The following is a 72,089-nucleotide window of genomic DNA, read 5'->3' on the forward strand; positions in this document are numbered from 1 at the left end:
AGATGCACACTTGATATAGTTTTCTGCATTAAAGCATATTTTAAACACGTGGGGACACAGTGGTGCAGTGGTAGCGATTGTTCCTGCCTCCCGCAAGATGCCTTCTGAGACACAGGTAAACCTGGATGGAATAATTTATTGCAGCAGTTCTGCCTGTCAAATGTACCAACCCCTAATTCTTCTCCTTCCGTTTTCTTTCTCTACATAACCAAACAACACACAATAAGCATGTGTAAGAAATGTAAAATCAACTTTAAGCTTAGAATGCTGATTCTTAAAAACTTTTAAGGAACATTGAAAAATATACATTATACATGTTTAATTATTCCATCCATCCAGTCAGGGTCGCGCCAGTCCCAGCAAGTTTAGAGCACAAGGCAACTATTCCTCTGAAGCGTTTCCTGGATGGGAGAAGTTCAAATAGACTGTAGCATGGCTGAGTGGAATCCTGGAATACTGATGCTGGTGGCTTTCCTGAGGCAGCGTGTGCTATAAATGTTCTCCAGGGCTAGAAGCTGTATCTCAGTAATCCTCTGTGTTCTCTAGAGCTATGATACCACACATAGATACAATATATTAAAATACATATAATGGTGCACTGACAGTAACAACGCTAAAGCAGCCATGGTATTTGGAATAGTTTGGCTATTCCGTGCACCACTGTATTGATACAGAATGACTACAATGAAGTGCCTTAAATTTGTAAATGATATGCAGTTAATTTCGGTGTATTTTATAAAGCCTGCGTCAATGATGTAAATCTAAAAGAGAAAGAAAAACGACACAGAAACAGTAGCACTGCATTGATGCTGGGTGACATCCGTTTGCAAAACCAAGCAGAAAAGTTAGTACACAAAGTGAGAAAATGTGCATGGCTTTACATGAAGTTTAGTTTTTATACATCTCAAAGTGAGCGTGGAAACGGAGGTAAGCAACATTTCTGTGAGTACGCCCCATTTATACATGAGGTCCCTGGTCTTTTGGAGACATTTTTCTGCAGTCACATGAAACAAAAAAATGATCTGTTTGGCCATAATGATAACCACTATGTTAGGAGGAAGGTTAAGGCTTTTAAGTCAAAGAATACAATCCCAACTTTGAAGCATGGACAATGTCAGTCAATGCCCATATGGAGCCCTAGGGAGAGTTTCCTAAATCTCCTGAGTGTGCACCCCTTGAGTACCAAAATCAGGAGTGGAATCACTTCTGGCATTTACAGGATTCAAAATGGCAACCTTCTGATTGCCAGCATGTAAATGGGCAAAAATATCCTGACTTGAGCTTATGGGAGGCTACCCTAAGCATTTGATTCAAATTAAGCAATTAAAAGGCAATGCCATCAATTACTAATAAAGTGTCTGTAAATACAAATTGGGTATTGTAAATGAAACCTGAAAAAATGTGTCTCTTAGCTATCATTTTGGCATTACCTCTTATGAAAATAAAGTGGATACACTAATTGACTTCACACAGGGAATGTATGCTAGCATGACATGTAGAAGACATGCCAGCTCCACATAGACCTTAACCAGGCAGGGACTCAAACCCTGGATCTGTAAGGCCACGAGTCACAGTGCCTCTCTGTGTCTAGATAATGAAACAAATAAGGGGCATTCAACTGTCCAGAATACCATCAAGGAAGTCAAAATAATAACAAAAGGAGATTTATTAGTCTTAAATATTATAAAATCATTTTCATTTACAAATGCAAATGATTTACACATGAAAAACTACACGGAAACTGGTTTAAACCCAAATGGCTGGATTAGACAGGACCAGCCGTAGTACCTTAATTCTCGGACTGACTGAATTAAATGTTTCTTTCATTTGAAATAGAAAGCTGCAGACAGCTACACTTAGAAAGTCACTGAAGTCTGCCTGAAAGCATCTCTCCTTTTCTAATACACAGGACTGACTATTTATACATTCTGAGCCAGCCTTCTGCATGACAACACATTAAACCCACCTCCTTTATGTCATAACATCTTTAAACTAAAACTCACAGAGCTTGAGAGAGCGTGAGCCAAGCAGACAATAGTACAGGGCACAGCTAAATGCTCCCTCTGTCTCTTTCTTTGTAGTGGGTCTTCATTTTTGTGACAATGCCAGATGAAACTGAAACATGTGAGGGATATTACACTGCTGATGGTGAGCTGAAAGAAGAATTTGTCTGTCCAAAGGAGGAGGAGAGCCCAGAACTTTCATACTGTTGTGGGTTTGCTGACTTCAAATACTGCTGCAGTGAACCGGGCAATTATTTTCCTTATGAACATGGGTACATGTGGACTCTGAGGTAAGCAATGTAAAGTTTTATGTTATTAAAGTCTGCACCCATATCAAAGACAGCAACAGCAATATAAAATTAAGATGCTCTACATGTGCGTGTGAAAGTCTTAACTGAGAGAAGTAGGAGTCAATCGGGGAGTATTAATAAAACCCTTTGTGTTTTATTCTGCAAGAAGCCATTACATTCAGAAAACCAATTTAAACTCTCATTCTGTCTGAAAACAAGAAAGTGAGTCCAAAGTTCTGTTTTTCTCAGAAAATGAACACTAATGCAAAATTATTCACATAAACACGCCCGACAAATTTTTTCTAGTATTTTTTTATTGTAGACTTACCCGTCGTTAGTTCTCTATGTGGGTTCAGCATTCGTGTGGCTTTTCTTCGTTTATTGGTGACACGGCACATATCAGTAATCACATTTATTTGTTGCTATTGGTTACCTTGTTGGATGGGATTTATCAAATACATGGGTCACTCTCTAGCATATTTCTGTAAGATTGCTGGAAAAAATGATTTTATAACATGCTAGTTAGTTGTTAATAATGACATGCTGCTACAGGCTTTTTTCTGAACCTTTATGATGAACCTTAGTGATTAGAAGGTTTCAATTAGTAGCTCCATTTAAAATTTTGTGACTGTTCATGTGGTGTAATAATGGTAAATGACATCTTTCCATGGTGATTAGAAATGGTACTACTACCAACAATTACACAGAAAAAAATGAATATGTGCATGAAAAATACAGCAGCAGACTTGCATGGTTCTATGGTGGGGTATCACTGTGTTAGCAGTGGCTGCCATCCAGTGTTTTAACAACAACTTTCTGAATGAGAAATTTCATGGCAAATTACAAAGAGCAGAAAAGATAAATATGCCTCAGAACACAATTATTTTTTATTTGTTAATCTCCCTAAACTGATTTGAATTTTTGCATTTATAGAAATGCATTTCTTAAGTAGATTCTCTATTGTGGATATTGTAGATTGTGATATACAGTCTAAAGAGTGTTTGTCAGTATTCTTGAGTTTTGATTCTGAGAACATTTGCCCAGGCAGTGAATGATTGTGAGGGGTTGTGAGAGCAGAAATGGGAAAAAACTGGAAGACATGATCGGTAATATGGTGTCACTTGAGAAAAGCTGGGTTAAAAGGTTTCCACTAAAGAAATGCTAGCATAATTTATTCTGATACTTAATAACTGTGGCGCTTTGACCTTGGGAAGGTGGTGATAGTATAAGACTGAGCTGGGCAGATCAGGCTCTCCCCAGCCACAGTACCTTCAGGAGAATTCCAAAATGCTTCCAGGCTAAAGGAGAAATATAATTGCGGCAGGATGTCCTGAGTCACCGTCCACTGGGCCCAGGAGAGATGCACATCCTAACTAGAACCCCACAAGATCTCAATTCACTTTTCTCCATTCCAAACAGCAGTAAATGTGTGTTTTAGTCTTTCTAGATGGTCAATCAGCTCACTCTTTCCAAAGCAGTAAGTTGTGTGTCCCTGCACAGGAGACTCATTTCAACCATTTGTACCTGTAATCTCATTCATTTGGCCTCTGCTCAGCTGAAGATAGAGAGGCACATTGACCAGTTAATGTACAGCTGCCACCCCCACTTTTGAGTATGATGCTCACAATGTTTCCACCACTACATCATCCCATTTGTTATTCTGAGAATATCCTTCAACATCCCAAATTAACAAGACACAAGGTACCAGACTTTGAGCAGAAGCTCATTCATCAACTACACTGGGCCCTTTCAAACAAGCCATGACTGTGATATTGGAGGTTCTGATATTGTTCAACTCATACAGCTTTGTATGGTTCTGAGTTTGAATAAGACAGATGAATTAATGGATGTATGTCTGAATGATTACTCCATTTTAGAAAGACTTGACTTTATTTTTATGGATTTTAATATGAAATTTTTATTTCTGGGTCTGGCCTCAACCTCCCTTCTCTTCCTAGGATGCATCTAGTCAGAATCAAAATTAATGTGAGACTAAATACATAATCAACACATGTCACATACTGTATAACAAAAAACATTATTGACATGCACAACATAGCTCATCAATTTCTATTCATTTTTGCAAAATTTTCCAGATTTGAAGCTCCATACCACACAACTTGGTTACTAATTCCATGCATCCATTGTTCTGTATGAAAAGAAAACTTTCAGATGTTTGTATGAAATCCGCCTCAATCTGTGTTCCTGTGTTCTTGTTGAAGAACTCATCTTAAAGAACAGCTGGCATCCATCAATCTAATTCCCTTTATAATTTTGGACACTGTAAAAACACAAAGGTCAAGAGAAGAAGAGTCTGGGCTTTTCCTGGACACACCATTTAATGTCCTACATCAAAAAGAACAAAAAGAAACAGTTAACCTTGACAAAATGTCATCAACAAAGTTTTAAACAATGATGCTGTCAGTCATGGTACTTTAGATGTAGAGCTCTGTCCTCATCTAAAATAGTCCCAACAAAAGAATGATGACTTTCTGTTGTGCAATAGTTAAGTAATCGGGAGATTGAAAGGGGTGGAGCTTGCGACTATCGTACCGGAAGTGATGTCAGTCATCTTCTGGCTGATTCTCTTCGACTTTAAAGGAAATAGAAACCATGCTAATTTTGGTGCGTCACTTTTTTTTCCTCTCAAACAACCCAAACCGTTACCCGTGAGACACCAAGCCTCAGGGATGACAACATTTCTATTACGACAAAACTTCTATTATGTATGTCACTCTACATCTCTGAAAGCTTAAATTGAAAAGATTTAAAAACTTTAGTGTTTCCTCCTAGCTTATAGCCCACTGTCACGGAACTGCTTTTCTCTGGACTTCCTCTATTAAGATTATAGTTTTTTTTTGTAATAAACACACCAAAACTGCACACAATATGTACACATAAACAAATGTTGTGATAAATTAACTTGGCTTCTGACCCAACATCCCATTAGTCTTTCTGTCGTGTCCACGTTATTCATCCTTGACCACACCCCTCCACACCGCTCTCAGTGCTGCTGACTCTTCCTTCAACAAAGTTGCTTATAATGGCAAGGCAGAAAAGCTATTCAAGTACATTGAATTTTAGATTGTGATAGAAAAACAGCAGCAAGAGCTGATAATGAACGTCGAAAAAATGAACAAAAGCTGCATATAATAAAAATCAAGAACAAAGAGTATCATCCAATAAACGATTAAGAGAAGAATATCAAGAGCAATATGCAAACAGAAATGCAAAAAAGCAACGTTTATTGAATGTATGTTAGAGGATAAAGTAATTTGTAAGTAATTTGTTTTTGACAAGACATTAATTTAATTGTTTACTTACTTTTTATTACATTTTACTTTTTTACTTCTACTTTTTTACTTTTTACTACATTTTATTCATCGGTATTTAAAATACAGTTATAGTGAAATACTAATAACTAGTAACTAATTTTCTGTCTATAATAACTAAGGACCAAACTGTCTTCCTCCCATGCATCACATACTCTTCTATATACCACCTCATTAAATACAATCACTTGCTCTAACGGAGGGCTGCCCCAATGTACTTCGAGCAGCTCATCTGCAAGATGGGCGCCCACCCCCGGGGTGAACAGGAGACAGAGCCCCGTAGTATTATATTATATTATATTATATTATATTATATTATATTATATTATATTATATTATATTATATTATTAGCAGCTTCAGAACACTATCTGGATGTGGAAAGTGATGACTGGTAATATTTATAAAAAGCTTTAAAGTGCTAACCTTCCCTTAATAAATATAACAAAATTAATTATAAATTGTCTTGATTACTATTGATGGGGAAGTAGCAGAAATATAATTTGAATGGTCACACCTTGGTATGATCACTTATGTAGGGATTAAAACAACTACATATAAAATAATAACCTCACCCTTACCACTGCACTTGCCCTGATTCACTGTTTCACTCATTCTTTGATACCACATCCTCATCTCCTCTGCTGCCCTGACTGATTGTCCAACACCCAATATACTTTCTAGTTGAGGGGTCTTTTCATACCTCAGCCCCTGTTCCTCGTTATAAACGGATAGTTTTCAGAGTACATGCTCGATCCAGTGAAATGCCTTTTTCTGCACTTTCCTAACTCTTCAGCACTGATAAAGTATAGAAGCTGCTCAGGGATAGTTTTATAGTAGAACCTCACTTAAACTAAGCAACAAAGATGTAATACCCCAACTCTTAAGATTAGAAGCAAATGAAACATCAGATCTTTCTGTGCCTGAGCAAACACTGGACTTCTTTTATCACCTGAGATCTGTTTCTTTTTCTTTTGTATCTTCTCCCTTTCTTTCTTTTTCCCTTTTTTCCAGCACTGACTACAGTGAGGGTTGGCCTTGACAATATAACAAAAACTCAGTGTGCCCTCAGTGTGGCTTATCGAAATGAAATTGTGAACAAAATTTAAGTTAACTTACTCGGACTAATCCAAAAGGCATCACAAGCCAAAACATTATTAGATCAAAAGACATTTTAAATTCTGTACTTGCTGTTATAAAAACAGAAATCATAGAAGCTTATTGCAATGGATGAAATGCCACAACATGAAAGAAATATGACAGAAATGAAGAAATCTAATTTTCAAGTTTTGACCTGAAAAAGAGGCACATAATGGCTTTTAAAAGGGGGATTTTGTGTGCCTGTTCAATACCACCCATGTGAACAGGACGTGAGGCCTTACTTGACCTAATGTTCTGTAATAGTAAGGACAGAATATAAATTTTATCGACCTGCTGTGAAACAACCGTCTAAACATACCACAATTAGATTTAACATTTTTGGCAGTCTGTGCAGTGGAAGCAAAAACTTTCATGTTAAAATTGGAACAAATTCATCAGGGGCTTCTCAGAATAGACATGACTGTATTCTATATGGGATGTCGATCAGGGGCAAATGAAACACCTAAATATTGAATTTTTGTACATAAAAACACAGACATTTTATAGCAGACGGTTGGCAGAAAAATACTAAATATCTGCATAAGTAATATAAAAGTAACAGAGCAAGAAATACCTTACTTGGAACAAAGGCACCACAGTCAGAATCACATTCTTTGATTTCTCTAGTCTTTAAAACCATCCTGCCTCAGAGACTGGGGAACAAGATAAGGGCTATGAATTTTGATTCCTCCACAATCTTCTGGATCATGGACAACCTGACCAACAAATGACAGTTTGTGAGGCTTAAGGACTGTGTGTCAGAGATGGTGGAGTGCAACACTGGGGGACCTCAGGGAACCATCTTGTCTCCCTTCCTGTTTACCATCCACAAGACTCACTTCCAGTACAATACCAGCTCTTGTCATTTACGGAATTTCTCAGCTGACTCCTCCGTCATAGGTTGCAGTGATAATGGAGACAAATCAGAGTATAAAAGGCTGGTGGAGAACTTTGTCCTGTGGTGCAGGGAGAACCACCCACAGATCAACAACAAGACAAAAGAATTGGTGGTGGAGTTTCTGTGTGTTAATGAGCCCCTAAGACCAGTCATCATCCATGAGAAGGAAGTGGAGGGGGCGCAGAGCTATAAGTACCTGGGGGTACATATGAACATGAAAATGGACTGGTTTGACAAAACAAGAGCTCTGTATAAGAAAGGCCAGAGCAGACTGCATTTCATGGGGAAACTTGGGGCTTTTGATGTGTGCAGCAAGCTGCTGGAAATATCATAAACAGCATTGAGGTCCATCTGTCTTATGTCTCATATCCTACATAACATGACAGAACAGAAAAAAGGAAAAGGTTGTGTTTGAAATTGCTGTACTGGAAAGGATTTGTAAAGCTCTAACTCAAGTCAAGTAGCACACTATTAGCTGTCAGTAAAAGTGTCAATTTTTGTGAGTTTTTGGAAACATGAAATTGTGCTGGAAAGTCATCACCTGTGATATAAAGTTGTGTAATCTGACATTCTCAGGCGACGAGATCAGAAACTACAGTTGTCAAGTTTGACATCCTCTCCGACTAGAAGTTTTATAATGTGATACCAGCTTAAGTGATTATAAGGCCTGCACACATCACCACATATTATATTATATTAATCACAATGTTTTACTTTTAACACACAAATGATAGTAACATGAGGAGGAATACCATTATATTTTTGTTCATATTTATTCCCCTGTTACCGCTACTATTTCCTATTCAGCTCTTCCTCCTCCCCCAAATAATTCTTGATGCTGTCTCCCTTTCCAGTTTTAATAACCTAGAAGGAATTCTCTGTTTAATATGCCATAAATATAAATGCACAAGTTGTAAGAAGGGTACGGTCACCAGCATGGACATCGTGTTAAATTCCAGGTTGTAAACTGCAGTAAAACTGCAGTACTGGAAAGCCATAGGATTTTAAATAGTTGTGTTCTTTGTGAAGTGTTACCTGTTTAGGCTGAAGATTACTGGTTGAAAAGGTGATGTTTTCTGGTGCAGGGCACTCTGCTACTCATCGTGACTAGAAGGGAAGGAGTTGGAAGTAGAAGGGAAGTGATGCCAGTGTTCTTCTAGGCAGTGGGGGAAACAGAAACAATGTTAGTAAATGTTCCACACTCATACCATTTCCCTGGTGTACTCTTGAAAAACTCCCTTTAAGAGACTAACTATGCTTGCATGTTTGACATTACACTGCTCTTTGGTGACTTCAAAAGAACTGTGACCATATGGAAGCCCCAACCAATATAAACTCAATAAATACCAAAATGTTTCAAAATGCCAGGTAGTAAGAAGTAGCTCCACTTGTTCATTTGGACCCCAGTTTTAGAGGAAGGATACAAATAGTGCCAGAAAATGTTTTGGTAGCCCCTGCTATCGGTGTACCAGTCTTCATGTAACCATACAGGGGATAATAATAGTTTTTAGCACACAACAGCAAGAAGAGCTACACTACATAAAGATAGTTCTGTATTTCTCATCCCATTTACTAGTAATCATTAGTTTCTGCTTTAAATTGGAAACCTATCAATTGTCCAGTTTAAGAAAAGTCACCAGGCATTTTAAATTTATCTAATTTTTTTTTTAAAAATACCCTTAAAAAATTCCTGGCATTGCCTTAGCATAATGATAGACAATTAGTTCTTAAATGACACACTGTAGAAGAGAACAGAGAGACCTTGACTATGGATGCAAATTTAAAAGTCAGAATTCCATATGGCTAATATGAGACAAATTGTACTGGATGGACTAAAAATGAATCATTCAGAAATAAGCACACTTTCTAGGAATAAAAAGCATTTTTATATTGAGTGGAGATATTATTAAATTGGACACAAATAAAGACAACACGCAATTGTACAATTACTGTATACACATTTTATCTATGCATTCGTTTTCCCACCTAGTTTTTCCCATTACAGAAATAACAGGGAACAAGAGTCTAATGTGAATGGTGCACACAACAAGGCAAGAACCAAACCTGGATGGAACTCCAGTCTTTTTCAGGATTTTACAAATAATACATGTTATGTTGTAACAATCTGGCAAATTACCATGAGGCAGTATGTCCTAAAAGCCATGCAAAGTGGGGTTGTTCAGAGTCCTGTGGAGTTGACTGGGCACAGAGAAGTTCTATTTGCCACTCAAAAACAAAGCAGCAACTGGGATGCTGGGGGCAGGAATTGTCAAGGCAGTTCTTAATGCCAAAAAAAAGAGACTGTACTAGCTTGGTGGGCTGACACGTGATTGTTTCTGTTCAGGCTTGGTTTGTTTTTGAGTCTGCATGATCTGTTAACACACAAGAGCAACAAATCAATTTATTTGATTGCTGCAACCACTTGTTCATGCAGTTTATTTCTCCCACCTGGAAAGGGACATTACAATATTTTTAATGTTATAATGGTGATGTCGCAATCAGTTCCCGCATTTTTAAAATTTTTTTTTGCAGATGTCAATATTTTTTTATACTTGATGTTATGAATTGTTAGGAACAGCTAGCAAGGGAAACAAAAAGGGATCAAACAAAAGGAGGATGCATTTGGGAGAAGGCAGAATGATGGTAAAAAAATTAGAGTAGAGTCCACACCTAAAGAAATCAGGTGAACCAAATCAAAAACCACAAATCTTAATTGAATGAAGCAAAACTAGACGCGATAAATAACATCTCATTTAATCTTCCAATAACACTAATGAATGGAGTCAAAGGAAAAATTGGACTCAATATATGGTTGCCGATAGCTGTGTGCAACCATCTTATACATGTGGGACATAATAATATAACAAGTCACATAACTTCTGTAGTCGTATGACCAGAAACGGGTATAGTGACTATAATAAAAATGGCTGCAGTAATTATAAGACTGTGACAAAATGATGACAATAATCTGAAAAAGAGAACAAAAATGTAATGTAAGGCACTTCAAGTGACACGGCTTTATCAAATATACTGAAATTAACCGTATATTGTTTATTAGTTTAAGGCATCTGATTGTAATTAACCTGTAAAAATATAATGGTCCATGTAATGGCCAAACTATTCCAAATAGTTCTTATATATTATATATTATATTATATATATAATAGTTCTTCCATCACTCACCTGCAGTTGGATACTGGACTTCCTGTCTGGTTGCTCCTAGAGGGTCAGGCTGGTTCTCCACACATCCACTGCTCTCAGCCTCAACACCGGGACGCCGCAGGGTTGTGTGCTCAGCCCGCTCCTCTACACCCTCTACACATATGACTGTGTCCCCACTCACCATGGTAACAAGATCATAAAGTTCGCGGATGACACAACGGTGGTCGGACTCATCTCGGGCAAGGAGGGTGAGCTGGCATACAGGGACGAGGTGGAGCGGCTGTCAGAGTGGTGCACAGTCAATAACCTGCTCCTCAACACCACAAAAAACGAAGGAGCTTGTTATTGACTTTAGAAAAAACAAAACTGACATCCAGCCACTCACCATTGGCAGGGCCTGTGTGGAGAAGGTCCGGGTGTTCAGGTTTCTGGGTATTGAGCTGGAGGATGACCTGACCTGGAGCGCCAACACCAAGGAGCTGCTGAAGAAGGCACAGCAGAGACTGTATTTTCTAAGAATTCTCAGAAAGAACCATCTCCCCAAAAATCTGCTCCTTGCTTTTTATCACTGTTCCATCGAGAGTGTGCTCACATACGGACTGTGTGTGTGGTACGGCAGCTGTACTTCCTCAGAAAAGAAAGCGCTCCACAGGGTTGTCAGGACAGCGGAGAGAACAATTGGTTGTACCCTCCCCACTCTGGAACAAATCTACACCTCCTGATGCTGCAAAAAAGCAATAGACATTTCACAGGATTCATCACATCCCGGTCATTGCCTCTTCCATCTTTTGCCATTGGGCAAGAGATAAAGAGCAATGAAAACCAGGACAAATAGCCTTAAAAACAGCTTTTATCCAAAAGCAATCATGGCCCTGAACTCAGAATAAAACTGCTCCGTATCATTCTCCCAATGTGCAATATAGACCTTAAGTCAACAAGTGCAATTTGTATATTTTGTAAAGTACTTTTATTACTATTCAGTTTGTTGTTATTTTCTCTCTTCTTGTCTTTTTAACTCTTATTCCTCACACTGAGTCGACTGCACCTTCAATTTTGTTGTTCTTTTATAAAAGTGACAATGACAATAAAGATCTATCTATCTAAATACCATAGCTGCTTTAGCGTTGTTACTCTCAAGTATTTATCTCACTGTATCTGAGTGTGAATCACAGCTCAACAGGAGCAGATCGGAAAGAAAATTATCAGTATGCAGCATCTAGCACACGCTGCCTCAGCCATGCTGCCTATTTGAACTGCTCTCATATGACAAATGCTTCAGAGCCTTTCCTGTACTGACCTCGCAGTTCAGAAACAGTTTCATCCCAAGAACTATAAACACACTCAATCAGTCCATCAACTGCTCTTTGTAGAACACTTTGTACTTATAAGTACAATCACCTCACTGTAAACTTGTGATACAGTTATAATATTGCACAACCTGAGCCACTTTATAAAGTGCGTATTTACATATGATGACGATATCATTTTTAAGATGAAATGCAGCAAAATATGTTTATTACTTTATACAGATAAAATGTTAACATCATTTAAATAATCCATATTGCTAATAATTAAATATTTAATGACATGGTGTCGCAGCGCTAGCAAAGAGCTGGTGCCCTTCAGGGATTGTTCCTGCCACGCGCTGTATTCTTGCTGGGGCTGGCGTGACACTGTAAAGATAGATGGATAGAATAATTAAACATGTCCTAGGAAGATATTTCAATGTTCCTTAAAAGTTTTGAAGAATCGGCGTTCTCAGCTTACAGGTGGCTTAACATCAATTACAGAGCTGATTGTGTGGCGATTGGTTACTTGGAGAAAGAAAAGTAAGGACAGGAATTGGAGGTTAGTACGTTTGAGAGAGACAGTACTGGTGCAATAAATTATTTCATTGAAGGTCGCCCACAGAGCAGCAAGCATCTTGCGTGAGGCTGGAACAATCTGTGGACAGGGCTCCAGCTTGTCACTATCACTGCGCCACCGTGTTCCAGTGATTAATAACATGCTTTAATTCTTATCATCATGAAAATGATATCAAGTATACATCTCAGTATTTAAATTATTCAGAGAGCTGTAACATTACGAATGTAATAGATTCTGTGTCCTGTCGGAGGAAGAGAAAGCCCGTTGCCCGTTTAATAAGCACATAATGATTCACACACATAGAACACATAGAAGAACACATACAAAACAAAGCATTTAATGTGCTACTTTAGGCACGATGGTATTTGAGAAAATTAAATGATTTTAAGATGAAGTTTATGATGTTCTACTTTCGTGACAAAATAAACTATTTGATTAAAGTGGAAATTTCGAGATTAAAACTGACATTTCAAGCTTTTTTTCATTGTGTCCTATTTTTTTTCTTTTCTCTGTACCCTAATAAGCTTTCATATGACACTCAGACGGTGGGCTAAGACTCACCTTTTCATGGCGACGTTGATATCTGACAACTTCTTATTTATTTCGGGCACGGTGCGCCTTTCTGAACTTGAACTTTCAAGTTCCTCCACCACTCTGTCACTCTATCAACTTCCTTTTGTTGTTTATACCACTGTTTAAACCAACAAATACTGTAGTACATTTTTCCTTGCCTCCACTTGGTATTTGCTGAAATTCTTCTTTTTTCCTTGTGCTTCTGCCATTGTCTTTTCATAGAACGCTGGACTTAAGGGCTATTTAAATTGATTTGGGAGGAATTTGGAGTGGCAGCAGGCGCGTGCATGTGCGTTACTTTTCATGCTGACCGGGATTTATGGAACGGAAGAACATAGAAGTTGGCGTACGTGTCACAGGTGTCTGGTCACATTTATAGGTAATCTAACTTAGACACCATTAAAATATCCAACTACGCCACCCAGTTTTATTAAGAGACTGGGAACTCGTGAAATTTACCAATAATAGCACACAGGTTTCTTTAAATTGGGCGGTGAGTAAACACACAATGAAAGACACAACAGTAATTTCAGAAAAAGGCAACAGTAAGTTCTATTGTACAAGACAATATAAGGTACATTAAAAAGATAAACGAACATAACAGAACCTAAACATATCAGGAATTAATTTCCTTTTTTGTAAAAGGAAAATACACAGTCCACACTCTAAAAGTCCGTAAAAACAAGAATTGGAGGATACAACCTTTAGTGGTGCAGAGTCCAGTTTGGGCACTGTGTTACCCCAACACTTAATTGTTCATGGATGCACTCTGTTCCCCGGCAGAAGTTGTGTCAAATTGTTGACTCCCTGTCAGCGTCTCTTCGTTGTTCCTTTTTCTTCCACTCTGGGCTCCTTGTGTTGCTGGGACCTAGGCACGCCTCATTTCTCGTCTGTCAGCTTTACTGGGTCCTTTCATGCAGATTCCCTCTCTCGCTGAACCCACATCCGACGTCTCTTTGTGGAGCTGTCTCTTCCTCCCTGGAAGTGTTGCTGTCCTTGTGCCTCACGTTGTGCCAGCCAGGTACCCTTGTCTGCCTGCGAGCCCCTGTGCCCTGTCCGAGTGTCTTGGCAGCGTTTCCTGTGGACTCTCCCCCCTGCCTTCTGCTGGCCAGCAGTTTATATTTACTTCACCCCTCTGTTGTCAGTCCTGGACAAACAGTTTAATCAATGGCACATCTAAATTGCCTGGGTTTAACAATTAATAAAAACACAAGTTAACAAAATGTATGGTTACCAAACATTAATAAGTACAGATATGCTGATTAGGAACCAATATTTCCAAGCCAGGTAAATACAGACATTCTACCAAGGCCAGACTTCAAAGCAGTGACTCCCTGGCAAGACAGCAAATACCATTAATAAGTACAGACATGCTGATTAGAAACCAATATTTCCAAGCCAGGTAAATACAGACATTCTTCTAAGGCCAAACTTCAAAGCAGTGATTCCCTTGCAGGACAGCAAATATCATTAACAAGTACAGATAGCCTTTTAACTTCTCACCCCCCAGTCCCAATAGTGGGTGCCTAATGGAACCACCCAGTGCACAAAAAAAATGTAAAAGTGTCCCCCTCTGACATACGCACAGATTTATGCTTCTGGATTTTTTTGTGCGTACGCACATTTCCACTTTTGTCTGTACGCCATGTTTTAGTGTGAATTCTATGCACTGCGTTATGCGTGAGGCCCCGGGACAGGACAAGAAATGTTAAACAAGCTAAAAAGTCATTAAACCATCCAATATAGAAACATAGGCAAATAAAATGCAGCAAGAAAATCGAAACCAAAAATCAAAAACTGAGAAATCTAAATAGCACTACTGCACACACAAAAACTCAATTGATGACTTCTATTGCATATCCTCTGGAAATGTGCTCTGTAGCAACCAAACTCATGTCATGACAATGGTAACTAAAAATGGTGATGCTCCAAAAATACATAATGGTGATGGAACAATTAAAAATTATTATTGAAAATGTGAATCTGTGCCACAAAAAATGTATAATGGGAGTTAAAAATTAAGAAGGAAACTTGAAACAACCATTAAAAAAATCCCAAAAGCACAGAAGTCATGACAACAAAAGGGCATCACCAGAATAATGATATAATCATTCAAGAAGTGCATAAAAAATGACATACACACTAAAGTTACAAAAATGAGTGGAAAAGGTTGAAAAACTCTAAATGAAAAAATTGGTTGTTATCATGGTTCATGTCGCTAAGCATATGGTGCATGCACTGGGTAACAGTGGCCATCTTACTGTATATAACATCACCTTCTTAAAGGTGTCCAAACATTGTTTAAAAGTACAAAAGCAACTTCACAAGAGATTCAGTAGTTATAAAATGTATTTACAGTAGTTTTTGACTTTGTTTTGTTTTCAATGTTGAGTTTAGGCAGGTTACTGATCTCTTTTCCTAGTGTAATAACTTCTGCCTTATCTGACTATCCCCTGGATAGGCCAGTAAAAGAAAATAAAAAAAACAAGATCTCTGCTGTTTTGCTTACAAGCTGTCTGTCAGGACATCCATGGAAATGACTCAGTGGCCACGAGATAAGTTTGTAACATTAAAAATGAATGATCCTTATATCCAAACACTTAAACTTAAACGGAGTAATGTAGCAGAATATAATAGTCATTCCATAGGTTGTGACTATATTTTACCATTATTTTTTATACCATTTGCACTCCATCATTTTAGGTTTTGCTCTTGTGCATTATCGTTGATGGCATCAACCACCTGTTGCTAACATATGGCATCTAGAAGTCAAGTTGCATGATGTTGGCAGGCCAATACTAATAAAGGTGGCAATCTTGTGCATCCAAAAAATCTGGATTGTGTTCAAAAGTGCATGTGGTAGCTAGTCATTAAGTTTTATAGCTAGACAGATAGAACTTCAATTGTTCCCAGTGGGAAGTTTAACTTTTTACAGAATTTATTAGAACATTTGTAACTTTTTGACTTTTGACTTTTGGTTTACATATTGGATTTGGATGTTTTGTTATTTTGAGACCCATCATTTGCCCTGGTTATGATGTTTTGTGCACCTTGCTGCCACTATGGCTTGACATTTTTAGTTTTTTTCAAAAAAGCAGAATAGTGTTCTTTCTGGAAGCATTTATTGTAAATTGTGCTCAGTCTTTGATGCCTCAGAGAGAATGGCTGTTTCAGCTAGGAGACTGTTCAATTTGAAACAGGGTAGTAAATCGGTAAGTTCATGCATAAGACATTTCGAAATCCTTTCAGTAGACTCCGGCTGCAATGACCATGCTTTTATGTCAGTTTTTAGAATTGGTCTTTTTAGAAGAAATAAAAAAATGACATGGGCAGTCACGATGTGGGTGAAGTTATATGTTTTGCCATTAAATCTAAGCAAGATCTATGCCACTCTCCCTAAAACCTGTCTACAAAGACTTCCATGAAAAGTTTTTGATACTCAGGGCAGTTTACAGTATGACAAATAATCATGTTGACACACACTCTGTCATTCAAGGCTTATTTAGAAATAGCAATCAACAAAATGCAAATATGATTGGGATATTGGAAAAATCCAACCCAGGAACAGCATCAGACTGCACATAAACAGTGAACAGATTAAGAACTGGATTCTAGAGACATAAACTGTAGTACTAATTCCTCCCAAAAATAATCTTAAAATTCTATAAAGTGGAGTACTCCATTCAGTTTCAACATTAAATTGTCAATGGGGCTAAAATTTAGTGGTGACAATATCTGGTGGCAGTCTATGGCAGAAGACCACACAGGATGGTGACTTGTGATTTTCTTTTAGTATTGGCATTAGAATCTCTTCAATGTTGTTTTTATTTCATAGTTGAAAGCTAAGAATTATAAAAACAAATTTTCATATTAATTTTTGTCAAAGGAGAAATTAAGCTTTTCATTCACCTGACAAAAGTGTGAAATATTGAATGAGGTTGAAAATAATAAGTTTAACAAACACAAATACTGTTTTCTATAGAAAAATGACCAGAACACACAGTCAGGAAAGGCTAGATTCAAAAACCTGTAGTGTATATAAATGTTATGTTGTCAACATCACAAAATAACAAAAATGGTGCACAGGCCTCAATATAACCAAAAACCTGACCAGGACTTCACTGGCCAGCATCAGAAATGGGCCTCACCTAAAGTAGCCTGACTCCAAAAGCAAGTGGTAGATTGTCTGGCCTGCATGGGCCCTAAAAATTGGGCACAGTCTTTAATAGTTTTAAAATACTGTAAATACTCAAAGGGTAGGATGACAATACAAATCTGAGAGACAAAAATAATTCTCCTTAAATTTAAAGTGGAGGTGTCCAGCTGCTATCCTGGAGGGCCACAGTGGCTGCTGGTTTTCCTTCCTGCCACTTTCTCCATGGGGTCCATTTTCTGTTGTTAAATTTAATTCTGCTCCAGATGATCAGCTAACTCCAGCCTATTTTTCTCCAACCAGTTTCTTAATTAGAAGACGATTCTTACTGTTAATTAAACCCATTATTTACCTCCATCACTTCCTGGGGCTCTCATTCTGGCACAGCAGACATTTTCAAAGCAGTTTATTTTCTTTTTTCTAAGAGAATCATCATAATGTTTTATGAACCTGAGCAGATCAGCATTTCTGAGACCTTCACCTTTCTTGATGGAAACAGATTAGCTGGTCATGTGTTGGCTCACATTGTGTTTCATTATTGCTTGATTGCTAACTATGGAAAAAAAGAAACAATGAAGGTGTCTGCATCCTATATAGCAAGTCAATTACAAATAAGGCCAAAGAAGTTAATTAGCATTAGAAACTAGTCACTAATTAAGAAAATGGTTAGAATAAAAGCCTGCATTCACTGTGGTCCTCTAGGATCAGAGTTGGACACCCCTGAAGTAAAGCATTTATTAAATAACAAAAGTATAAAACAAGAAAAAGTAGCAAAAGGAAAGACAAAAAGGATATGTCTGAAAAGGCAACCTATGGCAAAAAAGTGCAATATTCAAGTTCAGAAACAAAATTAAAAATCCATAATATCCAGAAAATCAGAAGAGTACAGTACTCACAAAGCTGATGCAACCTTCACAATTCTCAGTGATGCTCTGAAGGACCCATCTCCTCAACCCAAATATACAAAATCTGAAGGCAGTCCCCCAGCAGTGATGCCACGGTGTTCCTGCCACTTGATGTCTCCACCTCTATGTTTTACTATAAGGAATGTATTAAAACACAGATACACTGTACATATGGAACTACAGCGCCTTGTAATAAGGAGACCAGGGTTCACATCCTGGGTCATCTGTGCATGTAGTTTGTATATTCCCTCCGTGTCTGCTTGGGTTTTGTCCGGGTGCTTCAGTTTCTGTCCCATTGGATCATTGTCTTAAAATAATCTGGCATAGCTGCAGGCTAGTATTAATTGAGACAGCTTAATTAATAAGAAATGGTAAATCACCACTTTCAGGAATTAATCTAAACAATCATAGCCACTTCTTGGTAAAAGAAAACTGACTTATAGGGTTAAAACAGCTTCTTAAAAGAAAGTTATGGACAGCCGTAAATAAATTAAACAATGCACAAATTAAATAACTTGGATTTATTTTTCCTGGAGTTCTAATTCAGTCCAGAGATCTGGGTTCCTAACTCTAGAAATCAAAACTTTATGTAATTGTAATTTCAATTTCAAGCAAATGAAGAAAAAGCAAATATTTTTTGCCCAAATTAAATCAAAAGTATTTTTTCATCTTTTCTTTTTGTTTTGTCTTTGTTTTATGACATAACCAAACCAATTGTGCTCTGCAAACATTGTATTCAGAAGAACACTTTTCTTGCCACGTGGATTTGTAACAATGGTACCAGTCCAGATGGTGCTTACTGTGAGTAAAGACAATTTAATTTTGGCAGTGTTTAACAACATAAATACCATGATGTCACTAAAGTGTGACCACCCCCCACCTTTGTATTGAATATAGAGAAGATGTGGTTACATACAATGCATAACAATTAAATAATATGCCCTAGTTGTAACATACTGTATGTGAAAGAAATCAACATATTAATTAAAGAAAGATTCTTATCCTGTACTAAGATAAGTTTGATAAAACCTCTTTGAGTCAGAAACCAGGCAGGAGAAAGCCTGTTCATTGTGTCTTTTAATTATCCCTTCAGCAAATGCTCAAGAGGGAGCATTCATCACAGCAGTCTGTTACAGAGTGATCAAAAAAGTAAGGGCAGAGGTCCATTTTATAAACAACAGTGCTGAATTAATGCTTACATATCATACTCTGGTTGGCTAAAAGACATGAGGTGCTTTAGCATAGGGCACAAACAGCCTAAAATAAAAGTCTTTCTCCATTATATCATTGTTCTTCAATATTTCTTATTCTGTTATTAAAACTGTTAATGTGCTAACTAGCAAGTCTTACTGGATGTGTGAAAGAACATTACATCATTCAGTTTCTTGAACCATCCCCCTTGAACATTCTGCTTGTTTACTTGACCATTTCAGTAGTTCTCTTCAGGACATTTGTAAAAGAAAGTTTTGTACATTTCAATGTGCATTGCAAACCAAAATATTTAACTATGGTTATCTCCAAATTATTCTCTCACACTTAACATACTGCCATTTTATACTTGTTTACAATATGTGGAGTAACAATGCCAGCAACAAAGAAAGGAAAGATGCAATATAAAGCCCAACATAAACGAAACATGCAGAATAAATAATACAAAAATATGCCTATCACTCCCAGAGTTCCACACAGGTTACCATACAATAGGAAAACTCAATTTTATATAAATTGTTAAACTAGAATACAATTAAAATGGTACAACAAAATAAAAGTTCATGCATTTCATATACACGTAATGTAAAATTAATTTACTAAATAATGTCTTAGGCATACCTGGTTGTTATGTGTACCAGCTTAACCAAAACCAGAACTTATTCGGAAACTCAACTTCCTTTCATATGAAATGGGCTACAGGGTCGTCACCTTTAGCAGACTTAATTTGAATTCGCTGAAGAAGGCTTTGAGTCATCTTACATGGATGGTTGGCATAATCTTATTAAATTATTTTTCTCCTTCCTATCTTTAATTTAACAGGATCTGCAAGTTATTGACATTTCAAAATCAGGTAAGAATATACCTTGGGAGAAAGGCATGATTTATATAAAAAAGGAATCAAAACAGATGATCCCCATCTAGTTTTTTTTATTTATGTATGTTCTAATGTAATTACTGCCTATTAAGGATTTACTGCACCAGGCATCAAGTACTAGAGACCTTGTTGGACTAATCAAATCAGCTGTACGTTTTATATTTCCTGTGAATTTTAAATTATTTTCTGGGATCAATAACATAATTATGGGATGTGTCACATCATTAAGATTTTTTTTTCAACTGCAATTAATTTTTCTTCCTTCATTTTTTAATTCTGTTTAGTGCAGTCACAGAATAAAATTCTAAAACAATGATATCGAAAACCAGGAAATCACACAGAATCCAAAAGCCTTTTGGTTCAAGTTTTAGACTTTTATTAAAAGAGACTACTGCTTATGCTAATGGACAACATCTAATACCTTTGTCCATAACTTGCAGACAAGCCCACTGCCCACTTTTACATTACATTATGTTTATCCATTTCCATGGGGGATGAATAAAGTATCTATCTATCTATCTATCTATCTATCTATCTATCTATCTATCTATCTATCTATCTATCTATCTATCTATCTATCTATCTATCTATCTATCTATCATTATGCTAATAGCCAACAACGTTTGGCATTTTGCAAGCTTTGTCTCCTATGCTTTTCAACCATGCCCCCTTACTGCTATTTTTCCACCCAGTCTTTGGCATCAGCTTTCAGGGTGTCATTTTACATTGGTGGATTAGTTACATGTAAGTACTCAGTGCATTCCAGTGCTTAAACCATATTGGTTGTGAGATTGCAATATACTTTAAAAATAATAATATCTTATAAGGGGCAGTAATTGAATTATCTAGTGTGGGATTGTATATAAAAATATCCAGTAAGTATTTGTGTAGATAAATTTCCATACTCCAGGCAGTATAGTGCACAAGGTACTGACCCATCATAGAATACTTCTACTTACCAGCTCAGTGCTATACACGATGATTAATACAATAAAGATTCATGGAAGAAAAAAAGGTATATTGACACTTTTACCAAGTATTTTGATTTTCCTCTAACATCCAAAAGATGTATTGTTAGGTTAATTAGACTCCCTGAGCTGGACCATATACTGAAAGTGTGTGCTGTGACCTTTATTCTGTCCAGGATTGGTTCATGCTTCATGCCTAATGCTTTCAGGATAGATGCACAACTTCATCTGGACAGGTATATTGAATGGACAAAATATACCTTTTTATTAATTCAAATTACATTCTACAAAAAAACCCAGAAAAGAGTAAAACAAAATTCTACATGCACCTTAAAATCAGCTGGCAAGATTTTAAAATTCATGGCATAGGTAAATGTTAATGATTATGGCAGAGGACAAGGTTTAATACTGGGTTCTATCTATCCGTTCATCCATCCATCCATTTTTTAAACCTGCTTCAACCTGAGCAGGTTTGCAGAGAAGCTGGAGCTTCTCCCTACAAGCATAGGGTGCAAGGCAGGAACAATCTCTGGCACCTCCACTTCCAGGTTTTGTTCAAGATGGGAAGAAATAAGTTGATCACAATGGCAATTGACACTAAAACTGGTAATTAAAAGAAGCTATAAGAAAAGCATCCACATTGGCTATAGCAATAAATAATACATTGACAATCCTGAATTTAAATGCTAAATTCCTCCTATATTGTTTTTATTTATCCTTGTAATTTTAAGAAGCTCTTCATCTTTGATCATAATGTTCATCCAAGAGCATAGGCATTAATAATTACTGAAAGTTATGTTTACAACTTCACATATCAGAAAGAGGTTTTCAAAATTAGCTCTAACCCTACCTGGAAACCAGTGTAGTGATTTAAGAACTGGAAAGATACAGATTTGGAATTAAGTGTAGAGCAGTAATGAATTGATTTGAGCAAGCTTACAATTAATTCCTCAAAAGTAAATTCTGAATTATACAAATGAATGACCTATAAGCACTTTGAATTTTCAGTTTATGTAATGTTATACATATATTCAATTAATTCTTTATTGAACTAAAAAGTATTTCTATGCAGAGTGTTTCACCAGACCAAACCCACATCATTTTCTGTTCATGTATTTTACAAACCTGCTTGTATATTAAAGGGATACATGAAGCTGGACCATCAGGGACAAAGCAAGAGCCAGCCATGATTGGGATGCCGGGCTGTTACAGGACACAGCTACATATGGTGACACGGGCCATATGCTTGTGCTGCAGGAGGAAGTTGAAAAGTCCCGAGAATGTTACATGAACAATGGGAAGATATGTAAACACTACTCAGAGAGCATAGCAGTTGAGAATCAAACTAGGATCCTGTTAATCTGAGGTTGAATTAGTAATATTTTGACACTCCTTCCATTTGGCATTACTTGCGTTTGTGGGGAGGTTTAGATTACCAAAATATACTGAAGCTCCTAGAGATAAAAAATATTTTTAGAGCGTATTCTAGACGCACACTTGTTTTATATAAATTGAGTGTTTTGAGATACTTAATTGAACAGGAATGGAATCTCAAAATGACATTTTTGCTGTAGAGAGCAGTGAAAAAAACTAATCAAATGCCTGAGAAGAGAAAATATTTTGTGGTGCTCATATGGAAAAATAATAATGGGACAGCAACACAATGTGGCATGCTAATAAAAAAATTCTTTTATGAAATACCTTAAAATGTTTATTTGAAAATAGCCATTTTGAAAATGCACACCCAAAGCTTTATAAGGAAAAATGTACCAGCATCTCTGGTACAAATTAAATAGTTATCCGATTTTTAAAAAATGCTCTGGATAGGATTTTTTTACATTTTTTTAAATCATTGTTCTGCATGACAGAAACAAGTATTCATTAGCATATGATGTTGCAGCGTGCATTGCTTAATATACCATCAACTGCTTAGAAAGGTCTTGCGAAGAGATGGCCCAACTATGTGCCAGAAGGCAAGAAACCTACAGGCAAACCTGAGCAGAGAAAGTTAAACAACAGAAATGGCAGCTGACTTTTTCAGTCAGTTTGGAAGGTGCATCTAAGAGCCGTTTCCTCTTGAAGTTCTGTACTGTTTCATCACACAGGTTTCTCACTGGTAAACACTGTTGCTGTGCTGAAGTGTATGAACTTGTGAACTGTCACTGTTCTTGCAGTAATGGCCAGTGCATTATTAAAAGACAGATTTTTTATTCATTGGCTCAGGAAACCAGCAGAGTGAGATGGTAAATGGATGAAGCCGAAAGCCTAAACAAGGAGATTGTCAAGGTTTTCACATCTCCTGTATGTGTCTCACCTTCTTTTAATTGGGCTATGTTGACATTTCATTTACAAATGGTTGCAGAAATTTTTTTGGAGAGAGTTCTATGACTAGCTGGTGAAGTGCTTGTATAGGCTGCAAAATAAGAAACTTTTTATTTATTGTTTGGTCCACCATTTCAAGCATCTTTATTTGGTTTGATTATCATATGTTATTCAAATGTAAAGGAATGTACTGTGGAATAAAATAATAAGTATTATTATAATTTGACCCATTTTTTATTTTTCTTTTTGATCAAGGCAAAACAAATGTCTCTATTATAATAAAAAAATCCTGGGACAAGACGTGACTTTTTCAGAGAGATACTTTCACGTCCTACGAGACGAGACTTTGTGCCAAGAGATTTAACCACGCCTGGGGCCAGAAATAAAAAGCAAAGAGTAGATGACAAAGTAGAATGTCGTAAAGAATTCAAAAACGACGTGCGATACACATGCAGAGCAGGTTAGAGATAATGAAAGTACTAAAATTCTAAAGTCTCAAAAAAATTATTGTAAAGATCGCACTAGCGTAAACAAATGGAAATTAATCGGTGAAATAACAGAACAGTGAAAAGAGATTAAATATATTGTTCGGATTTAAACTTTAAGTCGGAGACTTGTAGATCGTCTAATTCGTGTTGCCATCAGGGAAAAGTAGTGTTTCTTCCCACTGAAGAGGCATATCAGTGAGAATTAAAAGATTTGTTGTTTGGTGAAAATGAAATCCACATACGCGAGCAGCAGAGACGCGAAGTGGCTGGCATATAGCGCAGGCTGGGGGGGGTAGGCGAGCGAAGCCCCCTAGTTTCCTGTATTTTAGTAAAAGTAGTGTTACAAGAGATTTATGCTTTTGTTTTTTCTATTAAAAAGAGAGGTTTCAGCTGTGAAAAGCAGTAGTGTGCTGTACAAAATAAGAAAGTATTTCAGAATTAATAAGAGGCAGTAAAGTTGAATCTTTTTGTTTTTAGAAAGAAAAGCTATGCAAAGCAGTGATGAGTTATATTAAGAAAACAAAGAGTCTACCATGGTTGTGAAGTACATGTGTGAGTTTCACTCTGAAAAGACAGTGAGAGCACCCTCAAACTGGATTCTGCCATGTATTTCCTTCACTCCAGGTAAAAGGTTACCTTCCATTCCGTTAATTTATCTATGGTAGACATTACATCTACTAGTGATATATAAGGACCAGCCCAGTCACTTTTTTAATAAAATTCAACAATGCTTGCTAGCTTCAGGTCTTTAGAAATTACTCAATATTCAATGAAAATTAATGATTTTTGAAGATAACTGCTGGCCTTCTACTGCAAATCACTGGTAAACTGTGAATCATGGGGCATATGAGATCAACCATTAAGAAGGTTATTAGAGAAGCTAAAAGAAGGTCAGAGAGGAATATAGCAGATAAGACAAAAGATGACCCAAACAGATTATTTTAGTGTTTTAGTAGTAAAAGAACAGTCAAGGAGAAGGTGAAGTGCATCAGTTAAAGTAAAGGGGAATTAAAAAATACAGACAGTGAAACAACAAAAGCTCTAAACTCACATATTTCTGAGGTCTTCACATGTGAGAAAGTAGATAACCTCCCAGCAGTAAAAGGGACTACTAAAGAAGTACTGAGTGATTTGGAAAATGTTAGAGAGAGAAGTGCTGCTTAGATTAAATACGCTTAAATCAAACAAATCACCAGGACCAAATAATATTTATCCTCAAGTACTTAAGGAAATTAGTGAATATATACATAAAACTTTCACACATATTTGTAGGAAGTCGCTACACACTGGGAACATTTTGAAGGACTGGAAAAAGGCAAACATTATCACATTATATAAAAAGGGTGACCAGGCTGTTCCAAGCAACTATAGGACAGTAAACTTAATGTGCAACACAGGTAAATTAATGGAAGGAATTATTTGGGAAAGATTAAGCAACACATGGCAAGAACAGGAGGTTTACTGAATGGTCAGCATGGGTTCAGAAGAGGGAGATAGTGTTTAGCAAACATGCTGGAATTCTATGAAAAAAATCACAAAGGGATAAGATCAAAGTAGTACATGAGATATTATTTATCATGGCTTTCAGAAAGCATTTGATAAGGTGCCACATGAGAGGCTGAGCATTAAGCTAAAAGACGTGGGAGTTCAGGGTGTTGTTTGTAGAGGGGTGCAAAATTGGCTCAGACAAAGGAAGTAGACAGTTATGACGTGAGGAACCATATCAGAATTGACTGACGTTAAGTCTGAATATCAAAATACACCTTATGAGAAGGATTTAAGAGTCATAGTGGACTAGACAAATTAACTCACCACATGGTGTCAAGAAGCCATTAAGAAGGCAAAATCACGTGATGCTCAAGCTTTATGAAACAGTAATTCGACTTGATTTTGGAGTACTATGTACAGTTTTGGTCTCAAATGTTACAAAAAGACAGCAGTTCTAGAAAAACTTCAGAGAAGTCTGACTGAGCTGATTCCAGCACTGTGGTGGAGGAGTTATGAGGGAAGATTTAAAGAGCTGAGCCTTTTCAGTTTTAGCAAAAAGGAGATTAAGAGGTGGCATAACTGAAGTGTTTAAAATTATGTGAGAAGTAGTACATAGTACATTGGATCAAGACTGTTACTGTAAAACAAGTTCATCAAGAACATAGGGACACAGTTGGAAACTTTTTAAGAGTAAACTCCACACAAACATTAGGAAGTTTTTCTCCACACAGAGAACCATAGGCACATGGAATAAATTACCAAGTATTGCGGTAGATTGTAGGGTTTTAGGGACCTTAAAAATTACACTTGATGTTATTTTGGGAGATTTAAGTGGATAGGACAGTCAAGCTTTGTTGGGCTAAATGGCTTGTTCTCGTCTACATTTTTCTAATGTTCTAATGTTCTAAATTTTCTTGCTTAATTCTTATTTTTTAGATTGGCATAAATGTAAGGAATGGTATCTTATGATTCAGTATATCATAATTTATCCAGAACTCTACTCCTGCTCCTTTCCATTATACATTTTTATTTGTGAGAGAAATTTCCCACTTAACTGCTACCTGCATATTTGCTGTTTTCAAAAAGGTAAATGAGTTCCTGTCTCACAGACAACGCCAACTGTCAAGGCTATGTGCCTTACCCTTCGAGGAAAGCTTAATTTCAATAGGACTTCTAACTGCTTTGTGAAAAAGGCTGGAGACAACTGTTTTGCAAGATTAAAATAAATGACTGCTTCTCATATAAAGTTGTGGTTTAATAACTAAAAATGTCATTAATCTCCAGCTTTTAATTATTATGATGCTGCTTTGATGATTTCTCTTCAGATTTTTTTGGCTTAGTTTTAGTTAACTCGCATGTTACAACTCGGAATCTTTAATTGCCTAATTCTGTTTTAAACAGGTATACTGTATTTATGTTTTAATTGTTGCCTGTTTTCTTTACCAGACATCTTTGTCCAAATGACAAAGGAACCACCAGCTCACCGGCTAACATTATTCCATTTAAACCTGTGTACAGTATATGGATCATGAAATATCTGTGTTAATAAAAGGTTTTGGAATACATGAGACACAAGGCCTGAACCAAGAGGTACAAATTTGTTCCTAAACATAAAACATATGGAAAGCGTTTTCGGGAAATGAAAAATCTGGAATATTCTAAAGACTAGCTACGTGGGACTAAAAACTACCTGAAGACTCCCTAGAGGTTTTATTGTATTGGTGAACTTGCAGAGGTGTCATCTACGTGGGCCGGGACAGGTTGTATCTTGTCCTAGATGGATGTGTAGTCGAGTGCAGCTGTGCCACAAACTGAGTGGGGCATGCTGGAACCTGACTCAGGTAAACGTATGGCAGTTCGTTGTGTGAATGTACAATGTGCATGTACCACAAAGCTGAGTTTGACTGCTTGGGTTGCAAACGCCGAACAAATGCATGTGCCATCTCACCAAGTGCAAGTCACTCTTGTATAAGCTTCTACATCTTTCATAGAATTCTCACCAACTCCCACGGTTGTGGCTGAGCGTGAACAGAGCAAACTGCTCCATACACTCACACATCTTTCATAGAGAGAAGTAAGGTGCATGCAAGCACCGAAAAAATGTAAAAGTGCATGCATGCTCCATTTAGTGGCTGTGATTGAACGTGAGCAGAGTGGACTGCTCCATATACACACTAACAGGTCTTTCGTTTATATATGTCTAGTGTGTAACAAGCCATATCATTAAGTAACAATTTCATTATCTGCTAGGCCTGGCTTCTAATTAAGAAACTTTGGAAGAAGAACCTTCAGCCACTCCAGGACTGTAAATGAGGACCCCTGGTTTACATGTGCTATGCCTGTTGCATGTCATGTGACACAGATGTAACATAACATATTGTGTCATCAAGGCCCTCTACAGAGATAGCAACATGGTAAGGTCTGTATACTAGCTTTGGGACAGTTTCAAAACAAACCTGGCTTGTGGTAGCTTTACATTTGCCAGATTCTGCTTAGGTCACATTCTTTTTTGTGTAGTTTTAACCTTTTTGATAATCATTCATGATTGGGATGCCGGGCTGTTACAGGACACAGCTACGTATGGTGACACGGGGCCATATGTTTGTGCTGCAGGAGGAAGCTGAAAAGTTCAGAGAATGTTATATGAACAATGGGAAGATATGCAAACTCTACTCAGAAAGCATAGCAGTTGAGAATAACACTAGGGTCCCGTTAATCTGAGGTTGAATTAGTAAAATTTTGACACTCCTTCCATTTAGCATTACTTGCTCTTTGTGGGGAGGTTTAGATTACCGAAATATACCAAAGCTCCTAGAGATAAAAATATTTTTAGAGCCTATTCTAGACGCACACTTGTTTTATACAAATTGAGTGTTTTGAGATACTTAATTGAACAGGAATGGAATCTCAAAATGACATTTTTGCTGTAGAGAGCAGTGAAAACAACTAATCAAATGCCTGAGATGATAAAATATTTTGTGGTGCTCATATGGAATAATAATAATGGGACCACAACAAAATGTGGCATGCTAATAAAAAAATTCTTTTATGAAATACCTTAAAATGTTTATTTGAAAATAGCCATTGAGATTCCTGAGGGATTGCATGAGTTTTGATCTTGCAAATATTATTTATCTTATTCTTTCGTTTACTCTTACTTTTTCAGATTAATCTCTTAATGGTTATTGTTTGATATCTGCATTTTTGAATTTTGAACTCTTTGAGCTCATAATTTAGATTTTTAAAATTTTGCTTTTCTTTTTCATATGTGTCTGTATCTCTGATTTTTCTTACATTTTTTTCTGTTTCAGTCTATTTTGTTAATTGGCATCAAATTACTTTTTTATTTATTATCGTTTTCTGTATCTTTTTTTTCTCTGTATTGTTAATAAAAATCACCAATCATTAAAAGGGGAAGGTTTAGACATTGGTTTGTTTTTGTGAGGTTTGGTGTTTCTTAATCCAAGTAGGTTGTTACAAGAGGCAACCCTTATATTGTAATACTTGATTTAGAAGCTAAATGTCTAGTTTTTTATTTTATTCTGTCTTCTGTATATTACTACAAGCATACATTCATTGCTGCTAATATTCAGGGCAATGGTTCCTGCCACTGAAAAGAAGCCCACAAATTTAAAGTGTATGTGTGGATATGACCTTTGTGATACCCCTGTGTGTTGTGATAATCACTGCGTGGACTTATCAGAACTTCTGTCAATGTGATCTACACCCCATACACAACAGGGTTGCTTGGTTTTGGTGCATTACTCACAGGCGTATTAGTATACTGCTTCCTCACTAATTGCTAAGTATTTCACAGGAAAACACAAAATAGGATGTTGTTCTATTAAAACTTTCGTGTGTCACCTTGAAAGAAGCCTGTATGAACATAAAGCTCTACAATCGAAATACACTTTTCTAATGAATATGACATGTCTACTCTCCATCAAGCACAAGATAACAGAACTAACAAAACAAAGTGTGCCAAGAACTAAGAAACAAAAGTGTGCCATGGGACTTCCCACTGGCTTCACCTGACTTCATATGCTCTGGATGAAAACAGTGCAGGGCCACTTAGTTCTGTGCAAATGTGTGTATGCTACCCATTAAAGAACAAACTGCATTTAAACAAAGGAATACTTACAGTTGTGAACAGAATTTATATACTGTTAAAAACAAATACGTAGTACTCTGAGACATGCTTCTGAAACACCAAGTTTTATCAAAGACAAGGGGACAAAAATCCTGAAAATTGATGTATAAAGCACTATCAGACCCCATCTCTGACTGGAACAATTCAAAGCTAGAGTGCTGGCACTACACAGAGCTCATAAGAGCTTACTTAATACCTCCTGCTTCTACACAGGCTGCGTGGGCACATACCTATTTATTATTAGAAATAAATCTTGCAGTGAAAAAAAAGTAAAAATGCAGACAGCCTAATGCAAGCAAACAGCTGCACAATTACTAAAGAAACATTAATGGTCAACATGCACTGGCATAGATGAAAAAGGTGCTTTCCGATTTGTAGATATCAAATTCGAAACATTATGAATTTGGCATTTCTGTACAGGCCTGCACTATACAGAGGATGACAGTGGTTCTTGGCACCAAGTGAACATGAGCGACAATCTTGGATTGTTCTAAGTTTATTATTTTTGTTTATCAATTTATGAAGAAGCAACAATCTGAAGTGCAGTCAGTGAAAATTAAAAAGCCTAATAGCAGATGACAGACAATCACAGATATCAATAACATCAAATATAAAGGAACAAATAAAATCACTAGGTCTGATTACAAAATTAGGGAATTTTAAATTGAAACATTATCAAAGAGAAATAGTTTCCATTTCAGATGGAGTTTGTCTGTCAATCTAAGCAGTAATCTCTGCTTGTAAACAGTAAATGAATTTTACATGGCATATACATCATAACTGACAATTTTATCATTTGTACATAGTAATTTATCCTTTTTATTGTTCCAGGGTTTGTCTGAAACTGCTGGTTATACGTTACATGCTGCTGTATTATACAGCCAACACTGAGCATTGAGAAGTAAAATTTAGAGGCTATGTATACACACATTATCCTTAAAGAAAATTACTTTTTCCCCCCACAGTAAGCCTGGACCTCCCTATTTTCTCTCTGTTGACATTTGTGATGGCATTGTGACACAAGATGGTATCCCCCTCTGTTATCTTGCATGACAAATTAGAATCAGTTGGTGCTGAAGGCCTGTAAAAGTATTTTAAACTTCATAACCAATTCTTCTGTAGCCAAGATAAATTCCTTTAAATTGTAAAAACAGTTCTTTGGTAAACAACTCTTAGCATTGGCCTCTCAGTATATAATCTGCATGCTGGCTACTAAACGTATTTGATAATAGCAGTGTTAAATAAAATAAGTATCCTGTAGCTGGTGTAGCAGTAGAGGCGTGTGTCCACCTCTTGAACCCTCAGGTACCACTCCAAACACCAGGTAAAAGTACAATTCTTCTTTATTGTACAATAATCACGTGCACAAAGCACCCTCCACTCCACACTACTCATATACTCAATATTCACTATAATACTCGCAATTCCCTCTCCTCCTACTCCCAGACACTTAGCCACCCTACCTCCCAGCTCAGCTCAATGTACTGGGCTTTCCCAGAGTCCTTTATATCCCCTGACCCGGAGGTGTTCCTGTTCCATTACCCACAAGTCCTTATTCTTTCCGGGTCAGGGTAGAAGTCCTTTTCTTCAACCTGGAAGTACGTCATCTCTCCTGTTCATGTGACCAGGACGTACTTCCAGGTTATAGGGCACGTAAGAGTCCACGAGCCTCCCTACAGTGACTCCCGGTGGACTAAGGGTATCCAGCAGGGCTGTGTGTAGAAACTACAAAGTCCATGAGGCCCTGCTGGAATTCGGGGCATGTCCACGCTGTCGGGAGAGCTCCTCCTGGCGGCCTGGGGGTGAGGGCCGGAATATGAAGCCAGCTATCCATCACACTGGCTTGTTAGTTGCTATAGTTTGATCTTCTAGACAATGTAGGGAAGTTATTAAAACGCAAATAAATTGTTAGTGTATATCATAAAAGTTGCTGAATATAAATCAAGGGACATTATGCTTGGACTATATAATGCACTAGTGAGACCACATCTGGAGTATTGTGTGCAGTGTTGCCTACCATACTACAAGAAAGAGATAGCAGCATTGGAAGCCACCATGTGCATCCCATGAATTTAGAACATGTCATACTCTGAAAGAACTCAAACAATTAGAGCAGATGAGACTGCATGGAGACTTAATCTAGGTCTTCAAAATTCTTAAAGGCACTGATAAAGGAGGTCCAGAAGAATTCTTTCAGCTTAACAGAGAATTGTGTACTAGAGAACACCAGTGGCAATCAAGGGGAAGTTGTGTGAATCTGGAACAAACTACCAAAATAAAGTATGTAGTTGAAGCAGATACCATAGCCATCTTTACGAAGTGTCTGGATGAGATATTGGGACATCTTAGCTGTTAGCTAAACAAACAAGTTTGATGGACTGAATGGTCTCCTCTCATTTGTGATATTTCTTAGGTTCTTCTGTTCTTCTTATATTCCTTATGTTCTGAAGACTGCGAGAGTAAACTAGTGCACCAATGTTAAACTTATGCACACTCAATACCCCAAAGCAAACATCATCAGCTTCCATTATAACCCCATACAACCACCAGATTTATGAATTCTGCCTTAGTTTTCGGCTTTTCTCTCAATGGTAGGATTTCCTTTTGCCTTGGATGCAGTCCTCAGTAAAGCAATGATCACTCTTTACACCAGAGGTTTTCTAATTGGCTGTTGGTGGTGCAGTCCTGCGGTGGGTTGGCACCCTGCCCAGGATTGTTTCCTGCCTTGTGCCCTGTGTTGGCTGGGATTGGCTCCAGCAGACCCCCGTGACCCTGTGTTCGGATTCAGCGGGTTGGAAAATGGATGGATGGATGGATGGTGCAAAGATAATGTTCTAATTTGTTTTAAACATTCAATTTAAATTTTGCCATTCAGTATAGAAGACAAGGGCTATCAAATTAGGGAAAAATTAAGATATGAATGCTAATATTAAAATGGGATCTGTTCATAGCTTAACGTAGCTTAAATATTCTGGGTGCTGCATATACATTTGCGCTGTATGTGGTTTTAAAATATTTCTTATTATTAATGTTATTACTTGTTTTGCATGTGGCATTTCTACAAACACATAAAATAAACACATTACACTTTACAATGAATGTGACAGTTAGAAATTAAGCCCTTTACAAAAACAGGATTCTCTTCTTGCACAAAGCTGCATGATCAAAGAGAATGGTGCGCAGTTTGCACACAAAATAACCCAGACAAAACTCATTTGTGAATGCTCAAACAAAAAATTGCTACAAAAAAGAAAACAGCAACCGATTAGGACCTGAGCTGACTTGATATCTGAGCAGGCAATGAATGAATAACATATCAAACTAAACTCATGTTTACCCTTTACGGTTATACATCTTCTTATATAATACGCTACCGTGGCTGTCCGTTTGTCTGTCCAGGATTTTAAATCACCTGTAGCTCTCAAACCGTTTAACCTATTGACCTGAAATTTGGTAAACAAATACTACATGATGTCTACTATCTGCTTTCAGGGTGATGATTGACCTCCAAGGTTACTCCTCTTTTCATTTTTATTTTATTGTAGAATCAACTCTTGGCAGCGGCCAGCAGGGCGGCCGTGTGGCACATGCGTATGGGTGCCGTTCTCATTCTGTACCACCTTCGCCGTTACTTCCCCTACCTCTTCATTTCTTAAATCATTCTCGAGGCAGATTGAAGATTTAAGTGCCAGCTTAAGTGAAAAATTAAGGAAAACGTACTAAGTAATTGTAATACAAACACTGACTTAATCAGTTTTAACGCAAAATGATGCAGACGAAAGAAGAGAAGAAGCGGGCCACTAAGGTGGAGAAAAGAAGAGCTGCTCAGGAAGCAATAAGCGCATCAACTTCTGAGCAAACGAATGCTAAACGTACAGAGAAAAAGTATGAAAACTATGAATGCTCAAGTCAAGTGTATTGCAGTGCACCATTATTGGTAAAATATAATACAGGTGACCTGAATACTTATTTTTTAATACGTTTTTGTTTTAGGCATTATGCATTTGAAAGCGCTATATAAATAAAATGAATCATCAGCTGTATCATTATTATGCATCAGGCCAGCAATCATCTAAGACAGAGACTGTGACTTGGCTGAGGTAGCTAAATGAGCATTTGAGACACTGACTTTAAAGTCATTATAATAACAAAAGGAAAATCAGAAATATGATTCCATATAATTTAAAACACAGAAAGTGAACAGTTCAGTTGCTTGATTAAATTATGCAAGTTAACGTCACATTTGCCATAAATTAAAGAAAGCTGTAAAACTCACTAGGCATGTGTGAGTCCCTAACTGTACAAAATCTTACATTAAAAATTTTCCTTTTAAATATAAACGAGGTTTTTTTTCTTTATCCCCTTTAAAAACCTTGCTATGTTTATACAAACACAGGCCTATGATGGTGGGATTTTGAGCAGAGATTTCTATACCTGTTGTGTTTCAATGGGAAAGGTTTGGAAAACGCTACCATAAGATCGAAATTGATTCCTGGACTTCGAATTGAAAGTCAGCCTGTAACCGAAATTGGATTATTGTGACATTTTGTAGTCTAGCCTCAGGGACACAAAGCATATGAACTGAGCAATGTGTTTGTCTGTTGAAACAAAGAGTTAGTTGATTACTGCCCTTGGGGGTGCTATATAGACTGACACCTTGGACTGAGATGAGGTGCTCAGATGATCAGACAAGGAGCTCATGGCGCAACCACAGCATTTTAAAGAAAGCTTTTTATTTATTGAAGTAAGAGAGAATACACAAGGCCTTGCTCAAATCAAATGTCAGATTTTTGAAATAGCCAAATAATAATATTTTTATTCCACAGCCCACTTTAGCTCCTTCAGTCCATACACTTCCTTTCATTATTCAGTCTCTGTCTTTCTGTCCCTTTACCATGAGGGGATATAGTCACCTGAAAACGATTGAGATTCTTTGAAAATGGATGAAAAGTTGAATGAATAAAAGGATAAGTCGATGTTTTCATCTTGGAAATAGATTTTTTTTCCCAGATGCCTTAAATGTAATAATCATAGTTGACCTTTTTAGAAAGATATCTTTTAAAAGGTTTGGTCTTCTCTTCAAATTCAGGTCATGTATTTGCTGTAGTTATTGTAGAAAAAATGACTTACTGTGTGAGAGGAGCCATGAGTGCTTGTCACCAAAAATCCCTTTTTTTAAAAAAAAATAAATAAAAATAACTTTTTTTTTCATTCTTGATCTGATTGGTCCTCAGCTAAACCAACATCAATACTTTTCATACAAAATACCATAGTAAGAGTAATTAAATGTCTTTTTTTAAATATGTTGTTTTTGTCAGATGCCTTTCTTTGTAAAATATCCTGTGTAATTCTGTATTGTTCCTGAAACTAACTCAGATTGGATGAATTGTGCTTTTATAAAGAGATTAATTAGAAGAATGAATGTATTTTGTAATTTGTAAGCACTATGAAAGCAACCTGAAGGGTAAACCAATTATGTGTTTTAAAGAGGGAGACAATAGCAGTAAAATGAGGCTATCAATGAAGAGGCTGTAGCCACTTGATTAAGAAAAAAGACAGAGACAGAGATAATAAACTTTCATAATGAATGATGTTATTTTAAAAATAGTAACAGATCTTGAATGACTGAAACATAATTATTCATATTTCAGAGATCAATGAGTTAGATTTTCAGAATACTTAAAAAAATAGACATAGCAAAAATATGGAGACTGGAAAGTGATGGGGGAGAAAAAACAAATTCTCTCATCTGCATAAAATACAAATCTTATTGTCATAATTGCTGTTAAACAAAATAATAAGTCATGGAAAAGGGATGTTTTTTTCCTTTGAAGTTTCTCAAGCTTCCAACAAAAAGTTAGAAAAGTTTTTTTGAATTGATGATCAATTATATTAGAGTTCAAGCAAGGCTGATTTTTCATGGGTGTTGCAATCTGCATGTGAGTACTTTTACTATCCCGTTTATATATTTTCTACCTACATATTAATTGTTTTTGCACTTCATGAATGATCACATTGTTCTGTTGGTTGATACTATCTTGTGTTCTGTTTTTTTGGATGGTGAACACCGTCCTGACTATATTTGCATGGTCACTGCCATATTGCTTGTGGTTACTGTGCCCACTAGGGTTGTAAATAAATAATCTTGACAGAGCACATAGGACTTACGGTTTGTTTCATTGTAGAAATAATTTGAAAATCTGTTCTCTAATTTTCCTTTCAGCCTCTAGTTTGTGTTTAGAAAATTGCTATGACAAAAAATGGTAAAGATGTGTGTTAAAATGTGACTAATGCACTTGTTAAATTATAACCGTTTTCCTTTGTTTGTTATTTTAGTATAGGTGCATTGATTGGATTGGGCATTGCAGCGCTTGTCCTCTTGGCATTTATCATCAGTGTGTGTGTTCTCTGCTATCTGTTTTTCTACACAAAACCTCAGAGATTAGATTCTGGGCTTAAGCTAAGCAATATCCATAACACTGCGACTTCAGGTGAGTAGAAGGTAAAACTGGTACTGTCGGCCACTTGCTTTTTTGTCAATGGATACTGTAACTTGCTACACGTCTGTTATAGAACTGAATATAAATGACAGTGAGACTTTCTGTTCTTACCAGTACTACTGTTTGTCTGTTATTAAACACATCTGGAGAATGGTAAGCTGTACTGTAAAAATATTCAAGAAAAGCTTACCAAACATAAGTGAAGTTTTCTCATCCCTGTTGCCAAACACAGTTATTAATTTTGAAGTTTTACCGAACTTTTGTTGCCCAGGCTTAACCAGAATTTCAATAATCATATTCACATAATGGGCAGCACGGTGGCGCAGTGGGTAGCGCTGCTGCCTCGCAGTTGGGAGATCTGGAGACCTGGGTTCGCTTCCCGGGTCCTCCCTGCGTGGAGTTTGCATGTTCTCCCCGTGTCTGTGTGGGTTTCCTCCGGGCGCTCCGGTTTCCTCCCACAGTCCAAAGACATGCAGGTTAGGTGGATTGGCGATTCTAAAACTGGCCCTAGTGTGTGCTTGGTGTGTGGGTGTGTTTGTGTGTGTCCTGCGGTGGGTTGGCACCCTGCCCAGGATTGGTTCCCTGCCTTTTGCCCTGTGTTGGCTGGGATTGGCTCCAGCAGACCCCCGTGACCCTGTGTTCGGATTCAGCGGGTTGGAAAATGGATGGATGGATGGGTATTCACATAATAGATAAAAAGGGAACCTGTCATCACACGATATAAAATATCTGAGTCCTGTCCCAGGTTTTGTTCATGCCTTGCATTCAATGCCTCCAACACATAGCCTGTAGCCCCCTCAGGTGCTAAACTAAAGTTAATGGTATGTATGGACCATTGGACAATATATAATTCTACAAGACAACAAAGAAAACAGGAAAACAAAAGACACAACAAATAAACCAGTGTGTCTTTCAGATGGTCTGCCCTGGCCAAAGTATAATAAAAAAGAGATTTTACACTGCTGCAAAGTATTGCAGTTTTATTTTAGATTTCTATGAGTGGCAGAGATGCAACAGAATCAAGACAAGTGGCCAAGGTGGTGCAGTGGTAGTGCTGCTACTTTGCAGTAAGAAGATTGTGGGTTTGTTTCCCGGGTCCTCCCTGCGCGGAGAGCAATTCGAGTAGTGAGTAAAGTGCTGTATAAATGTAAAGAATTATTATTATTATTTGAAAGAGAGGCCAGTTGTTGCATGGGTCATAACACGGAGTGACATCAAACCAAAATCAACACCAGAAGCCAAAAGCGAAATGAAAACCAAAATAAGTATTCTTCTTATTAATGCACTGACTGCACAGCGCACCATCAGGTTATTAAATGGAATCAGGAAGGATAGTAAGCCAAGATTTGTGAGCAAGAATGAGCGAAAGGTCAAAGCCAGGAAGTCAATAGAATCAAGCAAATGAAAGGGCAAAGACCACGACAAAAACAAAGAAAGGGAGCTGAGTTCAGAGCCAAAGATATACAGTACTTCACAGGATGGAAGGATGGGGCAGAGGAAGAAATAGATAAGGACATAAGGGTATAGTCCAGGCTGCCTGCGGGCATGAGGGTGAAGGTGCCACTGACCTTACTTTTGTTGCTGTTGGTAAAGAGTACTGGCTGACTTTCCGGCAAAGAAAAAGCTATGATAATGTTGAGAACTTAGAGAAAAAGTTACCTGGACGGAGTATTTGTTTCTACTTGCCTGCCGATGCATATGAGTCTGAATATTTTCATATAGGAATTTCTTCCTGATTGAGGTATATAGCATTGTAAATGTAGTGACAAATGCTTCTTTTGGTGGGGACTGGAGAAGCATTGGCTAAGACTGGCTGAAGAAACCCTGCAGATGTATAAAATGCCGCTAGAGACACTGGAGGCTGTCTTTTGCCATCGTCCTGTCTAGGAACTCTATAAGAGCATGAAGGTAGTGCAGTGCCTGTAGTGGAGACCTCTAAGAATCCCTTAAAGTGGAAGTAAATTCTTGGGTTATGTGGTGAGCTAACTGGTGGATTATTTTTATTTTTGTGTAAGTTTTTCTTTTCGAGATTTCTTTTCCTACAACTGCTTTCAGAAAGGAAACAGGGAATCTGTTTGAATTGTTTTTTTTTCTTTATTATTTTTGCACTTTATTTTTGATATGTTTCATTGCATGTGAATTGTTTTTTGGTAGAAAATTGCTTGCTTGACACAGGACTGCGATTTTCATCACTGAATGGAATAAGGAGGAGGTTGGGAGCATGCGCTGATTATAGCACGTTGCTGCACCCGCCACACGGCAAACCACCCGGCTTGAGATCCAAGTGCAGCTGTGCAATGGGTGACACCACACTGAACAGTCGGAGGTTTTTTACAGTGGCTGGAGTACCAATCCTGTGACAAACCCCCACGTTTTCCCTGCAAGTTGGAGGGCCTACTTGCAGGGCTGGATGCAGTGGAGTCACTTCTGGTGTCTATGGGATTCGAACCAGTGACCTTCTGATTGCCAGCACAGATCCCTAGCATCAGAGCCACCACTCCACCGAATGGAGTAAACAGTTTTTATATTTTTCTACATAATCTGTGTCTCCTTCCAGCACCCTGGTTTGTTCTAAGTTATGAACTATAAGATGCCCATAGTGTAATTGTGCTAGGGACCATGGAGCACAACACATCACATGCCTGTGACTTGTGTTGCTAGAGAGCAAGAAACAGATAACAGGTGGTTAAGGAAAACAGGATAAGAATAAAGGCAAAGCTACAGAACTGTGTGGAAAACAACATCGAGGCTATCTAAAGACTGTCCTGGCTCACTCACACAGTGACATTGACCCTAGAAGCTATGATAAATTATTTAGACCTTTTGAAAGTTCATGCCAAGTATCCCAGGAGATGACATAATATGATGAATTTGGATTACAAGCGATGCTTGGGGTTAAAATGCCAAGTATGAAGTTTATAGGAGTGTAATATAGTTAAAACAAATAGAATATAATCAGAGGTGAAAGTACATTCACTCTGTTTGAACAAAGCTGAGTCCTCACCAGCTCAGGGTTAGGTTCCTTGTCCTGACCTCTGGTGTTGTGTGTCGAAAGAGATGTGCCTCAATCAGGTTATGACCTAGTCAAAATAATTTATTGGAAAGGCAGAGAGCTAAAACCTACAAGGTTTCCTGGCTGGCGTTTTCTAAGGGTCTCACTTTCTTACTTTCCTCAGTGTTGCCTTTTCACAACTAACCTCCCATTAATTCAATAAAATGTTATTATCTCTGTACTAAGAAGCAGGACAAAGGAATGGGAAGCCAGGAGGACTGTGCTGCTGACCCCTATCCAAAGATAAAGCCCAGAGTTTTCCAAGATGTGAGCTTCCTTGAGGTTTTTCAAAGTTGATTCTTGTTCCTTTATCTGTATTCCTTCAATATTGTAGGTCCCACGCAGTCCGAGACCTATAACCACTGGAATCTGACAAAGGCATGAGTTTCCATTATTACTCCATTGATGCAGAATTGTTTGTGTCTCTCCTGAAGTTCTTGACATTCTATTTAGCCTTGGTGAAATTCAGAACTTGTATACACTTTGAGGCTTTGCTCCTCTCTATGTTTTCTTGTCTTCCTGAGTCCTTTACTCTCATTTGTGTCTTGAATCTTTCAGCGAGCTTTCTTCTCCCAAATGAGTACTCTCTAGGTCTACAGTTAACCTCAGAGGCCTATAATAGACTCCTGCGTGCCCTCAAAACCTTTTTTCTAGCAATATGTTATTGTGCAGGCCTTGTTCTCTATCATGTTTTTCATTTTTCTTTTTGTTTTGTGTCATGGCATTGCAATTTTTTTATTTTTTGCTTTTCTTTTAATTTTGCAGAGATTTAGTGTTTTTTTGTTATTTACAGTTTTATTGTTTCTTGGTTAATGATTATTGGATTATGGTTTTTGCTTTAATTATTTGCTTTATTACTTTGGCACTCTCTGCTTTTTTGATGATTTGAATTATTTACTCTAAAATTTAAAGACATTAAAAGTTTACTCCATCCAAAAATTTTTTTTAAATGTCACTTACCCAGTTGGTTTGTAGTGATGGCCAAATAAAGTTGTTAATCTCATGTTTTCATGCAAAATGGAGCTAACAAAGTGTATGCTTTAATTGAAGTAGGCAGTGACCAACACTGCACAACAGCAAAGGGCATTGAAATGTCCATGAGAAAAATCTCACACTACTTGTGTCACATAATCCACATCAAGTCATCTACTTGTGTACTCAAAACGTGCACAATGTATGTATTTTTTGCTAAAATATTGGCAAATCTGTTGTTCTGGTAAAAAGAGGCCCACAGCTCGGAAGCCCTTTGACACAGGGATGTGCTTTTAAATTGAAGACTCGCCTCTCCTACTGATATGTTGACAAAGAATCAAATTAACATATGCATCTGTAGATTTTTTACATTATTCTTCAAGATTCTGAAACCAATAATATTAAAAAATGGGAAATTAGGTTAATGTAAAACAGTAAACACTCAGCCTATTATTGGCCTTCAATCCAAATTGAGGAAATTTTCCTTGGCCTGGAAGGCTAACTTGACCATAGTATCAGTGATGCCAAACACTACTACAAGGTATAGAGAGGACAAAAATAATTTAAAGGTTGAATATGTGTCAAACAAACTGTAAGAAGAGTAAAATGAACAGGCAAAGTACCAGCAGATCCATATAAGAACCGAGTAAGCTCTACTAATGTTAGAATTACTTAGCCTTCACTTAAATGCTGAGACCAATTATTTTTCTATATTGCCAGGTAAATTGTTTCAGAAAGAGCTTTTTTTCCCCTCTCAGTAGTTTTATGGATCCTGGCAATTTTAAGACTTTATTCCAACAATTCTGAGTCCTGGGTGTAATGCCTGCATATACTTTTTCTGTCTATGTGGATTTTACTCCTATATTCCAAAGATGTGAATTAGCCAAACTGGCAGCTCCAGAATTCCCCTTATAATAAACTGACAATTCTATCCTCTTCTTATGAGGGTAAGTGGGTATATGTGCTGAAATGGACTAACAGTTCATCTTGGACTGGTTCCTGCCTTGAACTTACTGCTGCTGAGAGAGACAACAGGACCCTGCAGTGCTGAACAACAATAAGTAACAATGGGTTTGAAACAAAGCAGCCCTGAATTCAGCACATTTTGTCTGCCCATTTAGAGTCTAAAATGGCTTGAAAACACTTTATGTTTCTTCAAAATGTAGCAACCACAAAAAGTCCTCTAAATATTTTGTGATAGCTAGATAATGGTTTTCAGTATCCCTGTCTTACCAAAGGTCATGAAAAAACAATCCATTAAGAGCATTCCAACCAAGAAAGAAGCATGAAATACCATTCATATTTACAGCTGAAGAATGAGTCACTAAATTACAAGAATCACCATTAATGTAAATGCAGTTCAAGTAAACATGGGAAGTATCCCAAACAAATGAAAAGAAACACAGCAGTAGAATCACACATGCAGTGGATGAAATCAATTTTGCATTCATTTCTTTTCCAAAACCCACTTTTTCCATTTGGGATGTGGGAAGAACGCGGAGTAAAGGAAGAAAAGACATGGGGAGAATGTAGAATCTCCACCCAGAAGTGACCAAGCCAGCATTTGACCGAGAATTCTGGAGCAGTGAGAAAACAGCACTAATATCTGTGCTGAAATCAATATTTGCTTGACTTATGTAAGTTCATGTTAATTGGCAACAAACTTGACCCTGTATGAATGAATACTGATATCCGTGTGAGTGTGCCTTACAGTGGTGTTTCGCTCACACTGTGGGCTGGTACCTGTCTTATGCCAGGTAGAGTATGGACGGGCTCCTCCGCCAACAAAAGTCAATGATGCCTCTGCTTTAAACTACACTACATTTTTAGCAATCATTACAGATCTTTGTGCTCTTCTTATATATAATATAAGGTACAAATATGAGACAGATTTTACAGCACACAGATGTGGGGGCTATAATGGCAAGTGAAGGCCAGGTAATCGGTAAGCACTGCAATTGTTCTGATATTGTTAATGTTGTCATATTAGAACAGCAATTCACCTAGCAACTTGAAATTTATCCTCTGATGACAGAAACCTGGGATTGCAGGCGCATGATTTCATATGCATTATTAGAAGTTTTTGCTTTTTTTTAATCTGCTGTCTTTGGTAATTTAAATAGTAACAGTTTTTTTTCTTCAGGCTCAGAAGATTTTGCACACATTTTCAAGAATGATAACACCAATTTTCTCAAAGGATGATAAAAAATGACACTGTGGATTTAATACACCTTTCTTTGTAGCTGTCTCCTTTATACCGTAATTCCAGAAACTACTGTTTAATATGACTGGTTAAAAGGTAAAATTCAGTCCTTGAATGACAACTTTGTTGGTGTTCCAGGAACAACTGAAATTCAGTGGTATCAGATCACCAAACAGTGCAGACTCCTCATACTTTAGTACTTGTACTCCTAGAAGGGTGGGATTAATTCACTTCCTTAAAATATCATGAAACTATTTTGAACCTGGAGGCATAATAAAAATTGAACACTATTAAAAATACTGGTTCTTTATGGGCATTGTGTGGTACTTTACTGCATTGTGTGGTTCCTCATAGAGCCATTGCTTGACCAAGCATCATTTCATTCTTGGGTGGGTTCTGTGCATTTGAAGTTGGTTCTTTGTGCTTTGAAAAACTTCCTGATATGTAGAAAAAACCTGAAATCTTTAACGTATGGTAGACTATCTAGCAGGTTAAGAAAACATGGACTTTGCCTGTGTTAATGTATGCAGCAAGAATCCCTTTAAAATCAGGACCTATTAGGTTTTACAAATCTATCACCATCAATTCATGGTTATTGACTTGATGGAGCCTGTTACAGATTTAAATAAATAAAGGTTCTTCCTTGGACCTTATGCTGATGGTTCCTGTACGACATTGCTCTGAAGAAACACTCTGGCACCTACATTATCAAAAGTGTATCTTATGTAGCATTCTGCAGTAGAGAACCTTGCTCTGTTGAGTTTTTCTGATTTTAAAATTTGTTACAAAAGGATGCTTAGAGAATAGAAGCAGACATCTTTTGCAAACACCAGTTTCACTTGTTCCATGTCAAAGCCAGGCACTTGAGTAGACGAACATCAGTACAACAAAGTAGGGCAGAAACAGGAATGAAGGAGCAGTAATGAATAGGACATAAAAAAGTTAATGGAAAACTTACTGAAAACAATGAAAGTGAATGTTAAAAACACAACAGGTTCAAATAACTAAAAACTGTAAGATGCCTGTTTAAATACTGAGATGATTAGTTGTAGACAGAAATGGTCACTGCCAGTCAGCAGTAAGCAGTGAAATATGATTAATGTTCATTTAATGGGTGTCAGGCAGGAGGTCTTCAAATAAGAGTTGTGCACCCCTTGTCTTGACCTACTTTAGCTTTCATTTTTATTGAATCATATAAATGAATCTCCAAAATTCTCATAGAATGAAGGAATGATGGGAAGAGTACGCAAATTATGTTAAGGTGGCACCCTTGAATGTGTCCTTTGATTTTTCTCTTGACACATCATTACCATGATTGTAACTAATCACTTGGTACTGATGATTATTATAGTTGGTACTGAGTATTATAATTATCTAATTCCAAGTTACAAAGTCTGGGACACATTATTTAAAACAATGATATCTTATTTGTCTGGACTTCTAGATTCTTAAAATAAAAATGTACCACAAAAATGAAACTTACTAAGATTTAATTTAGATAACAGTCAGTTATTATTTATTGCTAAACTATTAAACATGGTACAAATTAATATGATAATAAAATCAAAGCCATTTATGAAGTCAATATTTTAGGCACTAGTAATTCATAGCACCAGCCATCTACACATTCTAGCATTTGTGTGTGTGAGGAACGAAATGCAGACGTATGCATTGTGATGGACTGACCCTTTATCGAGGGATGGTTCCTCTCTTTACCTAATGCTTTCAGGAAGAGCCTGTGGCACAGCAGGTTTGTAAAAGAAATGGATGGCTGGTTAGACTATCCATCCATCCATCCATCCATCCATCCATTTTCCAACCCGCTGAATCCGAACACAGGGTCACGGGGGTCTGCTGGAGCCAATCCCAGCCAACACAGGGCACAAGGCAGGAACCAATCCCGGGCAGGGTGCCAACCCACCGCAGTGGTTAGACTACAAGATGTCTATATACTGTACAGTACATACAGTATATATATTCCACATTTTTATTTCTGAGGTCAAACTTCAAACAGGTTTTTTGATGGTTCATAAGGTCAGTATTGTCACATGTACAGAATACAGTAAAACTCTCACTTAAATATGCAAAGTTGTACATAAAAATGTTTTACACTCAATTTCTACACAAAACGATGGCTTATGGTCAGGGTTGTGGGGAGCCAGACGTAGATATGAAGGAGTCGCAGCGGCATTTATTGACACACTTTTGCTGAATAAGTTGTTGTGATGTTAGTTTGTCATAGAGAGGATGTGCAGCATAGCTCATAATGGCTATCAGTTTTATCTTCACTCACTCCTATGCTACTACTTCACGTGGGTTGAAAGTATGTCTGATAACTGATCTTACCACTTTAATCAGTTTGTTGATTCAGTGGGCCTCTCTTGAAGTGATGTTACCGGCCCAGCACAGCACAACATAGAGAATCACACAGGCCGGCACAGAGTTTTAGAACATGTAATGAATGACACTACCCATATTACGACCCCGTCTCCTATGACAAACGAGCCACTCTGTCCTTTCTTATAAAGTTCCTCTCTGTTACAAGACCAGTCCAGCCTGTCATTAATGTGGACCTCCAAGTTCTTGCGACACAGTAGAAACATTTCTCAAAATTCTACCAATATACAATGTAATGTATTCTCATGGGTCAGAAAATCTAAGAATGATGTTTTGCATTTTTTACAGATATATCAACATTAAATGTAAGGAATAAACAAGAGGTTGGTAATAAAGGAAGAAACCCTCTACTGGGACAAGAATCAGCAGCAACTTCTATGAAAATCCAGCATGAAACATTGTTGGCATCTGAGACGCAAGTGGAAGTTACAAGTGTCTAGCACAAAACAAACGAAAAATAAATGAATAAATGTTTAATTTGGTTTACATCATTTCTGATCTAGATGTGCTAAATTTCATTTTGCTCCTTTTTTTGAACCTTGTAGTTTTTTAAAAGTAAAAAAAAATGTCATTCTTCTCAGATTATTTGAGGCTGATTGCTTCAATTCATAACAGAGTGTCATATGCTTATCTAATTTACTAAATTTTCTATAACTAGAAATAAAAAAATGAACACCTTTGGTTAACTGTCCTTGAAATGACAATGTAATTGAAATAATTATAGAAGTATTAATCTGTCTGAAACTTATGATTGAAAAAGAAATCAAAGAACGTGTAGATGATTATTATTCTCATGATTTGTACGCAATAACCCCATAATGAATATATAATAGCCATCATGTCACTTCTTTGATTTTCATACTGAAGAAGAAGCCAAGGATAATGGCTACCACTAGATGAATTTTTAAATAGAAAGATGCAGATCATTATTGGGACATGCCAATAAAAATGTAAAATGAAAAATTAGTTTTGCTTGTGCATCCTGCATTTCAGCATAACACATTTTTTGTGCACCTTTAAAGGAAAGGATCATTATCTTAGTGACAGTGATAGCTGCAGGTGTTACACATATGGTATATAATTTATTAGAATTTTATAAAATGTTAAGATAAAGTTTCACAATCCTATAACCATTTCATGATTTATAGATGTTTATATATGAAAAAATAGATGAATGGCAACTGTAGACTTAGAAAAAAATAGAAACACAAACCTTTGTCTGATCTAATCCCATCCTCAATTATAGTCACAGGTTCTGGGGTAGTGAAAGGTATAATAAGATCATAGGACCATGCATCCAAAACGGACCACTTCCATGGCGGTGTTGGGCTTACACTTTTTGAGAGTAAGAAATTAGACAGCCTGAGGATGTTTTTGCACTAAATTCCCTGCTCCAGTGGAGTGGGTATATAGTGAGGATGGCTCCATGATGCTTCTAGGCAGTAGCAATTCATAGGGTTTGATGGATGGATTCTTCTGGTCAAGTGGCATCTCACTTTGGCCCTTTTTTGATTTGTCTTAATTTTCCTTGCATTATTCCTGCCTTGTGCCTTGTGTTGGCTGGGACTGGCTCCAGCAGACCCCCGTGACCCTATAGTTAGGATTCAGCAGGTTGGAAAATGGATGGATGGATGGATGGATTATTCCAGGTGTGTTGAGAAATGAAAAGGGAGTTCACTTGCCAAGTTTTATATTTACATATACTGTATAACATAGTAAAGGGAAAGCACCATTCTAGGAAAAAAGCCAAGGGGTCAGTTGCAGTGTACCTGAGATAATAGATAGATAGATAGATAGATAGATAGATAGATAGATAGATAGATAGATAGATAGATAGATAGTTAGATAGATAGATAGATAGATACTTTATTAATCCCAATGGGAAATTCACATTCTTCAGCAGCAGCATACTGATACAATAAATAATATTAAAGAATGATAATAATGCAGGTGAAAAACAGACAATAACTTTGTATAATGTTAAATGTTAACGTTTACCCCCTGGGTGGAATTAAAGAGTCGCATAGTTTGGGGGAGGAACGATCTCCTCAATCTGTCAGTGGAGCAGGACAGTGACAGCAGTCTGTCGCTGAAGCTGCTCTTCTGTCTGGAGATGATACTATTTAGTGGATGCAGTGGATTCTCCATAATTCATAGGAGCCTGCTGAGCGCCCTTCGCTCTGCCACAGATGTCAAACTGTCCAGCTCCATGCCAACAATAGAGCTTGCCTTCCTCACCAGTTTGTCCAGGCGTGAGGCGTCTTTCCTCTTAATGCTGCCTCCCCAGCACACCACCGCGCAGAAGAGGGCGCTCGCCACAGCTGTCTGATAGAACATCTGCAGCATCTTATTGCAGATGTTGAAGGACGCCAGCCTTCTAAGGGAGCATAACCGGCTCTGTCCTGTCTTGCACAGCGCATCAGTATTGGCAGTCCAGTCTAATTTATCATCCAGCTTCACTCCCAGATATTTATAGGTCTGCACCATCTGCACACAGTCACCTTTGATGGTCACGGGGTCTATGAGGGGTCTGGGCCTCCTAAAATCCACCACCAGCTCCTTGGTTTTGCTGGTGTTCAGTTGTAGGTGGTTTGAGTCGCACCATACTACCATAATACCATACTAGCTGCATATCAAGACCAGACTACGCTTTATGGTACAAAGAGGATACAACCCTCAGATCTAACTGCTGCAATCTTTAAGCTACATTAGATCAAAAAGAGTGATACTGTAATAATTGTAAATGGTATTCTCTTTTAGTGTCTGAAAAAGTCGTAAAATCTATGGAAAGTACATAGAAAGTAATGACAAAAAAAGAAACATTAGTATAATTGAATGTGAAACATAACTGTCTTCTTAACTTAAGGGTTGATCTACTGACCGAGTGACTTGGGTGCATGCCCTGGGGCCTTGGCATATGTTAAAAAATAGTAATGCAGGTGTAATGCCATATTCATCCCTCCCTACCAAGTCATCAGCCAAAATGCCCCCTCGCCCCCTTTGCATGCACGCATGTAACCTAAGCCAAAAGGGGAGGTTTATTTTACAAATCATCAGCAATTTTCTGTTTGAGCCTTACTTTGTGCTGTTCCACGCAACACACGCATCTGGTGCGTCTTACATCATATCACCACCCCTTGATCTAATGTACTCAATGTGGCTTAAATCTCCCCATCCTCCCGGCTGGTTTTATTTTAATATGTGATGTTCATAGAGTGCAGATATATGAGTGTGACACTCTGGAGCATGTGGGTGTTTTAATCTGGTCTTGCTATGGCTCATTTCCCAATTGCATAAATAATACAGAAGAGTTGATACTCATCATTCATTATGTGCACAGCTTTTCCAAGTAATGAGTTAATTAAACAGTCACAAAAATGCATAAAATACTTATAATATTCATAAGGAATGTCTCATTACTGTGAAAACTACAAGGTACATAGCACACAAGCTCTACATAATACAGTACACATTTGTGAGAGATCTTTTATCAGATCTAGAGATACCACCAAGGACTACTGTACAGTATAGAAGAAACAAGCAGCATCTTTTAATACACACTTTCCGAGCCGGCAGCCAGTTTCTTTATTAGAGACACTGATTCACTCCCTTTTTACTGAAGATTAATGATTAAATTGATTTCTTTTATTTCTATTTCCAAATATCACATCTTTTTTTGTGGAATTGAGTTAAATCTATTTGATTCAGTATTATGTTATACGTTTGTCCAAATATAGAGAGAGGAGAGGTTAGGCGCACATGCTGATACAGTGCATTACCGTATCCACCACATGACAAACCAACTCAGGATCCCAGATTAGGACCTGAATGCAGCCATGCAACAGGTGACACCTCAGCACCACACTAGTTCAGATGGAGTGGAACAGTGTGAGGTTTTTTATGGTGGCTGGAGTGTCAATTCTGTTACCAATCCCCAGGTTTTTCCCTGCAGGATGGAGGGCCTACATGCAGAGCTGGATGCAGATTAACGTTATACCCAGGACGGGGCAATTGCAGGTTAAGGGCCTTGCTTAAGGGCCCAACAAAGTAGAGTCACTTTTGGTGTTTATGGGATTTGAACCGGCAACCTTCTGATTACCAGTGCAGATCCCTAGCCTCCGGGCCACCACTCTGACTCTATTTTTTAATGGCATATATATTTTTTCACATCCGTAGCAGTCTGTCTGATGTGTGAAAAATTCATTTTGTAACATTACCACCTGTACCAAGTCTGTTAAACATGATTACGAGATGGTCTAAATTAGTCTGCAACTTTGTCCCTCTTCTCTGACTCAAAAAACACACTGCTAAACCCCTAAGTTAGTCTTGTTATCATAAATACTGCCAAGACCAGATCAGCATAGGTCATCCTGAGCAGACAGCACACTGTAACTGATCAAAGAGGACTGAGATATCAAAAAGGAAGGTGTACTTTGACTTCAGAAACATATAGATGTTGTAACAACAAGTATGACTCAATGTGTAACTGAAAGGTGAGCAAACAAGCCCTTGCTATCCAATGGGGCATACAAAAAATTAGGTGGAATTATCAGGTGAGGGTTCCTCACTCACTTACACACCAGTCAAGTACCATCAATTTCTTCCCATAAGAGCCATCTACACTGCAATAAAAGGAAGACATGTCTTGAAAACAATTCCTTTTAGGAGTGTAGTCATTATTCATTAGAAAAATTCAACCTGACCTGTATGTCATCATGATATAGATTGCTTCCACTGACATAAATTTCCTGTAAATGAGAGTGAAAAAGCCCTTATTAAGAGTAAGCCACAAGCTGGAGTGCCTAATACTAGTACTGGAGCTGTGGTTGAATAAGATCAAATTTCAGAACAGAACTGGGAGATCATTGATACTTAAGATTGACAGCATAATGAATTCTACTAAATTTCAGGATATTTTAGCTCAAAACTTGGTTGTTTATGCCAGATGTTTTAGACTTGGCCAAATACAGATTTTTTCAACAATGACTCCAAACATACATCAAAATTAACAAAAATGGTAATGGGAACTAAAAATCAGTGTTTTACCATGTCTGCCTCAGTTTATGAACTTGAAGTGTTTTGAAAATGTGGTCTGAATTGATAGATAGATAGATAGATAGATAGATAGATAGATAGATACTTTATTAATCCCAGGGGGAAATTCACATACTCCAGCAGCAAAAAATATTAAATTAAAGAGAAATAAAAAATGCAGGTAAAAAACAGACAATAACTTGAATAATGTTCAACGTTTACCTCCTCTGGTGGAATTGAAGAGTCGCATAGTTTGGGGGAGGAATGATCTTCTCAGTCTGTCAGTGGAGCAGGACAGTGACAGCAGTCTGTCGCTGAAACTGCTCCTCTGTCTGGAGATGACACTGTTTAATGGATGTAGTGGATTCTCCATAATTGATAGGAGCCTGCTGAGTGCCCGTTGCTCTGCTACGGATGTCAAACCGTCCAGCTCTATGCCAACAATAGAGCCTGCCTTCCTCACCAGTTTGTCCAGGCGTGAAAGGGCAGTCCACAAATACAAGACTATCATAGATCTTGAAAAAGGTCTACATGGCAGAGTATTCAACTGTCCTTTTCATACTGTCTCAGAGATTATAATACTCAATGATTTGGTTAAGAAAAAGTATTGTTTTAAAGTAAAAAGATATGGTTTCCCTATATGTACAAAATAAAATGACTCATTGTGTTTGCCTAACTTCATGAAGGGTGCATTTGTAAGATGACCATACAAAGCGATCACTTAATTCTATTACAAACAGTTCATTTACATTCAAGCCTACACCTCTCTTATCCTCTTGTCCTATCATTTTATTAGGTGTACATTGTCGGTCGAAAGTTTTAGAGCACCTCAGTCTTTCTTCAAATTTCATCAGCTGAAATGCAATGAATGACCTAAAATGGTGAAAACATAAGTGGTAAATTGCCAGAGTGTTAAATTTGAAGTCGGTGGGCTGGTGCCCTGCCCAGGGTTTGTTTCCTGCCTTGCGCCCTGTGTTGACTGGGATTGGCTCCAGCAGACCCCCGTGACCCTGTAGTTGGGATATAGCGAGTTGGATAATGGATGGATAAATTTGAAGTTTAGGTAAGCAAAAAATGAAAAAAGGACATTTTAGAGTATTACAAAGGGCCTTCTGCAGGGAACAACTAATAGGTTACAAATGACAGATGTTCTGCAGCATTTAAAGTAAATTAAACCTGCAAGTTGAAGCAAAGAATTTGCACAAGTGTCCCAACTTCTGTTGATTACTTAAAAACCCTTTGTCTATTGTGACAAGTATAGAGGGTGTAACAGCCACTCAACCCAACACAGACAGACGCAGGAGTCACACTTATAAAAACACAAGCTTTTATTTTCTTTCTTCACCTCGTGGGAAATGCCTTCCTCATTTCCCATAGGCACAACACAGTCTCAAGCAAAGTACACAATACACAATACTGAATCCTTTACTTCTCTTCTTTTTCTCCTCTACGGCAAGCTTTGTCTCCCTCCTCCCGACTCTGGCTCACTGAGTAGTATCTGTTGGCCCCTTATATAAGTCACCCGGAAGTGCTCCAGGTGCTAGTTGCCCCACTTCCCGCTGTGACGGAAGAACCGCAACTCGAGCTCAGGAACAGCTGCAGTGCAGTCTGGTGGCGCCCCCGGATCCCGACAGGGCTGTATCCAATTCCATCTCCTATGAAGCCCTGCGGGAGTCCTAGATACCGTTGTTACCTAGGGGGGCTGCCATCTAGCATTCCGGGAGAGGTAATACTCTGTTTACATTCGCACCCCTGGTCCTTCCAAGGCAGAGGTGTCCTGGCCATCCATGACACTATCTTAAAGCAGAGTTGGAACAGACTGTGTTACTACATCCTCTGAAGTACTAGCTCTATGTCCACAGATGAAAAAATAAAGCTTTCAAAGAAAAGAACACCATACCTATTGTGAAATATGCAGGAGGCTCGGTTATGTTTGGGGCTACTTTGCTGTGTCTTTCATGGGGTGCCTTGAGTCTGTATACAGAACAATGAAATCACAAGACTATCAAGACATTCTGGAGCGTAACATTCTGCCATTGTCAAAAGGCTGTTTCTCAGTCACAGGTCATGGATCCTCCAATAGGATAATCAGCCAAAACACACAGCTAAAAGCACTCATAAATGGCTAAGAACAAAACACTGGACTATTCTGTAGTGGACTTACATAAGCCCTGATTTGAATCCTATGAAACATCTGTGGAAAGAATTTAAACATGTAGCCTGGAGAAGGCCCCCTTGAAACCTAACACAGCTGGATCAGTTTGCTCAGGAAGAGTTGGCCAAACTCCCTGTTGACAGGTGCAGGGGTCTCATTGAGAGCTTCAGGAATCACTTGTTTACAGTTATTTCCTCTAAAGGTTGTCAAACAAAATGTTAGATTCAGGCCCTCATCATTTTTGTGCATGCCACTTAAATTAGTGTTATTACTTGAAATACTCTGTTGAATAAAAACTCTAATGCAAAGTCCGTTTTGTTAAATGTGGTATGAACAATGATGGGTGCCAATTACTTTTGACAGTTTCAAGTTACTACAAAGACAATTGTGAGTTCTTCTTTTTTCTTGGAGGGATACCAACAAATTTGTCCACATCTACATATAGACAAACCAAGCACAAATCTAAGACTTTATAACACGACAGTCAATGTTTCTGGAAATCAACCATATTTCAGCTTGTAACAAATGAGAGTAATCAGCATAAGAGAGCTTTTGATACATATCAAATACATTAAAAATACTGCCAAGAGCCTACATAATTTTTGTTATTAAATTACATACAAAAACACTACTGTAAAAATATCTCCTTTCTGGAATTATGTTTACGTTGCAAGCAGAAGATATTACATCATTACTGTAAATAAATATTTGTCTTTGTCACTCTGTAAACTAATCTTATATAAACTAAGGGCAGCTCTGTAGGGCAGTGGTTAGTTCCACTGCCTAACACATCAGCTAGCATCTTTACTATATCAGTCATTTTCTGTGCAAGGATCCATGTATACCCGGGTTTTGTTTTTACATCCCTAAGAACATATGGGTTAGGTTACTAGGTATTTCCAAAAGTGGCCCTGAGCAAAAATGAATGTGCATTAGTAGCCCTGCAATAAACTGCTACCCTGCCCAGGAATGTTTCGCCTAACACTGCTGGGATAAACCCTGAATCATGCAGTGGATTTGATAATGTTACATAAAACAGTCTGGATAACTTAGCATAAATATCACAATAACACAGTAAACAATAATAAGGCTGAAAACTATATATGGAATTTTTGGATGAGCAGAAATGTACAATTTGTGTAAATGTTAAATATAGTTTTCCAAAAAACAATAACTTCACATCTGATAATGGTAACAATAAAAGCATTACATTTTCAGCAAAAAGAACAGTCTTTAATTTATTAGATCAGTAATGCCTTAATCAGTGTCCGATGATGTGGAGCAGCTGTTTGAAGATGAATGTCTCCTCTTTTTACTTTTCTTCCCCTCCTTTTTATGACTCTTTTCTTTCTTGTGTTTCTTTTCATGTTTCTTTTTCTTCTTTGAATGTTTCTTCTTTTTCTTTTTAGAAGCTTCTTGATCACTGCTACTGGAGTGAGATCTGAAGGAAAAAAGTGAATAAAACTATCAAATCAAATCAGAAAGAACTTACTAGTTCAACACTTTCAGTAGGTACAGGGTTGAATACATCTTTGGAGATTTTACAAAAACCTGTAAGAATTTAAAAACAAACAAATATTGGCAAAATGATATTCTAAGCTGGAATACATTACTTGTTATTTTTTGCTTTTAATTAAAAAAATCCTAAAAATCCTATTTATTCATGTTTATCTATTTCTTCAGCCCAAAAAGATATACAAAAAACTATATTCAATGCTTATCTTTTTGTTTTCTGCCCAGAAAGATATCTGTAAAAACTAGAATTTGAGCAAATAAAAACATAATTTTAATTCTTTAAAAGTACACAGCTAATGAGTAAAACAAAATAAAAGAGAAAGTCTAAAAATAAGACACTCTAAAGGATAGTAATATTGAAAAAGAAGATTAACAGATGTTATATGATGCTCCAGGAGAAAAATTCTGGAAAGAATACACAGAAAATCTGTATGACTGAGACTGCAAGACGAGGATGCTTTTAATGAAAGTGAGAAACTTTTCCAATACCAAAGGCTTGGAGTAAGTAGAAAGAATTCCATTTGAGTTGTTCAAAGCAAAGTAGATAATCAAGGTTACTCCTTTTTTCAACTGATTTAAATAGAGGAATTTATCTGCAGATATTTAAGAAAAATAATTCCAGAAAATGGTCATATTATCAAACAAACATTGAATGATCTTTTTTATCAACAAGATAAGGATGAAGATCGTAACAGTAAGTCTGAAGGTAAATATAAAAAGTAAATTTAATATAAGGCAATGTTAAATTAGGATAGGAGGAAAAAATGGAAAGGTTAGATTACAGTTCCAAAACACCTCATCTGTGTATCCAAATTTGAAAACCATTTTTTAAAAGCTTTGGTGATGGCAGTCACCATTGCTGTCACTAGTCACCAATGGTGTGTAAGTATGCATGGCGGGATACGTTTTGAAGGCAAGTCTTTTTAACATTTAACCACTCATTTATGAAGATATTGTTCATTTTAACGTTGATATTATCACTTTGATACTACAGATGATTGTAAAAGCACTAGTCTGTCTTTTAAAATGTACATTACAGCACTGTCTGAAACCTGTAATTTCAGCTTAAAAATATTGGAAATTAAAAAAGGTTTCTAAATATGAAGGACATTGAAAAATTAATTCATGCATTTACTATAGTTCCAGTGGAATTTACTACTGCAATGTATTAATCACAGACTGTTTAAACTGTTCTATATAGAGCTTTCGGTTACTTCAAAAGACTACTGAAAGAATCATTACTATTAAAGTACAATCATATAACTCCAGTTAAGTTTAGGGCTGACTTAAAACCCCCTTTTTTATATATAAAGCTTAAAATGGCCTGGATCCCACTCAATCTGTCTGAACTTGTATTTAATACAAACTTTATTGTTCATTATGATCACAAGATGCTGGTCTACTAAAAACTTCAAAGATTAAAAAAAACAACAGTAAGATGACAAGATCTTAGCCGGAGAGGTGCAGAGCTGTTCAATGATCTGCCTACATATATAAAAGTTTCCTTTTCGTCTTAGTTTTAGAAAACAGACTGAAGACTCACCAATTCAGACAAGGGTACAGTGAATAGGACTTCTGATTCGCTCTTGGTTAATAATTTGTACAAAAAATAAGTATTACAATAATTACTGACCATTCCTTATTGTGTTTCTCCTCCTGGTATTCTGCTGTGACAATTGATCCACTGCTATACTGCTAAGATCTTCTCTTGTCAATGGTAAAGACAAGAGGAATATTTGGGAAAGCTGAAATCCAAGGATGAAAGGATTTTATCCCCTGCATTGTGAGCTGGACATTTCTGAACGATAATATTAATTGACATTTATTCTCAGGGTCCATTTATTTAAATCAGTATGACATTGCTTTGTTTATTGTGTGTTTCATGAAATCTATATTTTTATGTGTGTTCATCAGTGGTGGCTGGTGAAAAACATTTAGGCAGGGCTCCATTTTTGGGGGATAAACTGCACAAGCACTTATCTATTATATGGTGCCTTTCATATCTATCTATCTATCTATCTATCTATCTATCTATCTATCTATCTATCTATCTATCTATCTATCTATCTATCTATCTATCTATCTATCATACAGTGCCTTTCACATCTATCTGGTCATTCCACATTCACTTGTGGTCCTCATCATAGTTTCAATGCACATCTTGGCCTGTCCTGTGCCAGACCCCTTGGACAAATCCAGGCTAAAATGTATTATACCCTTTCCACCATGCTGCCCAATCTGATGCCACCTTTCATATTTTTACTGTGCTCCAAAACTTCAGTCTGTGACATCCACAGTCCCCTTATTCTTCCCATAGCATGCTCTATAGATGTGGAAAGGAACACGTATACCAGTCAACTAAATTTTAAAGTACACCCGTGTCTAAATTGCCTAAACCTCTGCCAACTTACCCAGTTCCCCATTCTGCCAAACCCACACCATAATGTCCACACCCCCACCTTTGTAACCTTCCAATAACACAGACTTCCATATGTCCTATAACATATCCATAGCATAAGTCCAATCAAAACCTTTTTCTGCCTCTGCTAAAAGAATGCCCAGTCCTTGGCCATTTCCACTGTATTCCATAAATCCACATCATCATGCTATTGTCTAGATCAATGTTTCCCAAAGTGGTTCCTACGGACCCCTGGGGGTCCTTGGAACCGCTGAGGGGGTTCGTGTCAAATTAAAATTAATTTGGGGGTGCGTGGACAACGTCAGGGGGTCCGTGAAAGGTTTAATAAAAAGTAAAATAATTTTGACCCATTTTCATTATTATGAAAGTTAAAAATATATAGTAATAAATAAATTGGTAGTCATCTTTTCATCCTGAGTAAAATATAAGTATAGATAGGTACATAAAATACAAGTAACGACAAGCATCGCACGGTGGGAGCCGGGCCGACCACGGCCGCCTATGTATCTATGCAGGTTTGAACAGGAATGGAATCTTGCCGCTACAGGACAATTTTCTTTCATGCAATAACTTGTCTAAAATATGGCACTATAAAAGAGTTGTGCATCTAATCAACAATTTAATTCTGTTTTGTGCGTGATGTGAAGTGCATGCAACAAAGTTTGCACACTTTTTTTTTTCTAGCAATCTTACACACTGTCATTGAAAAATGTGCGTCTCCATCAATCATTAGTGGGAGTGTGGAGGAGGACTGTATTCAAAAATGTCTGGAGCACTATAAAGCAGAGCCTGTCATCAGCATGGAGGATTGCCCCCTAAACTGGTGGTCCACACTTGCTCTGGTATACAAGGGGCTAGCTTGTCTTGCTCGCAAGTACTTGGCAACACCTGCCACATCTGTGCCTTGAGAGAGGTTATTTTCACTCTCTGGGCATATTGTGCAGAAAAGGTGAGCTGCCTTGTCCTCTGGAAATGTAACCAAACTTGTATGTTTAAGCAACTGGCTTGGTTTAACAAAACAGAAATAGTGTATTACTCATAATAATCCAAAAGGCCAACCTACTGTTTCTGCTGAGAAATTAACTTGGCTAACTACATTAACAATTTTGAATTGTATTCTGTTTATAAAATCCTGTTTCTGGAGTTTTTGTATGGCTTTTGAGTGATATTTATTAAGCATTATTGAGAAATACATGGAGACTGCAGTATGAGACTACATATCTTAAATATGTCATCTGTTTTACAATATAAGCCCAATTGTTTGTTTTCTATGTTCAGCATTGCACAGCCCTAGAGTATGAGTGAATAAAGCCTCCTCACAGTTGAAGTTTTGTCTTTATTTCCTCTTGTTCCAGTTACCTGAATACATGAAGTACATTTATATTCCACTGTTCTTAATATGATCTGATTACGCTTAAAAATCTGTGTGGTAAAATCTGAACATAAAAAAAAATAAATTTGAGATTAATCACGATTAATTACACAAAGTCATGCGATTAATCATGATTAAACTTTTTAATCGCTTGACAGCACTAGTTTTTGTATTTTAAAACAAAAGTTATAATTTTAATAAATATTACTTTAAATATCAAAATGTTTTATTTATGTTTTATTTTTATATCAACATTCACCATTCAAAATATCAAAGTTTAAATTTGTAATTTTGCTGTTATGTAGTTGTGTAGAGTTATTTCACTTGGGGGTTCATGGGCAAGTTTTTGCTATGTGAAGGGGTCCATGGGCATAATAAGTTTGGGAACCTCTGGTCTAGATCAATGTTTCCCAACTTTTTTTCTTTGGTGGCACACGTTTTGTAACCAAAAGCATCCCAAGGCACACCACTATTTTACTAACCACAAACACATCTCATACACTTGCTCAACAGCCTGAAGAAGCAAGACTATAGGAGAAGTAGGTAAAAAAAAGCAGCTCCAAGATTAGTATTTGCAGACAAGGCACTTAGTAAGCACTTTGCTGGCATTTTCTAGCTGCTTTGTCCCTTTGCCCGCACCTCTCTGCCTCAGAGGCAACTCTTATACCCACTATTCACTTCTCCTGGGACACCCACCCAGGCAGATGGACTCTAGCACCCTGAAGTGCTCAAAGTGCTGTGTCTGCCACATAGCAATAACAGAGCTGCTTTAATGCCAGCTTCTCCAGGCAGTCCTGCCCTCCTCAGACAGGTCTTGACAACTCGAGGAGGATGTCCCTCTTAGGTTTAGACCCAAGAGCGCTACACTACTATTTCCATAGCACACCTGGTTAGCTCTCATGGCACGCCACTGTGCTGTGACACAGTGGTTGAAAAACACTGGTCTACATGACTGCAGCTACTTTAATGCCGCTTGCATTTTTCAGAAAGATATATTAGGTTTCGTACCCCCTGCCATTGTCCACAAAGTGTTCAGCACCGATATTTTGAAACAGCAAATAGGGAAAACAAAAAAAGGCATTACTTACAGCACATCCAGATAGTCAACTCTGTTAATCATAACAAGAGTGGGAAAAAGTCAGTGTGTAAGCTCATTCCTGATCACCTGCCTACTGCTGAATTTTTAAGTCAGGTCTATCTGGTCCAAGCTCCTTTATCTTCTTTTTTCTTCAAGTGAAGGTTTATGAAGAGGTGTTTCATTAAAGAAATAACCAAATTTCTGAAGTTCCATTTGAAGTTGCCATCTCCCTAAAGTCGTGCTTGCTCATCTGTAGTTACATGTGTGAACTGTGAATCACTGACATGAACATGCAATAGTGCGTTGACAATTGTCCAATCGGATTAGATTAAAAAAAAACCTAAAACAATACTAGTTCTCTGCTAAATACATGTCAGGAGTGTCTGGGGCACAGAGAGCTGCGTCCCTAGAAAAATCTGAAAACAACCAATTAAAGAGCAGCCTCTAGCCACCTGCTTGACAAAAGATCAAGAACTTACATACACTCTCATTTGGCTGGTGACCTTCACTCAGGAAATATAGGTATTCAAACAGAAATTAAACAAAAGTCAGAACCAATTTTTAATGGATATTGACATGTGCTGACACCAAGCATGTTGTGCAAATAAACAAATTTATTTCATGATTATTTCACGTTACCTAATTAATTTAAGTAGAGTTTTTTTAAATATTTGATGGGGCAGCACCCCGGTGCCCTGCTGCTTTACAAAGCGTCACTGGTGTAGATCATGCATTTTATAACAGTTGTAATTTGTATTTAACCTGTAAATGTGTTACAGCACTATAAAAGCACTAGCCTCTCAAAGTACTTTACCATAATTGGAGTGCTAAGTACTCCGAGTGTGTGAAAAAATATCTTATTGCCATTCCCAGTGATATTCTGTATGGTTTTACCTAACAGAAATCATGAACTGTGGAACCTGCATGCAAGGGTAATGGTGGCAGGGGCAACTCTTCGTTTATTACATTCTGTGTTATTATGTTTTAAATTGCCTAAAGACTAAGATTCACACTGAGTGGCAGCTTGATGTGTATTTGATGAAGTATGAAAATAATAATTGTACCTTGTACACATGACATTACATCTGAACTGAACTATTTACACTGCATTGGCATTTTTTTTAAATCAAAGGCTTAGACTTCAGAAAGAGCCAAGACCACTTGCATATCATTAATAAGTTCACAATGCCAATCAGCACTCAGGATTGTGTACTTTATGGGGCATGTCATGTGCACACATGATAAAGAATATAGTGAGGAAATGATAAAGGCAGATTATGCAATAGAGAAAAGCCACGATGAAACAGCATGAAGCACCAAAAAAAAAAAAAAGAAAAAACAAACAGCAAAGCTCAACAAGGGGTAGCAGTCCTCAAAACCACACAAAAATTTAAACCGATCCTTATTTTAGGTCTGGGCTCATTAGCTTGCCCTCAGCTCAGGCAGACTAAACCCATCTTAAAATGTAAAACAAAAGATAAAAAGCAAAAGAGATGAGACCCTGGCTGAAACATGTTTTTGTTATGAGGAAGTTCTGAGTTGTGAATAGTAGGAGTTTTAAATCAACTTTGAGTTATATTTAATAATTGTTACAGCATTACCAAACATCTCTGTCCCGTATAATACAAAATCCACAGCAGTTACTAAGTATCCACAATTCCACCCCAACTGCATATGCTTCCCATGGTCCATGACTGAAATAACTTTTGCAAAACAGTTTTTCAGATTTGTCTATGATATTCTTCATCAAACAGCAAAAGACTGAGTGACTGCAAGTGTGACATTTTTTGAGTGACTATTGCCTAAGTTGTCTACAGAAGAGACATCAAGTCACACATGGACAGCAATATTCAATAATATCAAAAGATTGTTCAGGTGAAAAGAATATACTAGAGGAAATAATATTTTTGAAAATTGCATAATTTTAGAATATAGCTTCTCCTTTTCTTGGGTCTTTAAATTTATTGTGTAGAAATGGAAGTCTGACCATGCCACTATCTTTTGTTTCGATGTAGACAATGATAACTTGATCCACCTACGCAGAAGTCTAACCACAAAACATTAAAGCTACTTGTTCTGCAGCATTAAACATAAAGAAAAGACTCCATGAAATTAAATATCCTGAAAAATGTACAAAAATATTCGCTGTCGTATTTTAGAAAATCATCAGTGTATTATGTACGTATATTGTCTAAAAGCGTTCAATACAAGGAACATTTATGTTTATAATTCAAATGTTCTTTTTGCTCAGTAATTTTGTGTTACTTAAGAGAATCCATTTGCACAAACATAACCTTGAGAAGAGTACATTTAAGGCAATCAATATTTCTTATTTGTGCAGCTGGAAAGGTTTGCAAGTTGCTTACTTTAATGTGGTCACCATAATAACAAATATATGACAATATGTCTGAAGTTTCAATGCATTTTTTAGTCATTTTTTTACTTTTTTTTTTAAATTTGTAACAATCATTGATTATTGTTTGCCTAACAATTTTGTCTGTGTTTCTCTTTATTGTATTTTCACAATAATGGCTATATTTTTCATTAAATCCTTGCATAAGCATTATTTTTTATTTTAAATGAGTGACTAATAATCTTTAAAGTATGACCAGTTCTCTTCATTCACTAGCCATCAGTCTCATTAAAATAACACCATCATTTAATAATGTTGCCAGCTGCTGTTGCCTTATAATGCTGAGCTGAGTTCTCCGTAATTACCTATGGCTCTGCAAAAAGGAGGCAATCATTTATTTTAAATACAGCTCTGCAGTAGATATACTGTACAAAATGAAATAATTAGATGTTTTATCTTTAGAATGTAATGCAGTTAGATTGGTGAAAAGTCTGTTTTAAGATAGAAGGCTTGCTAACAAAAACCTGGTAAGTTGATTGTATTTTTAGCAAAATTTGTTTTAAGGTGTATAGCCATGTTGTATTTGCATCATAATGTACAAGTAAATATACAGTTTATTTTTCAAAGGTGCATACAACATAAAGTTATTTATTATTAAGATCATGAAAATCAACATTAACATCAAAAAAGAGGAAAACTGAAAAATCCTTATGAAAAATAATTCTTTGGCTTTCTAAATGATATTTATTTACAGAAACAGGAAAAAAAATCTATTTTGCTACCTGATATTTTTGCTATTTACACTGCAGTGATTTGAAAACATATCAGCACCCTCAGCTCAACAAGTGACTTGTACATTTACTGTATTGTAAAGGCGGACATGGATTAAATGATGCCAAAACAAACCAAATTAAAACAATTAAAAAAAAATCCTTCTTTTCAGAACATGGAGGAGCACTTTGGCTGTTTGTGGTGTACTTATTGTTTTTTGCAATACATGCAACCTGAATAATCCATCCATCCATCCATTTTCCAACCCGCTGAATCCGAAAACAGGGTCACGGGGGTCTGCTGGAGCCAATCCCAGCCAACACAGGGCACAAGGCAGGAACCAATCCTGGGCAGGGTGCCAACCCACCGCAGCCTGAATAATCAGAGTTGAATTATTTTTGAAGTGGAGACATACTACTATATTGTGAAGGCATGTGTTCAGGTTTGTTGAGGACAGTGTAAATTAGGAACCTGCAGCTCAAGGACAAATCAACAAAAGCTAAATATGCATTCAACTAATAAGTAGCCTTTGACAAAGAAAGGTGAAACATGCCGGTATATTTCAAAGATCACAAAATTTATATATGGTGTAAAAAGCACATTTAGCAGTTTTATGGATGTGAACTCAGGGTTTTTTGAAATGCACAGCACCAATTCTTGCTAATGTGTAAAGAATCATGCTTCAGCTACTGATGTTGCTTATTGTTACCTCTTTCTGTCTAAGTAACCTTGCATGCTGCACTGAATAATGGCTTTGTCAATGGATGTGACTCGGTGTGTGACTTTGAACAAGCCATTTTACTGGTATCTGCTGCATTTTATAATTAAAAAATACATATATACCTGTATTATACACATTATATATATAGGAAGCTTGTACAATTTAATTAGCATATATTTTTGAATCTAACCTTTGAATTTAACCTTTTTAGACACTGATCAACTGAAAAAGATTCTTTAATGTCAAAGAGAAAACATCTCTACAAAGTGATCTTAATTAATTACAAATACAAAATACAAAAAAGTTGATCAAAAAAGAATTTACCTCCTTCATGGCAGTATCTAGTGATGCACCTTTGGCAGCAATTATAGCCTGTGCGGAGCAGTTGGCTGCCCCCGAGAAACTTTTTATGTGTCATATGGAAAGGGAGTGAATGTTATTTTGTGTTTTAGTTTTAATTAATTTAGACCATTTTACAAGAACCTGTTTTGACTTTGACATTAAAGAGTATTTTCCTGATGATCAGTGTCAAAAAAGCCATACAGATCCATTGTGTTTCAATGTTGTTTAACAATATAATTATATGGCTTGCTAAAGCAATAGCACTGATATAATAGCTTACTAAAAACTATCTGTCACACTGAAAAGCATGTAGTAAACTCAATAGCACCAACCTGACCTGAATTTCACTTGTGGTGGTGGTGGTGGTGGGGGGGGATTTCCCCCTTTTACCCCTTAATCTAACAACAAAGTTTGGTGGTTTTTGGCATAGGTTTTTGATTAACACTGACAAGTTGATTTACCTCATCATGTGTATGTCAAGCTTCTGCTCATGATTGACATCATCAACAATCGATGACTGATTTTTACTGATAAAATGAATGCTCTTCGAACAGGCGTCAAATTGTTAAGAGGAGATAAGAGGTAGAGGATGTTCTATAATGCTGCATGTGAGCTTCGTCAAAGCCACAAACATTCTGGATGCATGAATTATTTATGTTTCTCAAATTTAAGGCTACTTTTGAGAAATCAAACCTGTTAAATAAAAATTAAACATATTTAAAAATACCTGTAACACATAGCCTTTGTCAGTTGAACCCAAGGTACCTTGTATAAGTGATCTGACTTTGTATAGGTCTGTGTATATTGAGCTCAACCATTCTCAACTGAGGTAATTACTCATATCTGGAGACTGCATCTCATTTACTATCGTACCACTGAAATATGTCGTTTTTCAACATTTTTCACATTTTCATTTAGTTGTTATACTTAATGAACCTTGCTTTGCCCTCAAGAACTCAAATAAGAATGTTTAGTGTTTGTTAATTTGTTTTTCAGCAATGAAGTATGGTGTTTTAGTAGCCCCACTAACTGTATACTTTTGTGATTATACGGTTCTCTATTAAGCACATTGCATGTCGTGTCATTAGATTTGCTTTGTAATTTATTTGCTGAAACTCTAAATACATTTTATTTTGGAACTAGCAAAATACCTGCGCTTCGCAGCGGCGAAATACTGGCTGAATATTTAAATTAAGAAAAAAGTAAACATTTTTAAACTGAGGGAAAATATACAAATAATTATTTGTTAAGGATCTCTTTGTACACGACGTTGTCAGTTCGTCCCTCCGGTTGTAATATGACCAAGCTGTGTGCTGAGCTTACTCTTGAGCATGCAACATACAGTTGGCCATGTGAAAAGCAATCCTGCCTCAAATCAATGCCAACCTTTTGTAGTGTTTGTCCTTGAGACTTATTAATTGTCATTGCGAAGCAGAGCCTTACTGGAAATTGAATGCGTTTGAATTGAAATGGGAGATTAGATGGTATAACGGGGATGCGAGGAATAAAAACTGTGTCACCCGAGGCACTGCCAGTAAAAATAGTTGCTTCAATCAGGTTGTTTTGTAGAGATGTGACCTGAAGTCTCGTGCCGTTACAAAGTTTTGGTGGCTGTAAGTTTCTCAGTAACATTATTGGTGCCCCGACCTTCAAAATGAGATTATGCTCAGGAGTGCCTGGAGGATTTAGAGTGTTGAGAAACTCTATCGGATAATGCACCGCGTCTTCTACTTCTACAACTGAATCAACAGATTGATATGTTTTTGGTTGTGAAGGTAGTTCTTGAAGTAAAATGTGGTTTATAGTCGTAGTCATGTCATTTTTTGGTGTCAGGATAGCTCTCTCTCTTAACCATGACACGTTATTTTGGTGGAGATTTCGTAGATCGGGGTAAACATTTTGAAGAAGGCTTTGTAAGGTATTCACGATGAGACAGAGATTTGTAGAAATATTTATTTTACGATTTTCTTGTATGAAGGTGCCATCACCTATACTCATCAGAAGAGCAGAGAACTCCTCGGCTTTTTTGTCGCCTTTCAAATGAACTCTCATGTTTATTTTTAAAGTAACAACATTGATTTGTGGCCATAAGTATGAAGATTTCAGAGATGCTTTAACTTCATCAGCGCGTGTTCCTCTGGGCACGACTGGTAGGGTTTGGCGGAAGTCTCCAGCCAGTAACACTGTCAAGCCTCCCATAAGTTTGTTGGTGTTTCGGATGTCTTGGAGGGTCCTATCTAAAGCCTCAATACCTGCTCTGTGTGCCATAGTGCATTCATCCCAGACAATAAGCTGACAATGTCGCAGCACTTCAGCCATGTTGCTTTGCTTTGATATGTTACACATGGGGGATTCAGTATGGTTGAGGTTCAGAGGCAGCTTGAAAGCTGAATGAGCAGTTCTGCCACCCTCTAGAAGAGTTGCAGCAATGCCAGAAGAAGCCACAGCTATGGCAATGTTACGTTTTGCTCGGATTTTTGCAAGGAGAAGGTTTATTAGGAATGTCTTACCAGTTCCTCCTGGAGCATCAAGGAAAAACACTGTGCCAGTGGGTGACGCAACGCTGCTCATGATTTGGTGATAAACTGAGTTTTGGTCACTATTTAGCAAACGCTCGTTATTTGTGACTATATTGGCCAATTGCGAGGTGTTGTAAGATGTCTCTTTCAAGTACTCGGGATTTGACGTAAGTTGTACCAGTTGTGTTAAAGGTGAAGGCAAACCGTAATGATGAAGAGATTGACCTCCAATACCAATTACGTAGTTTTGAAGCAACTGTAGACAGTTGTTATAGATCAAATTTAACCACTGGTGGACTTCTGTTCGTATATGATCTTTTTCAGTCTGTCTCCTAATATCATCTGCTATGCTGTCTTTATGTTTTTCCCATAGGTTTAAGGGGTTTTCCATTTGGCAGAACACCAACATGACAGCAAACAGTTCACGGATCTTTTGAGGTGAGCGAGACAGAGCAGCTTCCTGTAGAGTCTCGTCCCAGTTGATATCGTCATGTAATAAACCGAGTGCCCTGCAGGCTGACTTATAGGTCGGATGTAGGACACCATCAACTGTTCTGAGAGATTTGAAAGATGTGGGACCTGTGATTTTGTTGAGCAGCAGTCGAAGATGGTAGCATTCAGAGTTATTCGGGTGTACAGTGTAGACACGTCCCAGCACATTATGCTTTTTCACTCCCGAATGTCCTGATACAGGGTTGCCTTGTTTTCTTCAACGAAACATGTTGTTTGTCCACACATAATATGATGGAATTTCATTATAATGAAGTTGTTTTGCAAAATCATCGTGTTTACAAAGGTCAAAGAATGCTAAAAGGGTGGTTTGTGGTGGATTGTGTACTTTAATCGGCAACGTTGGCTTCTGTGAAATAAATTCTTTGTCCGTTCTCAAGATGCACAGCAAGATGAACGACCGGAGGGTAACGTTCGTGAATGGGAAAACAGAAAATGCGCCAGGCTGCTTCAGAGCTACTAATGTAACGACCAGCTTCGTATCGAGATACTTCGTCATTTTCATTTTGTATTGTAAATACTGCCTGGTCACTTCCCTTGTTAACATACTTGCAGATGTATTTGATTGATTTTACTGAAGTGCAAAATTCGACATTGATGTGAGCATTGAAGAAGCGGGACAGCACAGGACTATAAGGGACCACCCATCTGTTGTCGATATCTACTCCTTTGATGTTAATTGTATGACCTCCATCAGCAGGTCCGCGTCGGCGGTACTGAGGGTAACCATCTTCTCCGGTCTGAGTTTCTGAGATGAACGGACGCGGGTACTTCTTAGTGCATATTCTGTTGATCATGCAGGGTGAGTTGATATTATGAGGTCCACATGGGCCGTGAATCATGGTGGATTTTACTATTTTGTGTAGGGCAGGGTCAGTCTGTGGATCAGGAATTTCCGCACGGATGACTTCATCGATGAGAGCTGGTTTCATCCTATCTTTTAACCACAATAGAATGTGTGCATGGGGAATACCTCGCTTTTGCCACTCTATGGTGTACATGTAGCAATTTGTACAGCCAAAAATGTTACTCTTCGTGAGCAAGTCTATGATTTTGCGAATCTTGAGATGAAATACACGACTGATAAGGTCGTGGCGATCGTGAGGTTTTTGACGTGGAAGGAGAATTTCAGTGATCTCAGGCCATTTAGGATTGCAAGTAAATGTGATGAATAAGTCAGGGCGGCCATAATGACGTACGTATGTCATTGCGTCTTGTGTACGCTCGTGCATATAGCGAGGTCCTCCAGTGAAGGAAGATGGTAATATCACAGCTTGACCAAGTTCTATTAAATCAGTGTCTTTTTTGTGAATAGCATCTTTTAAGTGAACGTAATTTTCAGCTCGTAGTTTTTTCTGATTTAGTCTGATATAATTGAGTCGTTCGGATTCAATTTTTGCATACATATCAACTAAAAACTGATTAAATAAAGTTCGGAAGAAAAGGATAGTATTATCATGATGTTGTCTGATCAGAAGGCGGTATGAATAGAAGTTTGCTGCAGAGACGGTTTTGTTCATAGGTAACTTACTGGTAGCATGAACTTGAGGTATAGACACAGAATAGCCGTCTTCACCATAGCAGAACATGAGAGGATATTGAAGTGCATCATAGGATCTGTGGGTTTCCTTAATGCATTGTAGTTTATTGTCTCTGGTTTTCAAGACAATATCTCTACTGTTAAACGTTTGCCCAACGATGACAACACCAACTTGATGAACTGTGGGTTTATTAAATCTGCCTTTGTGTGTATGTAATGGTTTTTTGTCTGCGTGAATGACAACTTTGAAGTGTTTGTCATCATCTGAAATACTGTCCATTGTGGATTGGAAGTCCTGGATGTAAGTGTTACAGTCATGGAGCATTTTTTGTAATTGCTTGACCAGGGGTATGTTAAGTCCAGAAAAATTAGCGCAGCGGATTTGTGCTTCCTTTTCATCATCCCCGACAAAATAAATTTGCAAAAATTTGTGTTCCTCTCTCAGCATAGGTAAAAGACTGCCAATCAAGTGATACACTTGTCCCTGAACTTTAAATGAAGGCATAAAATTTCCCTCAACGATTTGTTTAGCACCAAATGACGTCATTTGAAATGCGCTGTTGTACTTTCGAATATTGTTCAAGAAATGCTCAGTTTGAGGATGTTCGCCATTTAGCAGGCTCTCAAGAAGGTCAGAAAGCTTACGTAAAGGAGTGAGAGAGACTTTACCACCATTACAGCACAAACCAGGAGACTCGCATTTCCACTTCTGAGCCTGACAATAGTCACAGTGAACATCAATGGATCCAATGTGTACTGTTTTGTCAGACTCATAATGTATGTTTGGGTCATACGCAAATCCACAATTGGCTTTTTTGAGCCAAACTTGTTGTTTTCGTATGAGCCGCTTTTCATTATTGGGATCGTATCTAGAAACAGAAGCTCTATTAACTTGTGGATTTGCCTCCGTGTATTTAGCGACAGCGTCTCTATGAACTTGTGGATTTGCTTGCGAGTATTTAGCTACAGCGTCCCTATTAACGTGTGTATTTGCTTGCGAGTATTTAGCCACAGCGTCCCTATTAACTTGTGGATGTGCCTGCGAGTATTTAGCCACATCGTCTCTATTAACTTGTGGATGTGCCTGTGAGTATTTAGCCATAGCGTCCCTATGAACTTGTGGATGTGCTTGCGAGTATTTAGCCACAGCGTCCCTATGAACTTGTGGATTTGCTTTTGAGTATTCAGCCACAGCGTGTTTATTAAGTTGTGGATTTTTGTGCGAGTATTTGGCGGCAGCTGCATGAAGTTGCTTCTGTCTAGCTGCATCAGAAAATCTACCACGACGTCTGATACGCCTCCTTTTTACTGTGTTCTCACAGCTTGGATTGCTGCTGTCATAATCGGCTCGAGCTGGATTTGTGTTGAACTGACATTCGGTATGTGTCAATCGATATAAGCATACAACTGGCTTCATCAATAACTTCGCATCCATGTTTTGAGAGTTGAAATATTCATAAACATCAAAGTGTCCACTACTCAAATCGTCACCTGTGAATCTAAGATGTTTAAGAGGCATTGACGGTTCTCCAAAGGTGTAAAATATTTGGCCATTTCGGTATACTTGAAAGCGACAACCAAACAATTCAGCAGCAGCCATCAACTCACATGCAGAACCATAGGTGAAGGGCTTAAGCATTTCAGTCTTATAGTGCTCCTGTGTAGTATAATTATCTCCTGTACCATCATCAGTCCACACTTTGAACCTGTCCCAGTCATTTAATACATAAGACACAATGTCCCTGCGGATATCAAAAGAGAGCCTGATATGTCCGTGCAATATGTAACACACAGAATGGAAAAGGCAGGCGCCATCTCCGGGCATACACACCACTCGGTAAGTGATAGTTCTTTGATTGATGGTGATCACCTCGATAGACATTTTAATAGGGGTAGAGTTGCAAGAATAAAGGGAATGGGTACTTGATCAACAGCAGAGAAGTCGCGGATTAAATAAAGAAAATGGGTACCTGAACACTAAAGTTAGTGTAAAATATCTATACAATAACTATAACAATCTTAACAAATGAACAATAAAAGAACGGAGAATCTGTGGATTAAATGTGCCTTATAAATTGCGCAGCGCCTTATATGGGTAGGCAGTCAGGCAAAGAAAGGGATTCAAATATATAAATGAAGAAAACAGCAGCAGAGAAGTCGCGGATTAAATAAAGAAAATGGGTACCTGAACACTAAAGTAAGTGTAAAATATCTACACAATAAGTATAACAATGTTAAGAAATGAACAATAAAACAGCGGAGAAATCGTGGATTAAATGTGCCTTATAAACTGCGCAGCGGCTTATATGGGCAGGCAGTCAGGCAAAGAAAGGGATTCAAATATATAAACGAAGAAAACAGCAGCAGAGAAGTCGCGGATTAAATAAAGAAAATGGGTACCTGAACAGTAAAGTAAGTGTAAAATATCTACACAATAACTATAACAATGTTAAGAAATGAACAATAAAACAGGGGAGAAATCGTGGATTAAATGTGCCTTATATGGCGTTCGTTTATAACACAGCGAAAAAGATGTGTAAAGACCGCTTCACAAAAAAACTGCAGAGCACCTTAGCTTCCTTGGCGAAGCAAGGAAAAAGGACGGCTTTATATCTCGTTCGTTTATAAAACTGTGGATAAGCTTTGAAAAGAATGCCTCCTTGGCGAACTGCAGAGCGCCTTATGTTATTTAGTGAAGCAAGGAAAAAGGACGGCCTTATATCTCGGTCGTTTATAACACAGCGAAAAAGATGTGTAAAGACCGCTTCACAAAAAAACTGCAGAGCACCTTAGCTTCCTTGGCGAAGCAAGGAAAAAGGACGGCTTTATATCTCGTTCGTTTATAAAACTGTGGATAAGCTTTGAAAAGAATGCCTCCTTGGCGAACTGCAGAGCGCCTTATGTTATTTAGCGAAGCAAGGAAAAAGGACGGCCTTATATCTCGGTCGTTTATAACACAGCGAAAAAGATGTGTAAAGACCGCTTCACAAAAAAACTGCAGAGCACCTTAGCTTCCTTGGCGAAGCAAGGAAAAAGGACGGCCTTATATCTCGCTCGTTTATAACACAGCGACAAAGATGTGTAAAGACCGCTTCACAAAAAAACTGCAGAGCACCTTAGCTTCCTTGTCGAAGCAAGGAAAAAGGACGGCTTTATATCTCGTTCGTTTATAAAACTGTGGATAAGCTTTGAAAAGAATGCCTCCTTGGCGAAGCAAGGAAAGGAATTCACACACCGCAGCGAAGAACGGCTTTATATGGGCAGGCAGTCAACTACGTGAGGGGCGTGGTGATTTCCGCAGCAGCCGCGGGGAGGCGTGATGATGCAAGACGCAACCGCCTGCGGGGAGGCGTGATGATGCAAGACGCAACCGCCTGCTATGGCCGTATACAGTATAAGAAAAAGGTTGCAGTTATGACCGTTACGCTTTGAATTTCGAAATGAAACCTGCCTAACTTTTGTAAGTAAGCTGTAAGGAATGAGCCTGCCAAATTTCAGCCTTCCACCTACACAGGAAGTTGGAGAATTAGTGATGAGTGAGTCAGTCAGTGAGTGAGTCAGTCAGTCAGTCAGTGAGGGCTTTGCCTTTTATTATTATAGATTAACCTGTGGTCTAGATACCGGTACAGAGATAGCTACACTGTTTGTAACTTGCATTGATGGTCATTTCCTCAAGGTCTTCCACTGAAGGTATTTCGGGACCTAGGAATGTATAGCAGGGGCAGAGAACCTTCAGGATAATAAGGGAGACAGGCAAAAGAGGCACAAAAACAAACATGTGCATTTATAATGCAACAATTAATAAAAAAACAGTTTAAAAAATAAGTGGAATGATAAATTAGTGTTATTAAACAGTGACAGCGTCCTTTAAAAATTTGCACAATAAGTTACCAAACATCAAAATTGCACACATCTGCAATCAAAACAAGAAGAATCTTACAAAAATTAATTCTTTAACAGCTCGAGTGAAATTGTCAGCTCTAAAAACTAACCTTTGCAACTCTTCCACTTTTATAACTATTCAGAGAGTGTAAATAGACAGCACTCCACACACCACATTGGCTCCCAGCCGTTCCGTTCACTCACTACTCCCATCCACCATGTGCACACCTTTTGAAAAGTACAGAAGCACATCAGCTGATGCTGGACTGTATATACATACTGTAACATGGCATTTCATTCAACATCTGTCCTCATTTTAATTTGAGCTGGGTACCCAAAAAGGCTAACCTGAGAAATCTTTATCCAAACAACAAATCCATGAGTGAAGTCACATACCAGTCAGTAACCCATGAGTAACTTCACCAAGTCTGAAAGTTCTGTGGGATTTTCCCAATTTTATTAAGCTGAATCACCCAGAACTTTTAAATAATTCACAAATATTAAACTCTGGCCCAGTAGTCTCTTTATGTGGTATTGATTAAGCTGTTTCAGAGAATGCTGAAAGCAGCTATAAGAATTATCTACAACAGAGATGATTTACTAGCCCATACTGTTTAAAGAACTTGGGCTTTTTCTGAAAGAAACTCTAAAGCCTAATTAAAATTATCTCATCTCATGAAAATCACAGCTCTGCACACAATGCAAATGGTGCACATTCTGATTGGCAGAGAGAACTTTAGGAAAAACAGATGGCCAAGTGGATTGGATAAATTGAAGTGCTAGATACTACATCTTTCCCACACAAAAGTATTGTGCTAATGTCCATGCAGTAGTAAACTATATAGCTGCTGGCTGGGTCTTATGAAATACAATGGTCTAGGGTCATCCCTGAAATATTTTCTGTGGAGGAAAAAAATTCAAGGAAATTGTAA

At 37.5% G+C, this 72,089-nt stretch overlaps 2 protein-coding genes across 2 annotated transcripts in view; one reads left to right on the forward strand and one right to left on the reverse strand.

Annotated features, from left to right (window-relative positions):
• The first annotated feature begins 1,998 nt into the window (after positions 1-1,998).
• Positions 1,999-45,386, forward strand: LOC127528752 (protein shisa-like-2B). The gene is made up of 3 exons (XM_051929475.1): positions 1,999-2,293; positions 36,159-36,313; positions 45,235-45,386. Exons 1-3 carry the CDS (start codon positions 2,103-2,105, stop codon positions 45,384-45,386), a joined length of 498 nt encoding a protein of 165 aa, XP_051785435.1. The 5' UTR covers positions 1,999-2,102.
• Positions 45,387-51,284: 5,898 nt separating this feature from the next.
• The window catches only part of srek1ip1 (SREK1-interacting protein 1), a 43,948-nt gene continuing 23,143 nt past the window's right edge, over positions 51,285-72,089 (reverse strand). The window contains exon 5 of the mRNA XM_028805467.2: positions 51,285-53,576. Coding sequence (XP_028661300.1) covers positions 53,393-53,576 — 184 coding nt within the window. The 3' untranslated portion in view covers positions 51,285-53,392. The remainder of the gene's footprint in view (positions 53,577-72,089) is intronic.

Source organism: Erpetoichthys calabaricus, chromosome 7 (assembly GCF_900747795.2).
Source record: "Erpetoichthys calabaricus chromosome 7, fErpCal1.3, whole genome shotgun sequence".
Lineage (NCBI taxonomy): Eukaryota > Metazoa > Chordata > Cladistia > Polypteriformes > Polypteridae > Erpetoichthys > Erpetoichthys calabaricus.

What these genes read in the sequence shown, in the direction of transcription:
- LOC127528752 (XM_051929475.1), top strand. Translation starts at nt 2,103, where the DNA reads ATGCCAGATGAAACTGAAACATGTGAGGGATATTACACTGCTGATGGT. An exon ending in GGGTACATGTGGACTCTGAG is followed by an intron (nt 2,294 to 36,158) that starts GTAAGCAATGTA and finishes TTGTTATTTTAG; the next exon opens with TATAGGTGCATTGATTGGAT. An exon ending in CCATAACACTGCGACTTCAG is followed by an intron (nt 36,314 to 45,234) that starts GTGAGTAGAAGG and finishes CATTTTTTACAG; the next exon opens with ATATATCAACATTAAATGTA.